The sequence below is a fragment of the Humulus lupulus genome, chromosome 5 (assembly GCF_963169125.1).
Source record: "Humulus lupulus chromosome 5, drHumLupu1.1, whole genome shotgun sequence".
NCBI classification, from domain to species: Eukaryota; Viridiplantae; Streptophyta; class Magnoliopsida; order Rosales; family Cannabaceae; genus Humulus; species Humulus lupulus.
In genome coordinates, this window is record NC_084797.1 from 131,361,462 (window position 1) to 131,433,550 (window position 72,089).

At 39.5% G+C, this 72,089-nt stretch overlaps 3 protein-coding genes and 1 pseudogene across 4 annotated transcripts; all 4 read right to left on the minus strand.

Annotated features, from left to right (window-relative positions):
• Nucleotides 1–12,620: 12,620 nt before the first annotated feature.
• On the minus strand, nucleotides 12,621–16,372 carry LOC133779478 (MMS19 nucleotide excision repair protein homolog). Its single transcript, XM_062219437.1, has 8 exons — nucleotides 16,306–16,372; nucleotides 15,698–15,885; nucleotides 15,438–15,491; nucleotides 14,929–15,015; nucleotides 14,605–14,818; nucleotides 14,102–14,304; nucleotides 13,892–13,965; nucleotides 12,621–12,829 (listed from the first exon to the last, which is right to left on the minus strand). Exons 1-8 carry the CDS (start codon nucleotides 16,370–16,372, stop codon nucleotides 12,694–12,696), a joined length of 1,023 nt encoding a protein of 340 aa, XP_062075421.1. The 3' UTR covers nucleotides 12,621–12,693.
• Nucleotides 16,253–19,025, minus strand: LOC133777664 (potassium transporter 2-like). 2 transcript variants are annotated; one of them, XM_062217357.1, is made up of 7 exons: nucleotides 18,633–19,025; nucleotides 18,417–18,545; nucleotides 17,216–17,441; nucleotides 16,893–17,135; nucleotides 16,744–16,791; nucleotides 16,571–16,621; nucleotides 16,253–16,401 (listed from the first exon to the last, which is right to left on the minus strand). In XM_062217357.1, exons 2-7 carry the CDS (start codon nucleotides 18,471–18,473, stop codon nucleotides 16,382–16,384), a joined length of 645 nt encoding a protein of 214 aa, XP_062073341.1. In that variant the 5' UTR covers nucleotides 18,474–18,545; nucleotides 18,633–19,025; the 3' UTR covers nucleotides 16,253–16,381. The 2 variants fall into 2 exon arrangements, 1 of the variants encoding a protein (XP_062073341.1); XR_009868751.1 differs by lacking the exon at nucleotides 16,253–16,401 and having other exon boundaries at nucleotides 16,592–16,658; nucleotides 16,744–17,135; nucleotides 18,633–19,018.
• A 275-nt stretch (nucleotides 19,026–19,300) lies between these two features.
• On the minus strand, nucleotides 19,301–20,252 carry LOC133777665 (chromatin-remodeling ATPase INO80-like). The gene is made up of 3 exons (XM_062217358.1): nucleotides 20,148–20,252; nucleotides 19,560–19,721; nucleotides 19,301–19,463 (listed from the first exon to the last, which is right to left on the minus strand). The coding sequence occupies exons 1-3, from the start codon at nucleotides 20,243–20,245 to the stop codon at nucleotides 19,328–19,330; spliced, it is 396 nt and encodes a 131-aa protein (XP_062073342.1). The 5' UTR covers nucleotides 20,246–20,252; the 3' UTR covers nucleotides 19,301–19,327.
• A 1,080-nt stretch (nucleotides 20,253–21,332) lies between these two features.
• LOC133780606 (short integuments 2, mitochondrial-like) lies at nucleotides 21,333–23,323 on the minus strand (annotated as a pseudogene).
• Between the last annotated feature and the right edge of the window lie 48,766 nt (nucleotides 23,324–72,089).

Below are 72,089 nucleotides of genomic sequence, written 5' to 3' on the forward strand. Positions count from 1 at the left end.
TAAGGTAATTGTTTACACAGATCATTCTGCTATTAAGTATCTTATGACCAAAAAGGATGCTAAACCTTGCCTTATTCGATGGGTCCTATTATTACAAGGGGATAGAAAATCTAGTTGCTAATCATTTATCTAGATTGGAAAAAGAAGAAGAGCATAATGCGAAATAGTAGCCAAATGATGATAATTTTCCAGATGAACAATTATTTTTTATTGAATTTGAAGAGAAGATACAATGGTTTGCAGAGTGGATGAGTATATACTATTACTTTCTCTTGACCCATAGTGATATTATTTGATCAAATCATTGAATTATTTATTTCTTTTGAAATATCTTCAATGTTTATTTTTACACACGCCTTTTTTTAGGGGGCCTACAGCCATTATGTGGCATAGGGGTTACATCTCTATGTTAACTATGTGGTAGCTAAAGTTGTGCCTCCAGAGATGTCAAGGCAGCAACTAAAAAAGTTCTATTCGCAAGTGAAACATTATTAATGGGATGTGCCCATTCATTTTCGTCATTGTGCTAATCAAGTGATTAAAAGATGTGTCCCAGAAGAGGAAATGATTTCCATACTTAATCACTGCCATACTTTACATTATGGTGGTCACTTAGGGGGAACAAGGACAGCAGCAAAAAAATTTCAATGTGGGTGGCCTATGCTATTTAAAGATGCTAATGGCATTGTTAAGAGTTGTGATCATTCCCAAAGGACCGGTTTTATATCCAAAAGAGATCAAATGCCAATGATTGGAATTCTGGAAGTTAAGCTATTTGATGTGTGGGGAATAGATTTTATGGGACCTTTCCCATCATCCTATAATAATAAGTACATTTTACTGGCAATAGATTATGTTTCTAAATGGGTGGAAGCTACATCAACTCCTACTTGTGATGGAAAGGAGATACTTAAATTTCTTCATAAGAATATTTTTACTCAGTTTGGTCCTACAAGAGCCATTATTAGTGATAGGGGCAGTCATTTCTATAATAAATCATTCACATCTCTATGTGTTCGTTATGGAGTTCATCACTGAAAGGCCTTGTTTTATCATCCACTTTCTAATGGTCAAGCTGAAGTGTCAAACCGGGAAATTAAAAGTATTTTAGAAAAAACTGTAAACACATCAAGGAAAGATTGGTCGAAAAAACTTGATCATTCCCTGTTGGCATATCACACAACCTTTAAGACTCTGATTGGTATGTCACCATATTGGTTGGTGTTCGGGAAGGCATGTCATTTACCAGTTGAACTTCAGCATCGAGCTTATTGGGTGGTGAAAAAGTTGAATGTTGATTTATTTATGGCGGGGTACAATAGGCTTCTAGAGTTGAATGAGCTCGATGAATTTTGAAATGAAGCTTGTGAAAACACAAAGATTTATAAAGAAAAGTCTAAGGATTTTCATGATAAAAGGATAATTAGAAAGGATTCCCAACTGGGAGATAAAGTTATGTGTTGTTTCCAAGAAAACTAAAGTGTAGATGATCGAGACCCTTCACAGTTGTGGTCTTATTACCTTATGGAGCGGTTCAAATTCATAGCGAGAGAACAGGACATTTAAAAGTAAATGGTCAGGGGTTAAAGCATTTTTTGGAAGGACCGGTGGAAAAGTGTAAATCAGTGATGGTTTTGGAACCCCTTTAAATGAGGTATTCAGCGTCCGGCTAAATGACGTTAACGACAGCGCCATAGGAGGCATTCCTATATTTTATTTTAGTTTTTGTTTTTATTTTTAATTGTTGGACAATTTTATTTTGGAATTTTAAAGTATATTTATTTTAATTTTTTTATTTTTACTATAAAGTCTGTAAAAAAAATTGTGCAAATCATGAAAATGTTGTTTTGTAATTAGTCTTCAGGCCAAGTCGCGACTTGAACTAGTAAGTCGCGACATTAACACAAGTCAGAGAGTGCATGGAAATTGAAGGAGGGGTGGGTCGCGACTTGGGCTTATAAGTCGCGACCCTTGGCTAAAATAGAGAGCATTAGAGTTTTTTAAATAGAGTCGGGTCGCGACTTGAAGAGGCTGAGTCGCAGTGCCTGGGAACGAGAATTTTGGAAAAATCTTATGTAGGCCACGACTTGCCCTAATTGGGTCGCGGTGCACCACTGTCAGACAGAGGGGAAGTGTTTTAAAATTGTTTTTTCTAAGCCATACCTCCCATTTTTCATTTATTTTCATCCAAAACTAGTTTTTCTTGTGAAAAAAGATCTCAATTTTCTACCCTTTACCTTCTATTTCAAAAACCCTTAAGCCATATTTCTAATTTCTAATTCTGAATCCATATTGATCTCTTTCTTCTTTGCTTTTCTTCTAACCCTAATTGTTTTCTTTTTGTAAGAAGTGAAGATTAAAAGGAGCATTGAGGAATGGGTAGTCTTAAAGAATCAAGGGCTTGTAAGTTTTATCTTTTTGAAGTTATTATTGAAGTAATTTTCAGCTAAGGGATTAAATTGGGTTGTTGAACTGCCTAGTTATTATATTTAGTGTCTTTGAGTGATATTTTTTTTGGAGTTATTCAGTGGAGAAAATTATAGTAAATTAGGGGAACTGCTGCCAAATTTTTTTGTTGTCATATTTGATCAATTGTGTAAGTATAGGTCCAAGAAAACATCCTACTAGGGTTGCATCTTCTAAGAATGCTAATCACCCTTCAACATCCTACACCCAACCACCCCAAACTCAGCCAATCCTGCCAACACCTCAACCAATTCAAGAGTTTGATCCAATGCAATTTATTAACAAGGATGCCTTCGATCACTATCAAAGGTTATCTCAGGGTCCAGTAATTCAAGAGCGCAAAATGGAATATCAAAAAGAACTGTACCCTCAAGAAACATATAATATTATTAGGACTGAGATTCTATGCCAAGGTTGGCAACTTTTTGTGGATGATAAGAAGTTGAAGGCAAATTGTTCAATGGTTTATGATTCTATGCCAATTTTCCTGGGGCTGTTAATAAAATTGTATTTGTGTGAGGGGTTTCGGTTGAGTGCGCCATTGATAATATTAATGCCCTATATAGATTACCAATGTTGTCTCAAGAAGACGATGAATATTATCAATTGGCGTATCATAGTGAAATTGATTGGACTGTGGTGCAAGAAACTTTAGGCATTCCTGGTGCTTCTATTGTCATGCATAATGGGGAACCGAAGCATTTACGGAGATATCGAATGAATTGTGTGGCCAAACCTTGGACTCTCTTTGTGAGTGCGCGACTTATGCCCAACACTCACTTGTCGAAAGTGGGGACTGATAGGTGTCTTCTGGTGTATGCTATTATGACGGGACTCTATGTCGATATTGGCCGAGTTATATGCCAAAGTATCAGGGATTTATGTCGATTGACTACTACTGTCGGGTTGGGGCATGGATCAATGATTACTGATCTATGTGCAGTCTAAGAGGTACCTAAATATCCTAGTGATATTTATAGGAAGGCAATTGGGCCTATTTCTCGTGCTACAGTGTATAAATTCAATGCCCCATCCTTGGATCCACCAATACCTCAACAGAGGAATGTGAGAGTGGAAGGGGAAAGCGAAGCGACTGAGGAACCTATAACTACCAATGATCAACTAGATGGCTCACGGGCAGCTGAGGAGGAGAGGAGAGAAGCATATCCTCAATATTTGGCACTTGAGGCCCCACCGGATCCGCACTTGGCCAGATTAGATTATATCACTCGGCAGAACCAGCATACTAACAATTATTTGGGAGAGCTTCATCATTATCATAGAGCTCAGGTTGACAAACAGAATGAGTTGTTTTTCCGATGGTCAAACCAGGAGGCGGACCGCCAGTGTTTTCCTCATTACTTGGACCGTTTGAGCTTTTCTTGCAAACCTTAAATGACTTGATCCTTTGTTTACCCCTTTTGAGCCTAATTTTTTATCTTTTTGTTCTAAACCATCATTTAAGCCTAATACTTGAAGCTTGGTTATATATCCATCACTAATATACTATGAGCATATGATTGAGAAAAATTATGGGGATTGATGTGTAATGGGGTTTAATTGTGATTTTAGTGGGTTTAGAAAATGAAAAGTGAAAAAAAATAGAGAGAGTATATATATTGAAAAGAAAGTTCAATACACTCCCAATATTAATATATATAAAAATCAAGTTTGGGGGAGTGTAGTTATTATTGAAATATACATATATCTAAAGAAAACAAAAACAAAACAAGAATGGGGATTATGGGATTGTATTACTATGGAAGTAAAGTTGGTGAGTTTTGGTCATGTGCTTATAATAAAGTAAGCTTAAATATTACTTTTTCATCTACCTTTACCTAAGCCATCATCACAAGCCTATAAAAGTCCTATTGAGTCTTATGCATATCATGCTTTTATATTAGTGGAGAATTGCAAGTATGTGAGCTTATGGAATTATTTGGTTTGAATGGATCTATTGGAAAGAAATTTGGTTAGCATAATTGATTTCAAATACATTTATTTAATGATCAGGATTTGATAATCCAAAATGTTAGTAGACTAAAGTTTGTTGATGGAGTATTTTGATTAAAATTCTAGATTGAATAAACTATTGAGTTGTTTTCTGAGAATTTTATGATTAACATTCATGATTTTGAGGCATAATTGTTGTTGTTGGTATAATTCATGTTGTGGAATTTGTCTTAATGGCAAACAAAGAGTAAGTTTGGGGGTGTTTGATAACTTCATTTTAGTGTCATTTTAGAATGTGTTTTTGTGGTAATCTTAAATCTTTATGTGTGTTTTGTGAAATATTACGCTTTTGTTTGTCTTTGTTGTAGGTTGGTGGAGTGAATCATGAGAAAAATCTAAAAATAAGAGAAAATGGTTGAAAAACGATGCTCTTGGCAGTTGTTGCACTCAAAATGATGTTGAGGACCATTAAAATTCAGTTTTTGATGAAGAGACGAGTTGAAAGACCTAATTTGAGAACAAAAATGAATTAGAGCCGCAACTTGAGCTTATAATTTGTGACTCTAGGCAGTTAGAAACATATGGGCGTTGGAGGAAACTAGTGCCGTGACTTGACCTCAAGTCGTGGTGCAATGAAAATGTCAGAGGCTAAGGAAGGGGAAATCCTGGACACGGGCTATGACTTGATATGCTTGAGTCGCAGTGCCTGAAGACTTGTGCAGATTTGGAATGCTTTAAAAAAAGACACTGACCGCGACACAGAGAAGGCCAAGTCGCGACTCGCATATGAAAAACACTGCTTTTATAATTTGTTTTACTATAAATTCATATCTAGGGTTATATTAGGTTATTAGGTCAGTTTTTAATTACGCTTTTTAGAGACTAATTTTGATTCTTAGACTAGTGATTCTACATTTTTATATTTTTCTTTCTTCTTTAAGTTTGTGAATCTTAAGTTTTTGAAATATTATTTTGCTGATTTAGCCATGTGTGATATGAACTAAACAATTTTATCTAAGGTTTAATGTAGTCACTGTGATTTTTATCTAATTTAATTATGATGTTCTATTGATTTTTCTTCTCTATTCTAATCTATATAATATGTGTTTTATTCTATTAAATACTTTATCAATATTTGCTTGATTTATGATTTTGATTCAAAATTCGAAATATGAGAATTGAATATGCTATCATTATATAGACGTAGGTTGCATATTGGACGAAAGTACCTATATGACTTGTGTAGTAATTAGGTTTCCATGCTTAATGTCTGCTATATGTTTAAGTTTATCAAAGAGATGTAGAAAACCTGGATATAGGATGAGATCGTATATCTTGAAAAAGAATAGGAATCGATTTATGTTAACGTGCTATTAGAATATAAGGAAATAATTTTAGAACTGATTAATAAAATTAGTAGAATGAAAAGTTGATGAAATTAACACCATAGGACTTTTTATTAGTGAATTTCAACATGTAATTAGTGATTCTTGTTCTTAGTTATTTTTAAATTTAAAGTTAAATTCATTCATCTAAATTTTGGTTTCCAAATAGAAATTAAAAGAGCAATTAGTGGTAGTTGGTAAAAAGTCTTCGTGGGAACGATACACTATTTATCATCTATATTACTTGAATTGATTGCGTACACTTGCGTATATATATTTTTGCGATTAGAGGTGCACGGGGATAGGTCACTGGTAGTCAGCCCAATCTTCTCGATGGCTATCTTGAAAAGGATGTTCACCGAACTCCCATTTTCCACCAAGATCCAGGCTACATCTTGTTGGAGATTCGACTTTCAACCACTAGGGAATCGTGGTGGGGAAAATGCACTCTCCCAGCATAATCCTTGGAGAAGCTGATGACTTGCTCTGAAATTTGTGCCATCTGTGTTGGCAACTGAGCATGAGCCAACATTTCATCGTCGTGGTTTAGGGCCCCCCAAGTGGGGCCCTCCGGAGATAGGCCCTACTCTCTTATTCACTGTGGGAGGTCCATAGGCTACTTCCTGTTGTGGGATCACATGCACTTGGCCCGGAGCCCGAGGAATCACTTGATGTGGAGGCAATCCTATATATGGAGCCTAGGCTGAGTGTGCTCCAATCCTAACATACTGGTGGAGGTGCCCCGGTTTGATGAGACTCTCAATCTCATCTCTAAGTTTCCTGCACTCGTTGGTGTGGTGTTCCACATCGTTTTGGAACCAACAAAACTTAGTATAATCTCTTCTCTCCTGATCCTTCCACATAGGTTGCGGTTTCCAATAGTGGACCTGGTGCTCCGTGGCCAAGAAAACATTCTCCCAAGTGTCTACCAAGTCCGTGTACTTAGAGTACTGGGGAGTGTACTTTTCGTCTAGAGATGATCCAACCCTCTTGGGATTCTTATCCTTCCATTTTCCTCCACATTTGCTACTGCTGACGTTCTTCCTAGGTGTCGATGTTGGGGTTGTAGCCGCTGTTCTGGCAATGAATGCAGGGTGAAAAGCACTATATCTAGTGGGAGCTACTCCATTGCGGGAAGACGTGGAACTAAAGCCAGTCGTGGGGACGGTGCTGATGCCAGCTGTGGGAACGATTCTGAAGCTAGTTGGTGGAACATCTGGGTTGAAGTGTGGAGAGCTCAAAACACTCATTTGGGCTGGAGTATATGGTGAATATTGGGTTCTCGGAGCCATTGTGTTTGGGAACAACGAGGCAGGGAAATGGATAGGTCCTCCAAATGCTCTGATCTGGACATCCTCCAAGTTGATGTACTCTTGGGCTCGACGTATGAAGTCGTCAAGCCAGTGTAATCCTCTTCGCTAGAGGTCATCCCATAGTGGGGAACTTGCTCGGATGCTAGCCTGTAGGGCCATCAGGTCTTGGCCATCAACAACCCTCTTGGTCCTAGCTGTTACTTCCTTAAAGCGTTTGATGTAGGCTTTAAGGGTCTCAAGTGGTCCTTGGTTTATATTGGCCAAATATTTGACCTCAAAATTAACCTTCTGAGTGGCTGTGAATTGTCTTCGAAAATATTAGGAGAGTTGATGTCATGAATTAATGGATCTTGTCTTGTGCTTCTTGAACAACTCATATGCTGGTCTCATCAAACTCAATGGAAAGACATGGAATTTAGCATCCTCAGAGACGCTGTGAAGCGACATCATTATGTTGAACTTCGAGATATGGTTAGTTGGTTTTGTGCCTCCGCTGTACAAATCGATGTTTGGCATTTTGAAGGCTCGCAGCAATGGGGCATCCACAATGTAGGGAGCTCAAGGCTCCCCATCTCCATCCTCTGAGTCAGAGTCATGACCATGTCTCCGGGCCATCTTCAACATTATCCTTTTCATACACTCCAACTCTACATGGAGAGGGCCGTGATTTTGATTGGAACTTTGTGCCAGGTGTTCTCTCCTCTAAGTGTTAAGGTCATCTTGGAGGTATGGCTGTTTTTGTCTCCCAAGATTGACCTCGAGAGTTGCTCTATTCCTGCTAGCATTCCAGTCATCTCGCAAGTCAGGCTGTGCGTGGTGGTGACCACGGGCCTCGATGTATCTCACCTCGGAATCGACATCTTAATTGTTGACCAAGACACTAATTCCTTGTCCTCGTTTGGCGGAGACATTTCTTCTCTTGGCCCTTAGGCCAGGGTTTCTCAGAGGCTGGTGAGGTACTGGCGGAACACCCCTCTAGCCGTAACACGATTTGTCGCAGAGCGCTTGGTCGGGAGGCTCTGGGCTCTACGGACGCTAGAAGCCTGGCAGTGTCCTCGGACCCCACGCCCTTGACTATCATCGGCCCATCTCGGGGCCTAAATGGGCTCGTTAGCACAACGACATCTGTTCCGCCCTTGCGCGGGATCTCCATCGACTTTGCCTTTACCACGATCCTATGGTGTAGGTGGGGCTCTACCTCCAACTAGCGGATCTTGCACCCTGTTAGTGGTCTGCTTGGGAGGCACACCCACTAGCTTATCAAGCGGTGCTCTAGATGGGTTCGCAAGTGGCATGCCAGCTAGTGACCTGAGTGATACCATACCGTGGGGGTCCATTCACAGCCCTTGGGCTACCAGAGTAGCTCTCATGGTGTTAACCATCGACTACAAGGCGACGATATTCCCCTCCTAGGCATCGATTTTCTGCTATTGGGTGGCGACTTGGTCACTGAGAGCCACCACTTTCGGCAATTCCTCCGAGTCCATTGACTAAGGATAATCATCCTCATAAAACTCGTCGTTTTCACTGTCATAGTTGCCATTTTCGTCATAATCATCCTCGGCCACCTTCGAGTACTCTGGCGGAGGTGATCGACTGGGTTCTCCTTCTCCAGCTCTGGTGGGAGGAGTGACGTTGTCTGGAATGTTTCTTCTAGTGGTCACCATTTTTTACTCTTCAAAGCTTTCCTCAAGCTCTCAATGAAAGCACCAAAATGTCAACTGCCTTTTACGCTATTAACTTAAAAAAAAAACTTTAAAGAAGTGTAGTAAAGAGCAAAATATTTTACATGGTTTAGGTTATTAATTAACCCTAGTCCACTAGGCTATTGTATTAAGATTGGTAAAGCTTGGTTGGGTAAGCTTCTATGGAAATTCAGGCAATGTTTTTGCAATGATCTGAGTACAAAGTTTCGAATCTCCTTATAATGGATCCCCTAGCCCTATATATTGGAGCTGAGAACAATTAATTCCCTTAATGGGAATATATTACAAAAATCCCCTCAAAATTATTTGAAATAAAAGCTAATTAATATACATTTTGTGATAGCGATAACAGTGGGTCTGTGCGTATCACACGAAGCCCGTTTATGAGGTTGTAGCCCGCCATCTTCTAGGGAGACATGTTCCTAATAGTATTAAAGAGTGGATGAACGTTTTCCCACGCCATGCGGTGCATTGGGACATGTTGTTTGTCGCCTGTACGGGCTCGACATCACGATCTGTAGGACAACAAATTTTTCAGACAATTACCGGCAGGCCAGGATCTCTATGCGCGACTCGTGGCGCTACCATCTAGACTCTGAGAGTTCTTCTCACAAACCTAGAGGAATCACAAGGAGGAAGTTCAAGCTAACATATCCAAGGTTCTCGGGACGTGGCCTGTCGAAGGACTAGTTTTCCTCGAGGAGCCGCCCGAAGACGAGAGGTAGCCTATCTTCTGAGTAGACAGTAAGCTTAATAGAGATTACTATACCCCCTCTGAGAACCTAAACTCTTGGAGACTAACACATGTCCCTTGGTGAAAATACGGACAACAGTTTTCAAATTCGAATTGAGTTCATTAAGTCATCTCAAATGATAAAATCCATATTAAATGGTATCTCAAATAGGTCATTTACCTCAAAATTTAAAAGTGCACTAAAATAACTTCAAAGCCATACTAAATGGTATTCAAAGAGGTCGTTCACCTCAAAATTTTAAAACAAAAAAAGCACCAAAGCATCCCTAAAATAAAAATACTCAAATTTCAAAATGAGGTCGTTAACCTAAAAAATTATAAAGTATCACAAATTTTGTCAAGAACTATGTTTGACTTAATTCTTTTAAGGGATACATTGGTAATTTAGTTGTTAAAGCTAAGTATAGTCACAAATACCTCAAATTACAAAATTATTCAAACATAAAAAAAAAAATGGAAGCTTATCATCATGTAACTCTCTCATCTTTGAAAAGTCATTGAATAGATAGAAAGATATAACTATAATTAAATAATACAATAAATAAATAAAAATTAAATTCAAAATAAATTTAAATTTGAATTAAGATAATTATATTATTTGATAAATTCAAAATATAAATACTATCAGGTTTTATCTGAAAATGTTATGTTCCAATTTTAAAGTAAAATTTGAATTTTAAAATAAAGATATTATCTGATATGAAATCTTAAATTCATTTCTCTCAAATTTTTTAATAATCAATTAAAATATTAGCCAAATAATATTTTTATATATAAAACAGTTTCATATAAAAAATATTATCATATAAAGAGCTTTCAAGACATAAAATTGTCAAAGAAAAAATACAAGCAAAATGGTGTAAAAAATTTTAAATTCCAAATAAGTACATTTAAGTCATCTCAAATGATAAAAGTCATATTAAATGGTATGTCAAAGATTTCAATTACCTCAAATTTTTGAAAGTGCACTGAAGTAACTTGAAAACCATACTAAGTGGTATTTCAAAGAGGTCAATCACCTAAAAACTAAAAAATAAAACGCACCAAAGCATCTTGAAAACAAAAAAGACCCGCATTTAAAAATGAGGTCGTTAACCTCAAAAATTCTAAAGTATAACAATTTTTTTCTTGAACTACGTTGACTTGATTCCTTTAATGGATATGTAGGCAACTTAATTGCTAAAACTAAGTATAGTCACAAATACGCCAAATTACAAAATTATTGAAACATCAAACACAAATCACATAATAATAAAGAAATAGTTTATTAAAAAAAGTAAGAGATAAGAGTCACACAAAAGTAGAGAAAAATAAGGAAGGACTTTCTCTACTTTCCACTTCCTCACTTCTCTTCACTGTTATGTTAAAGTGGCAACAAATAAAAAAAAAAAAAAAATTCTTCTTTATAAAAGGACAAGGACAAGGAAGAAGAATGGGAAAATGATTGGTTTTAGGCAAGAGAGAAAAAAAGTACAAAGAAAAAAGAAAACAATCTGAAAAAAAACTATGCATGTTCAAAGTTCTTCTTTTAAGGTCTCCAAGGGTCAGTAAACTTGCATTCCTTTCCTACTCCCTAATGTTCTTTGATAGTGTCTCTCCTATTCTCTTTCATTCACTAGATAGAATTAGTCAATATGTGGCACATAATCTAAAAGGAATGGAAGAGACTATGTGCTACTTAAATCATCGCCATCAATTTCTATTTTTTTCTTTGATTCACCAAACGAAAAGAGTCAATATAAGAAACATAATCAAAGGGTAAAATAGAAGTCTTAATAAAAATGGACTATTGTGCTATCAATCGCCATAGGTTTTTTATATTTCTCTTTGATTCACTACACAAAATGAGTCAAAATGTAATACATAAGCAAAGAGGAATGTAAAAATATTTAATAAAAATATTGTAATTTTGTCAAAATTACCAAAAAAATATTGATTTCGATTAAGATACAGTAAAACAAGTTTTGTTGAATATTAAATACCTTGTGAAAAATCATTGAATCAAAAAGATGTGAAATATTCTGCTAATAAAAAATATGGTAAATACTCATTGGGTACCATGTATTTTATCGAAATACATACTTGGTATCCTATGTTTATAATAATGATCACTCACTACCCTATATTTGCAATTTGTACTAGTTTGGTACCCTCTACTACAATTTGGTCAACTAATATTTCAAATATGACCATATTGCCCCTCTTTTTTAATGATTTATTTGATTTGCATTTTGCTTTTATTATTTTAAAATGTTATAGGAAAAATTTTGAATTAATAAAACAAAAAAAAAAACGTATAATCAAAACATTGAAATAATTTAAATAAACAAAAATTAAAAATTAAATCTAACCCCTAAACTTAAACCAAGAAAATTAAAATCAACACCCTAAATTTAAAAGCCAAAATTTAAAATAAATTCACACAAAAATAGTTTAATTAAAACTTAAAAAAATTATTAGGTTTTTAGTTTACTTTAATTAATTTAAAATATTAGTTTTAGTTTTTTTATTTATATTTCAAATTAAACATGTTGACGCGGTTTTTCGCAACAATACAAGAAAAAAAGCTTTTAATAACACCGAAAATGTGTTATCAAAACATACGATAACACTTTCTGATGTGTTAAGACTGACTATGTTATCGTAGGTCAGGGTACTTTACATAACACTTTATCATTGTTATACAAATGTGTTATTTTGTACTGTCAACGATAACACAATTTCTGTGTTATTTTAATATATAGATAAGTGTTTAATTATGTTATTTATAGTCGATTATATAATACTTTTTTTGTGTTATACTACACTTTAGTATAACACTTTTTTTGTGTTATAGTACACTTTAGTATAACACATTTTTTGTGTTATACTATACTTTAGTATGACACATTTTTTGTGTTATACTACACTTTAGTATAACACATTTTTTGTATTATACTACACTTTAGTATGACACATGTGTTATCTTAGCTTAGAGAAACATAATCTTTTTTTACTTACACAAAACTAGGAAAACAAATATGAAAGTTAAAGCCAAATAAGGTAACATAAATAGATTTTTATTAATTACTCAAATGTAATTACAATATTTAGTCTACTAGTCCAGGCTTAAGAAATCATATTACAACACCTTTATCACTAAATACAAAACAAGAAATGTATACAAAAATTAGTGAAATACATTCTTCCATTCTAAAGGCCTTAACTACAAATATTGTCAAGAATTGCTCAAAAAAAATCATCTCAATATACCTGCACATTGTAAAAAAAAAGTCATTTTATTATTAAGAACACAAGACTTAAGGTAGTTTCCACCTGTAAGCATATAAAGTTTAAATTAAATTTGTAATAACTCCAAAACTTGACGAAACAGCAGGGTATAGCAAGATGTACTACCATGCAAAGAGACTGAGATAATATTGCAGCAGTGACTAATTTAAAGAGACTGAGAATTGGACTATCTCCACCATCTTGAGAATGTAATACTTGCCCATCAGCACTGGGAAGTAAACCCAGCCAAGGGGCTGTTTACATGAAGTGCCAGGTATCTACTCTAAAGAAAAGTCTACAAAGTTTGTAATAAAGATCAGATCAGATCAGGCTACAAAAACAGTGCCAGTCCTTGAGGTTTTGCTAGGAGTAGAGCCCTTATTGGTCTATGATTAATAGATGGATCTGCTACTCATTTTTCATAACCAAGCTAGTTTTTATTAATTTATAGTTCCAGCTATTAACCCAAAAGATTATATACACATATAAATATATGTAGAATATATTAAGCAAAAGTTGTAAATATGAGCAGAAAAAAATTCTGAGACATATATGTCATTAGCAAGACAGAACATAGTGTCTTAAGAAGCCTGTTCCCTTAAGAATACCTTTACTATTGCAAAGCAAGGCAACATATGTTTGGAAAAATTGAGTTACAAGAAACAACATATGAGATTCCATTTGCATACAAGGTTACTATTCTAGAAGTCTGGTTGATGAGTGTAGAGTCATCTTAAAGAATTGAAAATGCAAAAGAAATCACTCTGCTACAGCCATAAGATCAACAATTATCCTCTGTAAACATGACATTTTTTTAAAGAGAACAATAGCTTTTATTTAAACTCGTGAAATAAAAAGAACAATCCTAGCAGAAAAGGAAAAATAATCATTGAAATAACTGTAAACAATCTTTTTTACTAATTATTTTCATTTAAATTAGTAAGCGGAGCCTTGGTGTCACACATACACTGGAACAAGAGCAAGTGTATGTCACAAATACACTGCAATCTACTAATATCATGGAACATTAGACTGAATACATACCACGGAATAACCTTTTCAGAATAGCATTGCAGAAGTTGAATTGCTAATTCAGCAGACTTTTTATTCCCATGGACCTAAACACAAGTTGCGAGTTCAGTGAACAATTAGAATAACCACATAAATGAATGAGATAGAATCAATAACCATAAACTTCCAGACCCTTCCAAAAATTTTAAATGAAAATACTCTCTTAAATGGAAAGTTACGTACTAAAAAATCATAAAGGTTAGCAAATATAGCCCCTTCCAACTCTTGAACAATCATCAGCATATGATTATGTCCACTTGCACCTAGTTCAGATACCACTTCCAATTTGAGTGGAAAAGGCAGGGTAAATTTATCACTAGACAGTGATGAAACAATTTTTTCAACAACAATATCGGGAAATGTAGCCAAAATCTGCAAGCTCTTTACTGCAAAACAATGCTATTAAAAATTTACATATTGTTACTCAAACAGAATATACATATAAGAACTTAAAAGGAGAAAAAAAATACTAGGAATTACAAAAGTTTACTTTGTAACTCTCATGACATTGGTTCTAAAATTACTTATAGAAAAATAGTACTGAAGTGCAAATTATATTTTCTCCAAAGCAAAAACAAACAAACAAAAAATGGGCTACTAAAGAAGGGCCAAGAAACGACATTATCATATCAAAACAGTGACTTGTTTAACCAGACAAAATATGTACTTTAAATAAAACCAATTACCTCTAAAGTAAATATCCACTAAAGATTCTGCTGCAATTTCATTTTCCTGAACCCCAAGACCATTTATTGATTCTGATGTAACACCTTCAGTAGGCTCTCTTACTGAAGTACTCATTTCACTTTTAATTGAACTCCAACTAGCTCCAGCATGTTTGGCCATCCTGTCTACTCCATACTTCAATGAGCAATAGCTCAGATACTTTAAAGAATCAACCTTCAAACATAAAGAGTCAGCATGAAAATTGATACAAATATACTTTCTACAACAAAAAAATTAATTATGTTGCCTATGTAATCATATAAATTCTTTGTGATGGCACCAACCTTTGATGATGGCAGAGAAGAAGAGAGATTTTCAAGAAGCAAGGGAATGACATATGGCTCAAGAAGAGGTGTTGATGAGAAAGCTACCTACAGAACAAAAAAATAGTACAATTTGGTTATTTGCATAAACGTGCTCTTACAACCCTTGTAATTTATTGCAAGTATAAAAGTGCTCCTCCCAGCTTGTCTCAAGGCTCAAATCATCAAAAAATAAGAAAATAAAAATTATGATAAATTTGGTTCAAGCACCAAAGAGAAATTACTCAATTGATTAAAAACACTCATAAGTCATCTTCACCAAAGATAATTTTCCATTTTATGTGATAGACTAGACCATGAAATTTACAAGTGCTTTATGCCAATTACGGCATGGTTACCATGGGCATTACAAGTGCTCCATTGTTAGAATGATAAAGTTTGGTAACTGGAAGATCATAACAAAGAGCATAGATAAATTCAACACCTACAAATACTATAACAATGGAGCATCACATTCAATTACGGCATACCATTAGAGCCCTTGCAAGATCATCTCTTTTGACATCAGTGTCCTCTCCTTTTGGCTGGATAACATTAAGAAGAAAAACATGTGAAAAGAAGTACAAAAACAAAAAGGATAGCACATCATAATCAATGATAGCATTCATCGCATGATCTGAATACTAACCAAAGAAACAAAAGCAAACCAAAAGGGAAAAGCTTGCTTAGAATTTTTTTTCAATAAATAAATAATAAATTCGCATGTATAGTAAGGGTAAGGTTTGCATACATGAGTAAAATGAATGGGAAAGTAACTGCTCAAAGTTTCAAAAAGCTCTCCAGAAAAATTTTCTAGCGGCCCATTAGGATCTGGAAATAGTTGAATCAGTGCACGAATGATGTCAAATGCTAGCAACAAGCAATGAGGATCCTTCTCTCCATCAACAGCTTCATAGATTCCATATAGAAGGAGTTCATCTTTAATAACGCCAAAAAAAAAATATTAAGATAGAAAATGGGAAAAGATATAACAAAAAAAGAATGAATATGTTAAGAGAAAAAGAATTATAAGGGAATTCTTTGTTCTATTGACATCTATTTGACCAGAGTTATAAAGAGAAAAAGAACACAAAGAATAAACTCTAAAATCATTATGTTGAAGGAATGTAAGCATCTAGCTGAAATATGAAATGAATGAAAACAACTTGTAATTTTACAACTTTAAACTATTGGTATAAACAATGACATTCAAATTACAAATCAGTTGAGAACAAGTGATAAAATGGAAAATAGAACAATAAAAATCCAGCAACTAATTTGAGAGTGAGTTTCGAAAGAATACCAAGGAAGCAACCTCATTGAGATAGCATTCTAAGATGCATTCCAGAAGCTGAAAACAAAGCTGCAACAATGCTTTGATGTTAAATTTTGTAAAAGGGCAGTGGCTATACATAGGCCAATTCATTTCCCGAAATCATATACTCTGAAAATCCCCTGTATCAAAGAAATCTCTTCTTCAAAAAAAGGAACGAAAAATGAGATGCAGAAAGAAAAAAAATAGTAAGCGCAGAAGGAACCTTGTATACAAATGACTCTTTATGTTTAAACTCACATTCATTGAAAGTATTAAATTTAAATCCTATACAGATAGATGGCAACTCACATTCTTTTAAAGCTTTTGAGATTCTCTCCTGTATATGTTCTGAATGTGAAACTGGTAGGAATTACAAGGAAAAAAAACCTGTCAAGAACTGAAAAACACATTGTTGTGTAAAGGACTTCTGAACAAAATGGAATTTCTTCCTTTCTTTCTATTTCAGACTAAGGCTGTCTTACATTTGATTGAAGCCAATGTTCTTCCGAAACCTGTTGAAGCTGATAACACTGGAAAGGTGGATAGAAAAAGAGAATAATTATTCAAACTGAAGAGCTCAAAGCATGTTCCTGCTGGAAATAATAAGACAAGATGATAAGGACTCTCAAACCAAAAAGAGAAGGAGTAAGAACTCCATCGCTAATTGCTATGCAGGCACTGAACAAAGCCAAGAACAACATCAGATAATGGCTGCTTTTGTGTTTGGCAATGGCTCTTCTTGCCCTGGATTCCACCTTGGTCTTAAAAGGACTTTCTTCTTCATACTGCATAACTTCCTTTGCACTTGTGTCACTTGGGAGCAAACCCACTTTGGCATGCCTGCATAAGATTGAGTACAAAGCAAAAGTACCACCTACAAGAATTTGTCCAAAGGTTAATCAATCCTAGCAGAACAGCTCTCAATAGTTACTTAAATGCAACAAAATTAATTACCTTCTCCATCATCATCAGCTCTCTGTACTAAAAGGGCATATTTCAGCAAAGAAATGATGGTCATAGTCCAAAAAATAAAGGAAAAGAGGCCATAAGTTGTCTCATCTGATACAAACTCTTTTTGATGAACTGTCCCAAACACATATAGAGGAGCTGAACTTAATTGACCATAGATGACTCCAAGGCATTGAAATGAAAAAAGAAGGGTATGCATACATGTCTCAGTCTGCATATAATCACGTTAAGAAATCAGCTTAAAAAACTGATCATAACTTGCCTATTTACAACACCGTATCACAACTCGAATCAGCCAAAGATAGCTGACTATGATCGAACACTTAAAATTCTTATTGAATGTAAGACTCTTAGCTATGCAGCTTGATTGGTTTTCAGACAAATTTCAGTATTGAACATCAGATAAAAGCATATATCCACTGTAACTAATTCTTAATTCAAGAACAAAGTAATTACAATTTTACAAAAAATTAAATGGTGGGTTACTAATAATCTTACTTTGTGTTTGAATTCATGCAACAAGTTCGAGATTGATAGAACATTCATGCTCAGTCAGATCTCTATTCTGTGAAGTTCTTTAGTGTTGAAAATACAGTTTCTCACTATCAACCATATTAACATCTGTTTCAAAAATATGGGTATAAATTTTTTCTTTACTGTAATATAAACATATTCATATAACATGCTACTACATCTAACTTTGCAAACAATCATATAAAATAAACACTCTTCCTCAAGTGGTAAAAAAATTCACTTTTATGATAGCCAATAGTGTTTATTCAAATTAAATCAACTTTTATGATTGCAATGAAACTTTCCAAGGTTATCTTGAAGTCTTACAATTTTGGACAAGTTTTAAATGTATCCCAATTAATTCAACTTTTTCAATCATTTGTATATATATATACATATTCTCTCTCTAATATGTATCTCAATTTGTCTCGGTTGTATATAAAGCAAAACAACAAACACGTGAAGCATTTAGTTTTTGTCTTTAAATCTTTACACTAATAAACTATCTCAAAAACTCATTTCCCCAGATGATTTTTATGTAAAGTAGCCCCATCACAAAAAAAAAAAAAAATTTAAAATGGAAAACCTTAGTTGCCCAATATCTTGAAACAATAGAGACACCAAAGTGATTGGCAGTAGGGCAGAGCAACGCAGAAAAAGAATTGATACATACCTTGAAACAAAGTGATTGGTAGTGACATAGAGACAAGTGGGAAGCCTGTGATAGCATAGACTACAGGAGAAGCAAGAGATGACCAAAGGAGAGAAGCAGATCTGTAATGTCAAAATAGATATACTCTTCCTGAAATGTGTTGATATAAATTAAAGAAAGAAAAACCCTAACATTTGAAAATAAAACACGAGAGAGAATTTTTTAGAAATTACTTACCCATACAACAATGAAAATGATTCCAAGAAAGAAATAGTGGAATTGCTAGAGTCGAGAGAGACTCCTAGAAATGAAAAGGGGAACGGTAAGACTTTGACAGTATTCTTCTCATCTTCTTCTATATTAAATAATAGAAAACGTTAAGATGACAATAAGAAATATGAACCCCAACACAATATTAGTTTATTATCTTCAATTGATATTACGTATTACTTTTCTGTTAGTCTATGAACAAACAAAATACAGAACATTAGCTTCTATTTATTACTTTTATGCATATGGATAAGAGGAATCTAAGAGGAATCTAATTAACAATGCAAAATTAACTTTACTCGAATTGAACTACACATTTACAATGGACAATGTCAAACTTTTTTTTCCCATGGCAATCGGAAAAGGAGAATTTCTTTAAGACCCACAAATCATATTGACAGAAAATTTTAGTTAACTTTTAAAGTATTTGATATTTCAAATTTCATTATCCTCAAAATAACAAACTATAGAATGTTTTTTTAGCCCAAAAAATATTCTTAATAGAGATTTTTTTTTTCTAAATGAGAATTAAAGTTCTTAATCAGTATGAATAATTCATAAAATTTAGTTTAGTTTAGAAAATTCATTAAAAAAAAAAAAAAAAAAAAGGACACCAGTTAGAGTGTCTTTGACTGTTTGACAGTCCAAAACCATAATGGCACTTACAAGACCTGATGAAAAAGACACCAATAGTATTGTTTTGTTTCAAATAAAAATAATGTTACATAAAAGATGCTTACCAATCGGTTAAGCTGGTGCTCATTCAAAGTACCACCATGTTCTGCATGGCTCTCAATTCTGCACGTGATAAAATATAGTTAATAAGAATACATAGTGCATAGGAATATTAACTATTTGTCAGTTATGTCAGAAAACTTAAAAAATTAGGCATACCCTTTAGAAAACCACTCATTAAATTGTTCGTGACTATCAAATAAGGTTGGCATAATGAAATGTAGTAAGGCCCACAACTCTGCCATATTATTTTGGATTGGAGTGCCAGTAAGCAGAAGCCTATTTCGGCAATTAAAACTAAGCAGTGTCTTCCATCTTATACTGTCCAATCACAAGCAAGACAACAAAAAATTATGAGTACAGAGAATTAAAAATTGAAAACAACCATTCAGAAAGTAAAGGGATTCAGGAAGATAGATATAATATATATCTTTTAAACCAAATAAAGATAAGACACAAGCACCTCAGCAACATGACCACTAACGTACAGTTCACAGGAATAACTTCATTCATTAAACCTTCTTCCAAATCAATAAAATGTCTATTGTTAATCTTTAACCAAGCACATCAATTTACAATAAAATCAAGCTAAAGACTATCAGATAAGAAGAAAATAATCGGCACCATTGAAATAAAAAATTTCCTTTTTTCTAAAGGCTGCGCATCTATCTTGCTTGGCTGCAATTATGACAATTAAATGTTAGCACAAACTACAAAGTACACTGACACGAATGATTTGAATCAAACCTGTTTGAACTTTTAATTGCTTGGGCTTCATCCAACACCATATATTGCCATTTCACCCGCCGAAAGTACTTCTCATCAGTCCAGCTTATAGTTGACATTGGAAAAATTCTTCAATGACTTTTTAGAACAATTGAAGGCAAATCAAGAATATATTTTAACTATAATCAATGTACTCCCATTAAAAAAATTGAAAGTTGCCATCTCCTTATCCACTCTCTTCGAGAAAAGCAGCATGTCCCTAGCTATCTTCCTTGTGCGAATCGGAGCACCCTTCATCAATTTAAGTGATCTACTCACTTTCAATTTCACCTAGTAAAGAAAATAATGATAGATAAATAAAGCATAGCTTCAGGATATTACACTATAGCACAAAGGCCTCACTAAGATCGCAAGAACAAAATTAAAAGTTACTTTCCAAAATGCTACTAGAAATCGAAATATGAGATGCTTTAGAGAGAGAATGTTTGCTTGCCTCTCTTTGAAAAATTTTTGAAACCCTCTTGGCATCAATTAGTTGCTTCCTATGAAAAGCTGTAAAATTCCTATGATGCTTTGGCATGTCTCTTCTTACAATATTGACCCATACTTTTCCAATTTTCTCCATTTCCTCCCTCTCAATCACAGAAGGATCTTTCTTCACCTTTTGCTTTTTAGGCAAGCTTCTTTCAATTATCTGCAGCACAAATAACAACACTTTGATTAAGAACCCATACTTAGAAAAGGAGCAATTGCACACCAGCCCCCTCCCATCCCATATAAACTAGCGTAATTTAACATTCACAAGTGAAGGAGATAAAAACCTCATATGTATCGCCTTTCTCTAGAACTTTAACATAGTAGACCTGTAAAACACCACCCTCAGACAAAATAGACCGTTTTATATTTCCAGTTTTACGGAGTTTTTAAGGAAATTCTGCTATAATGCATAAAAGAAAACCAAAACACATCTACTTAATTTATCTTGACAAGTATAAACATTACCAAGCCTATTCAAGAAGTAGCAACCTCAAGATATCAACCATTGAAATTGCAACTCCTGGAAAAACAGAAAAGGTATTTACCACAATGTATAGAACACTAGACTTATCCTGCGGTTTTCTCCTTAATCGAAGATCTTTAAGACTGTGTTCCACTGTTTCAACAGAATCATATCGAATTCCTTCTGCTCTCCTGTTGTTCCAGTGCTTACAATGAAAAGGAGTCCCTCGGGTATTTAAAACTGCAAGTAAGTACTGGGCAATACGCTCTTCTCCAACCACTGAATCTTTCACAGACCCTACATCCAAAATTAATAAACTTTAATCAGGTAAAGTGAAGAAGCAATACCATATCCCAACTCTAAAAGAAATATCCATAGTTGAACAAGTAATTATGTACAATGTAAATAAAAGAAAAAAAATTATAACTTTCTATCTCTGTAAACAAGTCAGGTTTCCACTAGATATCTAAATTTAACATAACATATACTCTTTTCAGAATCTACATGTAATTTTTAACTATTCTATTTTCAACTACAGTAATAATTCAACCATCTTGACTACTATAATATTATACCCAGAAAATTACATTACATGGACTCATACCAATTTTAATGAAAGTTATATTATTTAGAGCACGTACTAAGTTTCCTATATTTTTGTTGGTGACACTTCTGCAGCATGAGATGAGTTTACAGGGTCTTCCCCAAAGGCAATAAAGCCAGAATTGAATGATAGCATGTTCATTTCATATTCCCTTGGCCAACAAAATCAACAGCCAAATATCTGCAACTAGAGCATATGGTTTTTGTCGAGTAGCAAAAAGCCTGACGTTAACCAATTCTAGTTTTTGTACTTGTTACAGTTTCAGCATACAATAAATACATCATCAAATGTTCACATTTAATTTAACAGATTAAAGAAAAAAAATAACAAAAAAGAACTAATCGAAGAGGGCTGACCTGCAAGAGCAAGCTTTAGTCCTGTCTCTATATCTGGGATACTTGGAACCAGTACACCTGGAGTGTCCAGTACATATATGCTCGGCTGATGAGCAATCTGTACCCAAAAAACAAAATAGTTTTGAATAAAATTCAAGGAACTAGAATCTAAAACTTGTCATTAGGAGATATAAATATCTTAAAATGCATATAACCAAAACATGAATCCTAAGAGTAAAGAATGTTTATGCACCCTCAATTTTTCTTGACAGTAGAAAGGAAATCAAACACAAAAACTACTTCACCTTGAAACCAGCAATATCTTGAGTAACACCAGGCAGAGGACCTACTGTTGCTCTCTTATTCTTCCCTTGCGCTTAGTAAACAAAACTCAACAAAATCATTTTTGGGTTCAACTTAAATATCAGTCCAGAAAAAATCTTAATCACATCTTACCAGGAAAGTAAGACGACGCAATTTGATGAATGGAATTAATCAAAGCAAATTTTCCAACATTAGGAACTTCAACAACCATAACAAGCAGAGTTGGCTCTTTCAAAATCGCTTCCTTCAATTTAAACTCCACCAGCTCAAGAAGCTTCAGTACATACACGCATATACATTACACGCCATTAAAATCAACAGAACACGAAAGCAAAACACTATTAAGGAGTAAGAACAAACAGAAGAAAACTTACTTACCTTCCTAACAGAAGTCTTACTGTGTGCATTTATGGGAATACAATCTTGTTGGAACGATTCAAAATGACGAACCCATTTCTACAGAAACGAAGTCCAATAAACAGAAATAACAATAATGGATAATAAATAAATAAAAAAAATGAAAATGATTACCGGCATGATATTGGGATTGGCAAGGTCCTGCTTATTGAGAGCAATAACGCGTCGTTTGGCGGAGAGGTGAGATTGAAGGTCCTGGTTGGCAGACGACGGGGAATTCGAGCGTCGCGGACCTCAACGACAAGGTCAGCTTGCTTGAGTTGATCGCAAATGACGAGGGAGGCTGCGGCCATGTGACCAGGGAACCAATTGATAACTCCACCGCCGGCGTTGAACCCCATTTCTCCTAAACCCTTCTTCACGAATTTCTTTACACCCATCTTTTTGTTTTAGCTAGAAAACACTGTGAAGTGGTCAAGTCTATATTTGAACGGGTTTGGCGAATGAATAAATTAGCAGTTAGTCGAAGCTGGAGGAAGGGTGGTGGCAGCTGCTAAGTCGAGGTGGTAGTGACTGTGAAAGAATGAAGGTGGAAAGAGAAGAGAAGAGAGATAGGTCTACGGGAAAGACCGAGAGAGTACGAGAGAGATAGACCGAGAGACCAGGAAGAGAAAGAAAGAAAGATTGAAGAAATGAGTATAGGGGAAATGGGTACACGGGAAAGGTAGAAAAAACTAGGGATTTGGCGCTGAAATTTTTACCTTAGCCGCCTAAAATTTGTCTCATATACAATAACTCTATTTAAATACTATTATAATGATGTGTTATGGTAATGGGTGTTTGGTGTAGTGCAAACAGTAGATTAAGAAATCCAATAACAAAGATATTAGTGATATTTTCTAAACCATAATGAACTATATGAACAACTTCTCACAGTCACAATTTTACGTGGTTCAGTGGTTCAAATCCACCTAGTCTACGAGATAATATCATTATTATCTCACAATTTTTTCAAAGATTCTGTATTACAAAAAGCAGTCCCCTTTTTCCTGTCCATTATCCCTGATATGTATAGTTGATATTCTTGGACAGGTTTGGATTACTGTGTGCATAAATATGGTAAAAAATTAATCAAGATAATTCTCATTTACATATGGATAGGATTTCCTATGTAAATTACTCCTGTTATCTCTGGAAATTAATATGTAATACAGCTTGGGCATTAATGAGTGTATAAGGAACCTCCAAGTCTTTCAGGATCCTTCATGGTGCGTCTTGACCAGGTTTCCACAAGCCAAACATCTTCATCGAGCTAGTGATCGAAGAGTGTACAAACTTTAGTTTTGATTATGTTCAGAACCTCCTAAAGGAGATATGGCCATTACATGTCTCGAACTAGATTATTGTCCTAAGAGGCGATCTGGAGATTATCCACATGTCATACTGCCAAGTCCTAACTCGAGCTGCTCACATCAACGTTAGCTATATGTTCTACTCGCTTGCTTTTTCCATGTGTTTATCTGATAGTTGTACCCCTAACTGAATGATTTAGTCCACGCTTATTTTAGGGTACAACATTTGCCCCCCTAAGCTCCTGCTCATGCTTGACATCGTCATTTTCTGACACGCATAGTAGGGGCTTTTAGGCTTCTGTCATCTGAAATCATGCATGCCCACTACTCGAGTGTTAAACACGTGGTCGTCTATAATTGGAGTCTATTCGGGTTTCGAGGGCTGTGACAACTGTCCTGTCAAATTTTTGCCACCACATGGGTCATTTAATCTTGTCCTTTGGTTTCCAAGTTGACCTAATCGTATGGCCTAGATTAATTACTGAAGCTTACGTATAAATGGGAAGATCAGGCCCGAACTTCACCACCTTCACATTCAAAAACTTTCCATTCAGAAACAAAACATCCCTTTTTCTAACAATCCACTTTCAAAAAAATTCATCATCCTTCCATTTTTTTCAGATGCTCTCAAGCTCGTACTGTTGGAACCACCAGCATCCTCATCGAGTAAACGGATAAACTATAAGTACCTCTTTATCTGGCTTGATTCTTTCACTCTGTATTTTCCAATAAGTTCCTTTTATTTCGATTTTTTTCTCAGTATTGTCTCGTATTCTAGCCATGTCTGATATAAATAGGGATTTGTTTAGGCTAAAAGAACGATACTAGACTTGTTTATGAATAAGGAGTTTCAAAACTAGGCAATTTTTTTTGGTTTTGTAAAGAAATATTTGTTGATCAATCGATTAAAATACCTGTTTGGATGTAGAAGTTGAGAGGTTTTAGGTTTGGTTCTGGGTAGCTTAAGGGTCATGATTCCTTAAGTGATTTTGCATTAAACCGCTTTCAAAAAAGTGACAGGCCTGACACGCGAATCTTGAAGTATCAGGGAATTCCCCCAGTTTGTAGTGTGTGGCAACACACATAGACACTAGGGTACCTTTTAGCTCACATATATTATAGTGTCTCAGAATTTTACTTAGCTAGATAGTAGTAGCAGCAGCAGCAGCAGGAGTAGTAGTAGTAGTAGTAGTAGTAGTAGTAGTAGTAGTAGTTTTCGTGATCATTGATTAAGCCAGGATTTACTTAGAAACTCATAGAAATAGTTATGGATTTTAAAATTTTAACCTATAGTTTAGAAATATTAATTTTTAACATAAGGTTTGATTAATATAGCTAGTCCTAGAAATATTATTTATTATAACCTAAGGTTTAGATAGAATAATTAAGAGCATGACACTTGTCACATGTATGTTTATTAAGGATTTAAGCATTTTGGATGAATAAGTTAATAAAGGTTAAATCTAGAAGCTCTAGAACATTTTAGCAGCTGTTAAGATCACGTTTTACTCAGTCAAAGTTGTTTTAACAAACTTCAAATGTGCTAAAAATGTGCAAAAACGTGTTTAAAATATCAGCGTATGCCGATATATCGTAGTGATAGGGCTGATATGTCGCCTACGGATGATACGGAAATCACGTCGACTTTGCACGAACGAAACCACGAAGGCTCGCGACATAGGTATAGGTGACATGTCGCCTAGGGTAGGGCGATATATTGGCCCTAGGTTTGATTTTTGAAACTTTGTGGAATCCAGGCTAGAAACACCCCTCAACCACTTGGACTTGCTCTTGAACATTTTTGACCAAGTTCTGGGCATCTGTTGAACCAAAAATTCAAATATATTCAATTAATATTCATTTATTTTTTAAAAAAGGGGTTAGTTTCACTCCTTGAACTCTATAAATAGGACCTAGTACTCAGCCATTTCATTCATTATTCAAGCATTCTGCAGAGCCTCCAAGCAACTAAGTTTATTCTAGAGAGAAAACACTAGGGTTTTGGGATTAAATGCTTTTCAATCTAAGCTTTTCTAAACACTTGGGAAGTAAGATAGTGTGTTATTTTGGTATTGAGGTGTAGATCAAAGTTCTAATCCATTTAAGGTATTCTTATCCTCAGATTAGTTCATTATATTATTTTCTTTCATTTTCTTTTATAACCTAACTTGATTTTATGGCTTCTTTGTTAGGTATTTAAGTTTCTTGAAACTTAAGGTTTTTCAGTAAGTTTCTATCTTGATGGTTTAGATCTCCTTTTCATCTTTAGAAACGCATGATTTTTGCTGTTGGTTTTAGGAGTTTTCCAGTCCCGTTCTTGTCTTCAATATCCCAGTTTTTGGTACAAAAAATAGGTTAGATTATATGTGTTATGATATGTTTATATGCCATGATGTGTTATGTGCTATGTATATATGTATAAATGTGTTTTGTAGTTACTTGGGACTTATAGTTGCTCAGATAGCAAATCCCAAGATTTTTTTTTATCATTGTCATGGAGTAGAGTTATGATTTACCCTACCTCGATTAGTAGACTGAGGACCTAGATGGGTTATCATATACTATTTTGTGATCTAACCTACCTCGATTAGTAGACTGAGGACCTGGATGATTTTATCACATGCTATGGTAATGAGTTAATGGCCATTAATATTGTAGTCCTATATGATATACGTTTTTACGTTATATGTTTTATGATATAGTCTTACGATTTATGATATATGTTTTAGTAGATTTTCCTTACTGGGCATTAGGCTCATTCCTTTTATTTCAGATGATGTAGGAAAATAAACTTGGCAGGTGGGACGGATTCATGGCAGCTTTGGCATGTGTATTAGGGATGGAGTAATTGAATGGACTGATGGAAGATCGAGGATGAAGTTATTTTAAGTCTTTTAATTTATGTATTTATTTCCGCACTTAGTATTTTAAACAATTAAATAAAGGTTTATATTTTCTTTATGTTTTTATGTATTAAACAATGGGATCTCGTGCCATATTTTGGATTTTTAATACAGTTCTATTATTTCTTGAACGTATTCCAAAATAGTAGTTATCTTTAGTAGTTTTTAATGGTTCGAGGTCTAGAATTAGTCAGGGTATTACATATATTCTAGGGTAATAAAACAGAATTCAAACCCTAGGATCTTTGGACCTTTGTCGCTGTAGTTAGACTTTATTTTAAGTCACTACTAATTAGGTCGCTTTGTCATCAGGCGAACTAGATCATGGCCCAACAAAAGAAAAAGTTTGCAGGCTCTTCTTCTCTGAGCAAAGATAAGGGAAAGCAAATCGCATATGTATTTCCTATTACCAACTTCGGCCCAGTAGTTGACACGGAGATCGTAGTAGATCATGACGCCTTTTTCTAGGCCAAGCTTATTGTATCCTAAATAAAAAACTCAAGCAAAGGTGAACAAGATATTGTTGAATCAAGGGATCGAGATGGGGACTGATAGCCTTATTGCCTGACCTCCGCTGGAAGGGGAGCGGAGATGCACCCCACTTCAAGATGACTTTGGGGCCTGGAGTGATGAGCAACTGAAAGCAGGTGTTTTCCTTCCACTGAACCAATACTTCGTAGACTTTTTAAACTACGTCAAAATAGCTCCATTCCATCTTTCGCCAAACTCGTATCAGATTTTGGCAAGGCTGAAATATTTATTTTTGAGGCACGTATGGGAGGTCCCCACCCCGACTGATATTATGTACCTCTTCTGCCTTAAAGCCAGCCTTGATCATAAGGGACAAGGTGAAGACTTCTACTACCTCACTCGTTTCCCCAACACGGCCTCCTTCATCGACCACCTCAGCCACTCAAATGACTATAAAGATCAATTTTTTATGTCGAATGAGTTCAAGAACTTCACTCACCAATACTTTAACTGTCCTTGTAAGTCTCCTAACTCTCTGAACTCCATATGTGAATTCCTTTTTTTTATTAAGCTTAATTCTCCTAACTGAGTTTGTTCTTTATGCAGCTATATTCAAGAGGACAGGGCGATCTGAGACCCTTGGAGGTTAGTACGAGACGTTGCCCCATCTTCCTTCAAAGGAGAAGGAATTTCGAAAGGTAATGAACTATGCTACCATGGTGGCGTGCAATTTGATCAGGAAAGATCAAACACTACCTATCAGAACTCGAGGTCAACTCCTCGTGCTTCCCGGGCTTCCCCCCTCCTTAAGAAGTCCTGCCGGCCGTTGAAGACACCAAGGAGGAAGAAGAGGTGGCGCCGCTGGTGCATAAGAGAAGAGCTCCTGAGGATGAGCAGCATCCTGACCCATACCGTTATAAGTCTAGGGCAGTAGCTGACACTTCTGGGCAGCATAATCCTTATAGAGAATTAGATCAGGTTGCTGCTAATTTTAGGCTAATCTGATTCAACCCACGTCAGCTCGTGAGTCGACATCCTATTGACCTAGACCTGGACAAAACGCTCCTCCAATGTGTGGATCATCTGGTGGTACGCTACGACCATAGCTACCCCAGATGCACTATTGTGGAAGACAATATCCTCTATTTTAGGTCCACCATTATTTAGGAATATGGTACGAATAGTAGGACATGGCCTTCCTTACATCAGGGTGTATTCTCCCTTGGTTTTAGGCAATTTGTAGAAGAGTCCTGCTCGAAAGAAGAGCCTGAACCCCCTAGGCCCCTGGATTCAATAATTATAGAGTGTCCCTACCTTCAGTAGTCCAGGAGTTAGAGGTTTTACCCAATCCAGTTCATAACCCCAAGCCGATTGTAATAGATTCACCCTCTAGCTCGAAGGGTAGGGTTCTTGCTCTATTCTTTTCTATGCATTATTTTTGACTAACTATTTTTTGTATAGGAATCCCCTGCTCTTTCCTTTGCAGGTGAAGAGATGGATTTGATGGATGCCTTGGGTTTAAAGGGTTCCTGGAGCTGGGCCTGTGATTAAAAGGGCTAGAGTGACAAAGAAGCATGGCTCCAAGACTGGAACTTCCACCGAGTATCCTGTCAAAGATAAAGGTGCCCGTTTCACCCGGGAGTAGCAACAGCAGACTCAACCCTTAGCTTTGGTAACGTCATTCACCGTCTTTGAGGCTCCTCCTCCTCTTCCTCGACATGTACCTGCCCTGATTTCTCAGGTTATTCAGGGCAAAGCCCCCTCCGTTCAGATCCCAGTAAAACCACTCGAGCTGGCAAGGATCCTAGAAACCTTCCGATGGACTGTGTATGAGATGGCGAGCCATATGGTAGGCCATGAATACAGAGCCAATGTTAAGGATCTAAGGGCCATGGAGGAGCGTACTCCTGAATATGTTCTTGAGTCTGCCATGGGAATGAACCTCACTGTGAGCCGCCTTCATTCCTCCTATAGTACTTCTTTTTCTTTTCATCATTTTTTACTAATTTTGACCTGCATTTTCCCTTTGCAGTCTGTCCTGGCTCAACTCCATGGTATTTCTCGGGTTTGAGCTAGGAGGGATGAGCTCCAAGCCACTCTGGCCGCTTCCCTAGAGAACAAGCGGATAGCCAAGGCCACCTTGACCACCTTCGAGGAGAACGAACGGATCGTCAAAGACCAGGTCTTGGAAGTAAGCCAATGACGGGACCAACAGCAGGACAAGAGTGCTGGCCTAAAAAAGAAACTTGACGAGGTCGAGACCAAAGCCAAGAAAGAGGCCGAGAAGGAAAGGTTAGAGACTGCAGACTCGATGAATTCTCTGGAGGAGATGCTCTACCAGTGTTGGGCTTCCAACTAGGACAGAATTTTTCCTTCATGCAGCTGGGGTGTCAGGAACCTTATCTCGCCATGTTCAAGGTTTGATACTCAGAGGAACCTTCTGAAACCGTCGAGGCTTCCAAAGTTGCTGATGGGACGGCGAGGAGGTGACATCACTTGAATAAGTTGACGGAGCTCAATGATTCATCTTTTTATTTCTTCTTACTTTACTTTTTATCCTTTAATTAAGTCCTTAAGGATTGTAACAATCACCTTCGAGCTCAAATTTTTTTTCTCGTCGTGATAACTATATACTTTTGAGTACATGTATGTTAGTTTGTGATCTATTTGTATTCCCCTCAATCTATTATTTTCTTGTGTTTATGAATCTTGAATTCTTACACACTCGAAATCATAGGGGTTGTCTTTAGTTTAGGATAGGTTTTTGATGGCTCGACTAACTAGTTTTAGTCGATATCCTGGTTGCAGAATTTGCCCGCCTAAGCGCATTAGACCTGTTAGGAATCAGGCCTCGAACCTGATTGTGTCTAGGAGTTTTGTCTACTTAATAACATTGTACCTATTAAGAATCAGGCCTCAGACCTGGTTATATCTAGGGTTTCCTAGTTTCTTCTAGGTTTTGTTTTGTCTTAGAAATTTCACAGCTTACTTCGAATTTAGAATTATTTTGAAATTTCGAGCTTTAAAAAGCCATTGAATAATCAATTTTTCCAAATTCTAAGTTTCAAAATTTATCTAAATATACAAAACACATTTAAAAGCTCTCTTCAGTTATGTGCCCCCTAAATGACCAGAACTTATAAATGTTCTGGGTCGCTTATACAAAATGAGCAAGTGATACTTTACAATAATAAGATGACAATATTGACTACGTAAAAATCCAATTGTTATTAAGATGAAACGACTTTTATAAATAAGTCTTACATGGAGGAGTAGTACAAAAAACATGAAAAAAAAAGAAAAAAAATATGCCAACTACTACTGATTGTATTTTTTAATGTGCAAGGCATTCCAGGTCCGTCAAACTATTTTTTCATTCAGTCGAGCTAGTTTAAAGGTCTCTTCTCATCGAATTTCCACAATCTGGTATGACCCTTCCCAGTTCGGTCCTAACACACCATCCTTGGGATCTTAACTTGCCAAAAATACCATCCGGAGAACTAAATCACCAAGTCTGATTTTGCCTTGAAGTAGCGAGTCATTCTCTACTGATAATGGGCGAGCTGCATTTATGACGATTCTCATTTTTCCTCGATCAAATCTAAGGATGCACTGAGGAGTTCATGGTTTTGATCTTTATCAAATTTTTTCTGTCTATGGGTCGTCACTAGTGCCTCAATCTGGAGCATAGCCTCACATCCAAAAGTCGAAGAGAAGGGGGTTGTTAGGGTTTTATGCCCTAATTATAACCCAATTTCTTTGCAATTTTATTTATTATCAATAAAAGAATAGAAACAATTTCTTGACTTGTTCAATTACTTTGCTCACATGTTTTATTTTCATGATTATTTGTTTAATATAAACTTCTATTAAATCCCGAGCATATAGCTAATCGTATTTATAGTGACGTAATCACAGTAGAATATAAATATGATTATATGTTCAAAATAAGTTAGTCCTAAGATTAGTCAGTGCACAAGATTTACACTGAATTTCCAATCTACGATATGATCTACTTACACATTGTAGTGTTATGTTCTTTCCAAAATATTAGCAAAGTAGATAAGATTGGATGTATTTGTTACATCAGAAAGGACCGATATTGACAGTAGATAGGATAAGTAAACATATCGTTATTATCTATTCTAGTCATATAATATAATTGACCATAGGTCAATTCAATCTCAATTCTGAGTAGTTAGTATTCTAACTGATTGTATTATTTAAGTTCTTTGAGTTGTTCATTACCAGCTTACCCTACGGACTAGCCTATACTTACAACTTGGGAACTCGATAGTATAATTGAGTGGGAGTGTTAATCATAGATACGAACATCTATAGCTTCGGATGAAGAAGTGAGCTGATGGTTTCCTTTTATTTTGGTTCAAGGTGCTAAATGATAAAGATCTCATTTCAGTAATTAATATTAGTTTACTGAAATATCATTTACAAGGAGCTATGTATTTTAAGGATAAAATACTATGAGGGGTAAAACGGTATTTTAGTCCCATCTCATTATAGACCGCCTATAGAGGATTGAGTGAAAATTATGGTTGTAACAATGGATAATTAATAGGGTGTCTATATTTGTTATAGTGTGTTCTATGAATTCAAGAGTGAAATTATGAGACTTTAGTGGAGTCACGAGGAATTAATAATTTAGTAAATGTATTTGTTAGATTTATGATAACTTATTGGAGCTTGATTTCATAGGCCCATAGTCCTCACTTTACATTGGATAAAATCATCTAGATAGTCTTAATTAATTGATTTAATTATCAATTAGAATTATCAAAGTTGACCAGGTCAATTTTAGATAGTTTTACAGAGATATGTAATTTTGAGAAGAAAAGAGAAATTAGGGCAGATTTATTAATTAAAATAAATTGGTATCTAAATTAATAAATAAGTTTCAATCAAGGTTCAAATTATAAATAATTAATTTGATAAAGGATTTGAATAATTATTTAACTAATTAAATCAATAGAAAATAATATGGGCCTTGATTTTAAGTCCAATGGGCTTATAATCAAATGAGAAATTTCACGGGCCTAAAGCCCATGATAATTTCGACCTAGGGCTATTATTTGATTGATTTTTTAATTAAATAAATGACCTAATTGAGTCTATAAAAATGTTAAGAGAGAGTTGAAAACAAAAGTAAAAATACAAGTTTCTGATAGGTTTTAGATTCTCTCTAAACATAAGTCCTTTCTAAGCCTCAATTTTTCTCTTCTATTCTTCTTCTCATTGTATCTATCTCATGTGTTGAGAATTGTCCACTCTAGTCTAGGTGATTCCAATGATACTTTGGTAGGCTATGAATAAAATTGAAGAATGGTTTAGTTTCTTGGTAATACTATGCGACAGAAACGATACAAGGGTTAGAGAAACTGAAGGAATTACTCTATTATACTACTGCGTATAATGTAAGTATTCATATCATTATTTCTCTTTGAATTCAATTTTAGAAACATGTTCTAGGTTGTCTCATATTTACTTTTTTAATATTAGATCTACATGAAAATAGATAATGATCCTGTATAAGTTGTCCAACAGGGGTATGTCTTGTGGAGGTGCGATGTGGTGATCTATAGGTCCAGAGTACTTGTGTGAGCTGTTCAGGCCATAATCCTTTGGCTTCATCTAACCCCTTTTTTAAGATCGCCTTTAGGGTTTTGTTTATAGCATTGATCTGCCCATTAGCCTACGGGTATGCTACCGATCTTGGTTATGCTGTATTTTTCACAAAAGTTTGTCAAGAGTTCACTATCGAACTGAGTTCCATTGTCAGACACGATCTTCTTTTGGAGCCTAAATCAACATATGATATTCCTTACGACGAGATCCAGGACTTTATTTGATGTTATGGTCCCCAAAGGCTCGACCTCAACCCACTTCGTGAAGTAGTCGATGGCGAAAATAGCATAACAAACTCCTCCCTTTCCTTTTGGAAAAAACCAATCAAGTTGATCCACCATACTTCAAATGGCCAAGGGGATGAAATCATGGTTAACTCAATGGGCGCTGCTCGGGAGATTATGGTGAAGCATTGTCACTTGTCACATTTTTGCACATACGAGACCGAGTCCTGAGTCAGTGTAGGCTAAAAATAGCCCTATCTTATTACCATTAGAGCCATGTCTTACCCCCCAGCGTGGTCTCTGCAAAAACTCTCATGAATCTCTTGTAAGATGGTTTGTGCTTCCTCGGGTAGAACACATCACAAGAGAAGTAGAGAATGTCCTTGTCAATATAGAGCCTCTTCAACCATAATATATCACAGAGCTTGATATAGCAACATTCTTGTGCCCTTTCGATCACCAGGTAACTTACCAGTTGTGAGGTACTCCAGTATAGGGGTCATCCAGGTCAGTTTTAAGTCAATCATTCCTACCTTAACTGATTATGCTACTATGCTCAGTTTTTCTAAGAACTCCACCGGAACTACGTTCAGTGTATCCACCTATTTGGTGGTAGCAAGTCGAGCCAAAGAATCAACATTGGAATTCTATTCGTGGGGTACTTGTTCAACAGAGCTGAACTTGAATTCAGACAACTTGCCCTTAACCTTGGCTAGGTAAGATGCCATCTTGATACCGCGAGATTGATTCTCCCGCAATATTTGATTAACCACGAGCAGGGAATCACTATAGAATTGGATCACCTTTGCTTTTAGTTATTTAACCACCCTTATCCTTCCAATAGGGCTTCGTACTCGATTTCGTTGTTAGATGCTTCAAATCCAAACCTGAGAGCAGTATGGAATTGATGCCCCTCAGGTGAGATCAAAATTATCCCAACTCTTGACCCGTTCTTGTTAGAGGATCCATCAACGAAGATTTTCCACAACTCTTGCAACAGTTCTTTTATCGACTTGTTCTGAAAACCTGTGCACTCAGCCACGAAGTCAGTGAGGGCTTGAATTTTGATCGTTGTACGTCGCATATACAATATCTCGAAGTAGCTGAGTTCGATGGCCCACTTCAGTAGACGTCCCGATGTTTCAGGCTTTTGCAAGACCTACCTTAAATGTTGATCGGATAAGACGTGGATGGTTTGGGACTGAAAGTACGGTCTTAGCTTTCTTGAAGCCAAAATAAGACAAAACACGAGCTATTCTATTGATGGATATCGAGACTCAACTTGGAGAAGTCTTTTACTTACACAGTACACTGGTTTCTGCGACCGATTCTCCTCTCGAACTAACATAGCGCTGACCACATTTTTCGTCACAGCCAGATATAAGAGCAAAAATTCTCCAGTTGTTGGTTTCGATAGTACGGAGGGTTCAACTAGGTGAGCTTTCAGGTCGTGAAGCACATGTTCGCATTATTCGGTCCACTCAAACTTTTTGTTTTCTCTGAACAAGTTGTAAAATGGGAGACACTTGTCAATGGATTTTGAAACGAAGTGGTTTAGGGCTGCCACTTTTCTAGTTAAACTCTGTACCTCCTTACGCAATCTAGCAAAGGAATTTCCAATAACGATCTGATTTTCTCTGGATTCGCCTCTATCTCCCTTGTGTTGAATATAAACCCCATAAACTTTACCAACGAGACTCCAAAAATGCACTTTTGAGGATTTAACTTCATGTCGTACCTCCTTCGTACGTTAAAACACTCTTCCTGATGAGACACATGGATATTGGAAGTCTTTAATTTAACGAGCATATCATCGACATACACCTCTCCATAATTTTCTTGTTCTAGTTAACGAACATTTTTTTGACTAATCGTTCGTATGTTGCACCGAAATTCTTTAGCCCAAATGGCATAACTTTGTAGTAGTATACGTTATGCTCAGTCATGAAGCTGGTATGCTCTTGGTCTGCAGGGTTCATCGTGATCTGGTTATATCCAGAATATGCATCCATGAAAGCATAAGCTCATGACTAGTTGTTGCATCTATTAACTGATCAATTCTAGGTAATGGGAAATAGTTCTTAGGATAGGCCTTGTTGAGATCGGAGAAGTCAATGCAAGTCCTCAATTTCCCATTTGGTTTCATGACTAAAACGTGGTTAGCAACCCAAGTCGAATATTTTGCTTCCCTAATAAATTCGCATTTAAGTAGGCGAGCTACTTCTTCTTCCAAAGCTTCTGATCGCTCTCTCCCCAAGAGCCTTCATTTTTGGGACTTTGCTAGAACATTCCTGTCCAAGTTCAAAGTATGAATTGTTACACTCAGACTGATTCCCACCATATCTCCGTGCGACCAGGCATAGACGTCCAGGTTCTTTCTCAAAAATTCGACCAACTCATTCTTTCTTTCAGCCCCAAGATTTTTCCCAACTTTTACAACTCTTGAAGGTGTCTCTAGGTAAATATTGATTTCCTCGAGGTCCTCCACAGCTTGGAGCTTAGACCTATCCTCGCCTAATCGTAGATCAATGTCGTCCTGTTGAGCGACTTCGTTATCTTCTTCTAGAGGTTATTCCGCCCCATGGGTAACTTCCATTACCCGGGGCTCCTCTCCTCCCTCGACTATGACCATTTCCTACAGCCTGAGTTGTGATTTTCCCTTCATGGAAATGCTGTAGCATTCTCTGGTAACGAGCTAATCTCCTCTCATGGTACGTATACCTAAAGTTGAGGGAAGTTTCATCGACATGAATCTAATCGAGGTGATGGCCCCAAAAAATCATCTGCGCGAATCGTCCCAAAATTGTATTATATGCAGCCGGACAATCAATTACGACGAACTCGAGCATTTTGGAAACAACTCACGTATAATCCCCTAACATAACTACCAGTTTGATTGTCCTTGTGCCTGTTGTTCATGCTCCTGAGAATAGATATGGTGTCATTGAGGTCGCCTTAAGATCGATTACACACAATTCCATCTTTTCTAGGGTGGACATGAATAACACATTTACTGAGCTCCCATTATCAACCAATATCCTTCGACGAGCTAAATGGTTACCACTAACAGGTCAATATGTGGGAACTGAATGTGGCTACCGTCCTCTTCCATGAAAATGATTGGTTGTTTTTCCAACCGCTTTTGTTTTGATAACCATTGCTTCGTGATAAATTCAGTGTCGTTGTGAGTTTTCAGCCTATGTATATCCCTCTTTTGGGCCCCACTACTCATGCATGCCAAATGAGGTCGTCCGACAATAGTGGCTATATCTCCTCCTACTATTGGAGGAGGGTCAACTTGATTCCTCTGATCCATCTGAGTCCTCGGTTGAAAAATTGGAGTTTCCAGAGCTGGACGAGAATCTTGCCCGGTTGATTGATTGGGAGTGACTCTGTTTCGGGCATACTAGGCTAACAGTCTAGCCCGAATTAGAGTTTTGATCTCGTCCTTCAATTGTTAACAATCATCATTGTTATGGTTGATATTGGCAAAACTTAGAATGATCTCTCTTTGCCCTTTGGTTTCTTCCATGGAAGGCGATTAGAGTTCACTTAGAAGATATGTTACCATGTATCCGTCAGGTCAGTGTAGGTTGCATAGATGGGCTGGAATTTCTCCTCAAGCTTGTTCTTCTTTGTGTCGCTCTAGTCGCAATCACCATTCATTTTCCTCTTATTATTTCCCGTTTGGTTATTTTGGGTAACAGGTTGAACCGTAGCTGCAACATCTGTTACCGTTCCAGCGGGCTGAATAGAGACCTGGTTGGTTCCTACAACAGCAGATCGTGCCTCCTCTAAGTTTATCCATTCTTGAGCCCCAACTAAGAACTCATCTATAATTTTAACTCCTATTCGCTAGAGCTCCTGCCAAAAATGCCTCTTACAATGATTCTCGTTCTCATTGCCATTACCCTAGAGCTATCATCGGCATCTCTAGCTCGTGCAACAACGTTGGTGAACCTGCTCAAATATGCATTCAAGGACTCACCAGGTTGTTGTTTTATGTTGGCCAATGAGTCGACCTCTATGTGAGTTTCCTTTGAATCTTGGAACGCTCTCTTAAACTCGGAAGACAACTTCTTCCACGAGCTGATCAAATGACTTTTGTATTTTTTGAACCACTGTCTGGCAGGTCCGGTCAGAGTTGCGGAGAACAAAATACATCTTATGTCAAATCCAACATTGTGGGCCATCATCTGCGTATTGAACGTCCCGAGGTGGTCAAATGGATTTGAATTTCCATCAAACGCATGCCTGGTGGGATCGTGAAGCCAATAGGATATGGAGCTACTGAAATGTTTGGGACGAAAGGCTCGAGCTCCTCATTCGAATCATAATCATCAGTTCCTTTTTCAAATAAAAGCTTCTTCATCTGCTCCTCAATCAAGGCCAGTCGCTCGAGGGTTGGGTCTTTAGTCTCTAGGTTAGCTGGGGGTTGTTCGCCAGCCCCCGTCCTATTATACGCATTAGATGTGTTGTTTTCCCTCAAAGTTGGAGCTTGGTTAGGTTGGACATTCCCATTGTTGCGCCAGATAGACGGACGTCCCCCATGATGAGTATAACTCATATCAATATTGCGAGTTGGATACCCCCTTTGTGAATTCAGATGGTCACGCAGGTCAGGATGTGGATCAGAATGAGGACTATGTGCGAAACTCAGATGATTCCTCAGGTCACTTTCATACCTGCCTCCACGTTGACTCCCCGTCCAATAACTTCCATTAGCGAAACTTATGACCCGCGGCTGAGATTGAGGACCTGGATTATCAGCGCGAGGTCGTGGGAAGTAGATGTCAACTGATGGGGGAGGATTTCTCCTGCCATCCTTACGAACTGGAGCATCTCTATGTGGGCGCGGTGGTGTTGGATGTCTAACTAGTGTTAACGGGTGTCTTATCGACGAGGCTATCCTCGATCCATCATGTCATACTAAATTAGTCTATCTCGGTTCTACCTTAATCTCTCGAGTCCTTTGTGCCTGTATTTCTGATCGCGGCGCAGGTGGATTCACTGAAGTATTTTGTCTCCATGAGTTTGTCTCAGCTCGCCCTATTGGGTTGTTGTGAACATTCCTTAGAATCCATGAAGAAGTTATGAAGCTGGGGGTCACAGTTCTGACCGATCAACTAAAATGAGGGATGATGGTTACTGTGATGATTAGAAGGCTGAGCACTCCCCTGATTTTTCTCTGAAGGTACAAATGTCAGAGCTGCAGTTCTGACAGAACAACTGGGATTGGGTAGGTTATTCCTATGGGACCCATTTTCCTCTTTTCGACATTGACATCAGTTGCCAGAGGGGGTAACTGAGTGAGGACCTCCTCAATTTGCCTGTGTAGCTCGAGCGAGATGGCTCCTCACTTGGGAATTTTCCATCTCGATGGCTGTTAGATATCATGGATTAGGATTTGGTGGGACTGAAGCTAAACTCCCACCATCGTCTTGGCCCATGTGTTTCTTTAGAGGGCGTTGTTGAACGTCTGGGCCTTTTTTAGTGGGAACTACCATAAGATGTGCCTCTTTCTCTCCAGGCTGCTCCATTTCGTTGTCGTGCTTTGATCGAGTGACCATCATGATGAATGTTGAATGAAACTTGTAAAGGATCAAGCACTAATGGACTCTCAACAAAAGCGCCAAATTGTTGATGCAGTTTTTCGCCAACAGTTGATTAAGAAATCCAATTAAGAAGATATTATATGAATAACTTTTTACACTCACAATTTTACGTGGTTCACTGGTTAAAATCCACATAGTCTATGAGATAATATTATTATTCTCTCACAATTTTTGTAGAGTTTTTGTATTACAAAAAGCAGTCCCTATTTTCCTGTCTATTATCCCTGATATTTATAGTGGATATTCCTGGACAACTTTGGGTAACCGTGTACATAAATATAGTAAACAATTAATCAAGACAATTCCCATTTACATAGGGATATAATTGTTTATGCAAATTCCTCTCGCTATCTCGGGCAATCAAAGTGTAATACAGCCTGGACATTAATGAGCATATAAGGGACCTCCAAGTCTTTCGGGATCTATCACTGTGCGTCATGACCAGGTTTTCATGAGCTGAATATCTTCATCGAGCTGGTGATCGAAGAGTGTACGAACTATAGGTCGGATTAAGTTCAGAGCATCCTAAGGGCGATCTGACTGTTACATGTCTCGAATTGGATTATTGTCCTGTGAGGCAATCTGGAGATTAACCACATGTTGTACTATCAATTCCTAATTCGAGCTGCTCACATCAACGCTAGCTAGATGTTCTACTCGCCTGCTTTTTCCATGTGTTTATCTAACAGTTGCACCCCTAGCTGAATGTTGAGTCCACGCTTATTTTGGGGTACAACAAAACATATTTATGTTTATTTAATTACTTAAAATAGTTTTATTAAATATTTTTATTTTAAAAATAATTTATATTATTTTTTATTTAAAAATTTACATTTAATAGATTCATTACATTTTATAAAACAAATTTTATTTTATTATTTTAAAAAATATTTTTGAATAATTTTAAAATAAAAAAAAAATAAATCATTAAAAAGATGGGCAATATGGTAATATTTAAAATATGGGTTGACTATATTACAACGGAGGGTACCAAATTAATACGAATTGCAAAGAAAATATATCAAATAATCAATATTATAAACATATGATATCCAATGTGTATTTCGACATAAAAATACTAAATGAACATTTACCCTTAAAAAAAAAAGTATTCAACATGACATTTTGAAAAGGCAGATGCTAAAATTGATATTTTAAAAGTTTCATGCAAATGTTGAAAGTAAAACAATTATGTTGAAAGTAAAACAATTAATTACATCACAAATCCAGATACGTGTGTTTTGATGTATATCATGACAATGTACTCAGCATCGATATGCCCTTTTGGTAAAATTCGACTAACATTTTAATGAAATTCCAAATAAGTCCTAAATATATATATCACTTTAGTTGCACAGAACACACATCCATGAGATTAAAATATTATTTGTTTTTTAATTAGTCATTTCCAACACATGTGTCAGAATTCCTCTCTCTCTCTATATATATATTTCATTTCTTTTTCCATCTCTCTTACTCTCGCGAACCTCTCTCTTTAATTTATTATAATTTTTACACCATCTAAGTAATATTGATACAATATTTTCCTTTTGTACATTAAGATAAAATATTATTGGAATCACACAATACCCAATTAATATGTTGGATGGACATTTTTTAAAAAGATTTAATGATTTTGATTGCTGAAATTATAAATTAAATATATAACTTTTTAGTAGTTTTAAGAATATTAATTAATGTAAAAGTTTATATTTTAGTACGTAATTTTGATTTTTTTTTTAATTTTTATTAAATTCTAATTCATATGTATTCTAATTCTAATTAATTATATTCTTACTTTATTAAACTTAAAACTAGCTATATCAAATAATTTATTTTTTGACCTACCTATAAATTAACTAAATCATTATTTAACAAAAGAAAGAGGGTTTATAAATTTACACTTATAGAAAAAGAAATCCTTTTATAATTATGTTGATTTCTACTTAATTGGATTGGTATATATTAGTCATAAAAACTCAAAAAAATTCATTAGCTAAGCCATAGACGAAAAATCAGATTTTATTGATATAAAACTTATAACTTAAAAATAATAAAATTAATTAAAAAAGTATCTTGTATTTTCACATTTGTTATTCTTATTATAATATTACAAGAAAGAAACAAAAAAGTCCTGATATATCTATGTTATTAAATACACAATCAAATAATTATTGATTTATATAATAATTTTAATGCACTTACTCTTTACCAATCAACTTAAATTAATTGTGGAGTCTTTGGTATGTTACTTGAGTAGAATTAGAAATGATTTAGATTAAGGAAATACAAAACTCAAGTATTTAAATGGTCTAAGATTACTCTCAAATTAAGCTAAAAAATGAGATTCATTTGGAAACACAAACTCCCAAGACATCAAAAAAAATTACTAAATATAAGTTAGATTTGACATTCTCATTCCTACCAAATCAAACTCACATACCAAACACTTCCTCTATACTTTGTTTGAATACTTATAGCAAATATATTTAAGAGCTTCTTCTTAGTAATGAGAAATAATTAAAAATAAAAGAGAGAAAGACTTATTTATTTGTGAATGAAAATAAAATAAGTAAATTAGTTGCAAAAAAGTAATGTAAATAAGATGGATTAATGATTATTGGACTTTAACTCCTCTTGTATATAGAAAAAAAGTATGGCTATTTTAATAAAAATTAATGATAACTATATACTTTTCTTATTTTTATTTATATTTATGTTATTTTTTTATCAATATATAAAATATTTTCTTAATAGTAGTCCTAGTAGTCCATGCCTTACAAGGACTCCCCAACTAGTATACATATATGAGTAAATGACCGCTAAAATACTCAATATTTTAAAAAAGTTGTACTTTTATCTCGCATTTTTTTGCGGTAAATATATTCATGTCTTCCAAAAGTTGTACTTTTATACCCAAACTTTTTTTTGGCAGCAAATATATTCAATGCTTTTAAAATATTACACTTTTATATCTATTTTTATTATTTTGTCAAATAATAAGAAAGTAAAGGAAAAATATAAGATTTTAATTATTTTTAAAATTTTAAATTATTTTCATTTTCTTATTCTTTCTCAAAATAACTATTTTAAATTAAACATTAATAAATATTTTATTAAAAATAATTTAAAACTTATATAGTTTCATTAATTTAAAATATAAGTTTTTTTAAAAAAAAGTAAAAGAAAAATATAAGTTTAATTATTTTGATTAATTTTACTAATCTTAATTTTGTTATTTTTATTTTGAATCTGAAAATAATTTAAAATTTTAAAATAAATAAAAGCTTACATTTTTCCTTCACTTTCTTATTCTTTTGAAAAATAATTTTAAAAAATAGGTATAAAACTGCAAAATTTTAAAAAATATTAGGTATATTTACCGTAAAAAATAATAGGTATAAAAGTATAACATTTTGAAGATATTGAGTATATATACTGTAAAAAATAAATAAATTGAGCATACAAATATAATATTTTGAAAACATAAAATATTTTAACCGCAGTTTACTATACATAAATATGAATGTTGGAAAAGATAAGAAAGAAAAAGAGCAAAGTTATATATGTACCACGTAATATGAAGCAAAACTATTACAAAAAGGCAATAAATTAATAAGTCATTCATTTGGCTTATTCTATCAATATATATATATTTAGATTTATATATATATATGTGCACTCTTAATGGTTACTACCCATGGATAGTTACTTCAATATTAACCATTTGATTAAGATTAATGATCCATATTTATAATTGTTAATTAATATTTCTAAAAATTAATTTTGATTTTTCAAATTTTCGAAAGGTTTACCTGATGAAAAAAATATATTTATTAGGAAAATATAATATTGTAAACTTTTCATTTTTCAAATACATGCCAATTTTTAAATATAGCTAGTGTCTTTCATTGGTTGGACACAACATTAATTTCGGCAAAGGAGAAATAACTAAATTCAAAATTAATGTAGAAAAAAATATTTACCTGTTGATGACTTGCTATACCAAGCCACTATGTTATCAAATCATCATAATTGTTAGTACTAATCTATGAGTAGTAACTATTGAGAATTATTCTATATATATATATGATACTGTTATCCCCAAAAATTGGAGATCAATGACGTGGCAATAAAGGTGACAAGTGGCAGTGCATGGTCAGTAAAAGACATATTAATAGTCAATAAATACATTGACTCCTCAGAGTTGTGATAAAGTGACCCAGTAGACTGGTGAAGAGTTTGGACTGCTTGAAAGATGTCATAACCAAGCCAAGTGCATCATAGGAGAGCTAAGGAGAGTGCATCCTAGGAGAACTAAGGAGAGTGCATCCTAGGAGATCCCAATGATGTGGTCCGAGGAGAACCCAAGAGAGTGGTCCTAGGAGACCCCAATGGACTTTGGTCCGAGGAGAACCCAAGAGAGTGGTCCTAGGAGACCCCAAGGGACTTTGGTCTGAGGAGAACCCAAAAGAGTGGTCCTAGGAGACCCCAAGAGAGTGGTCCTAGGAGACCCCAAGGATGTGGTCCGAGGAGAGCCCAAGAATTTGGTCTTTATGCTTATGTCCAACAAGTGCATGGTTGTCCAAATAAAGAAATGGCATGCTAGAGGAGAGTGCCATTTTAGAGGAGAGGAGTGCATGTCCTACCACCATGCACATGTCTGACCAGCAAATGTTTGTCCTACCAACAAGTGTATGTCCTACCACCATGCACATGTCCGACCAGCACTTGCATGAGTGGTCAGTAGGAGAGGTGGATCAACTAGCTAGAGGAGGACTAAGTCAAGATTCCCAGAAACAGCTTCAACAAGATACGCGAGAATCTCTCATTCTTCCCACAAATGGGGGGTTTTGTTACATTTTGAATATTTTTTGTAATTTAAATGTAATAAATATAATAAAATATCCCAATTCTAGGGGATATCGGATGTATGACCCTAAGCCTATAAATAGAGGGCTTATGGGATTAGAGAGGGGCTTCTGCTTCTTCTTTCTGGGACTTTTGGGAAAATTTGGGTCTGAGTATTCTAGAGAGAGAAAGTGCTGGTATTTGAGAGGATTCTTGTATTTTTGCAATCTGTACTGAAGAAACTCAGTTGGCTCAGTCCATCTGATCTTGCGTACAGATCTATAATTACAACTCTAAGTGGATTAGGCTATTACCGACTGATTGGGGCTGAACCACTATAAAAATCTTGTGTGTTATTTACTTTTCTTGATTAAACTGTCTGTGTTATTTAAATTCTCTTGAAGGTTTGTCGTATTTGACGTTCTCACGTCGTTGGCTAAAAACACAGTCAACAGATACATTAATCATGCATCCAATCCTAAAGTGCTTAAATTTATAAAGCTTATCATTAAATCTAAGATTTATATATTCTTGGACCTGTCTTTTGTCCAATTACTTGATTAGACTATTTGTTTTGACAAATAATTTTTTGGACCCTGTGTTATTTAAAATGGTTCAAATAGAACCCTAAACTTGATTTTGGTCAAACTTTTATGAGCTAATATTCCAAATAAATCACCAAACTAACAATTTAAATAAAAGAAACATAATTATTTTACCTAACAAATGTGTTGTCATATTCAATTTTTCCTTCATCAAAATTGGTTTAGGGCTTTATTTTAACCATTTTACAAAATAAAGGTGTTGACGCGGTTCTTCGCCAACAGGTAATTAAGAAAAGAAAGAGGAAGGGATTAGAGCTTATGTTGAACCAAAATAGATGAATGATCTTGGAAATGAGATGGTGACACAAAATACGTTTTTTAGGTGGTTCAAAGGTTAAAATCCTTCTACTCCACCAGTCAGTATTATTGCTTTATGCTGGGTATTATTTTACAGGGTATTTTTTACATAATAGAATCCAACCCCTTGTAACTCCCAGGGTCTCCATATTTATAGGAGAAGGCACCTGGGAGTTGGTAAGAAGGTCATCCCGTGACCTTCTTACCTATCATGTCAACTCTGTGACATTCATGATTAATTCCTAAACCTGACACATAAGTGTGGTCAAATCAATAGGTAAGGAGATAATGGGCCGCACAGCCCAACCTAGTCATGGGTGTCTGAATACGCACGTTCACGTTGCGTGTCCGAGAAGTCAGGGGTATATCAGACACGTGATGTCTGATATATGCACGTTTACCTTGCGTGGTTGACTTTATAAAGGGTCACAGCCTCCAACTCTAGCTCGTACCACGAGCTAGATGCTTCCCTTGACCTGTGGTCTTCAGAGTCCAGACTCAGTCCTTAAGCAATCTTGGCGAACCCTTGGGTTACCTCGAGCTAAGGAGGTAGGATCTTATGATGGCAGCTTCGGTCTTGGGGATGTCCACGTGGTAGTCATGATTAGGCCGTATCTCAGCTCGTTAATCAGCCCGTGGGAAAATCAGGGCGTACATCTGCCCCCCAAGCCTCTGCTCATGGTACACGACGTCGTGTAGGGCCACAGTAGGGGCTTTTAGGCTTCCTCATGAACTCTTCATACTCCACATTCTACGCAGGCGCCGAATACGTGGAACATCGTGGTTGGTGACAGTACGTCTTCCGAGAACAGCATTTAATGGCCTAGCCTATGGCCAGCCATCGTTTTGTCTTTCGAGTGGAGGGCCTTGGATCCCACATCAGGGCAATCCAACGGTCCTCCCCACATGGCCCTTCATGTATATAAAAGGGGTGGCCACCTTACGCATGGGCCACCCGTTTATTTGAAATTTTCCAGAATTTTCTCTTTTTCTTGCTCTAAAAAATCCCCCCTTTTTCTCTTTCCGGTTACCGTCTTCAGTGTTCCAGAAACTCAGGTGCAAGGGCTCCTTCGAAGCTTTGGAATCAACTACTCCGACGAAGCCCCAACCCAGGCGATTCCTTCATCCTCTTCTTAACCAGAACACTCAGTAAGTCTTCTGACCGTGCATGTGTTGAAATTATTTTTCACTGTAGCTTAGGTAAATATTTTACTGTAGCCACATGCAAGGGTTTGCTGGTTTTTTTGTGGGCATGAAGGGTGAAAGCCTTTTAGGTTAGGGTATTTTTTGTAGTAGAAAACCGTTTAGGAGCATGGTTTACAGGATGCATTTTCTGGGGAAAATTTCTGGGTAGGATTTTTGGGATACTAGTTCAAAATATCTAGTATTTTGGGTAAAAAATCGGGTAGCTTAGGGGACACGCTTCACAGGCGGTTTTGCCTTTCTTGGCTATTGTAACTTTCCCTCCAAGGCAAAATTCTAACCTGACCATCCTGACACACGAATTCCGAGTAATCGGGGATCTGTTGGGAGCACAGGCGCGTGTTTATAGAACCATGTGGCCTCACTCTCCACGGGCTGGGCTTACCTCAGCTCATGTCAAGGAAACATATTGTTCTCCATTTTTAAGTCGCCTTCTTCTAAAATTTCTTCTTTTTGTTCGCTAGGCGACCAGATGGGACCCAAGAAGAATGCTCCCAAGAAGCCTGTAGGCAGCTCGTCCTCCCGCCAAGATAAAGGAAAGGAGGTGATGGCCGAATCCCCTATCCCCAACTTCGGGCCAGCTGTGGAACAGGAGCTCGAGGTGGCTCCCGACGCGTTCTTTGAGGTGGAGAGGATCCTCTCAAAGATTACTGACCAGGCAAGGGTAAACAGAATATTCCTCTCCCACAACATCAAGCTGGGGAGAGGATCCGTGATTGCCCGACCTCCTGCAGAAGGCGAGCAGAGCTGCGTGCCGCTTGATGAGGCGTTCTCGGCCTGGAGCGACGAACACTTCAAGGCGGGGGCCTTCCTCCCGTTGGATCAGTACTTCGCTGATTTCCTTAATTACGTGAGGTTGGCCCCATTCCAGCTCCCCCCCAACTCTTATCGTTTGTTGGAGGGGTTAAGATACTTGTTCCTGAAACAGGAGTGTGAGTCCCCACTCCTGCGGACATTCTTTATTTCTTCTGCCTCAAGGCCAGCCCGGAGCAGCGGGGGCAAGGTGATGGGTTTTACTACTTAACCCAGTTCCCCAACATGGCTGCGGTCATCGAGCTGCCCAGCCACCCCAACGACTTCAAAGATCAATTCTTTATGTCGACGGGGTTCCGAAATTGTGAGTTGCACTACTTCAATCGTCCTCGTAAGTGCCTTTCAACTTTAGCTCATAAGTTGAGTACCAATCAAATAATTCTGCAGCTATCTTCACGAGGACAGAGAAGTCTGTGGTCACGAGGAACCAGTATGAGACACTGGCGGGCTTGCCCCCCAGTGAAAAGGATTATCGTTAGCTCATGACGGACGAGACGATGGTGGCCTGTAAGCTGATCTTCCCAAGTCAGACTCCGAACCTGAGGAGGCTTCGGGCGCTTCCCCTCAGCTCACGATACCAGACCTATCATCGTGGAGGAGGTCGCAGGGGATGAAGATGAGGAGGATGAGGTGCCTCTCGTGAGGACGAAGAAGCGGGCGTTGGAGGTCGCCCAAAGAACGGACGAGGAGAGGATCCGGTCCGGAGCAGCCGCGGGTCCTTCTGGCCAAGGTAACCCATAAATGTTTAGGAGCTTAGATAGGGCCACTGCCGACCCCCGGCTAGCTAGGTACAATCCCAAACAAATCGTCAAACGCCATCGAAGTGACCCAGACTTAGATGAAACCCTGCACCACTGCGTCGACCAGCTCGTGCTGGATTATGAAAGTAGCCACCCTAGGGGGACAATAGTTGTAGATAACACCCTAGATTTTAGGTCAGTCCTATTCGAGGAGTATGGGACTAACCTTCGGTCATGGCCCTCACTCCGGGAGGGTACCGTAACTCCAGGACATAGGCAATATGTAGAAGAGTCTAGTCCTGAGCCAGCCTTGGATCCAGAACCCGCGCCAGCTCGAGAAGTGATTGTCTTAGATTCCCCCGAAGAAGCTCCGGGGCCGATGGTCATAACCGTAGACTCTTCCTATAGCTCGGGGGGTAGGATTCCCCTTTAGTATATAAATATAATTGAATTTTGCATTTTTTCTTTTCTTTCCTTTGTTTTTGTATGACTGCTAACTTCTGTACTAACCGCATCTTTGTTTTGACAGAAGAGATGTCTCAGTCCGGGGGAAAAAGTCTGCGAGCTGCGCTCATTGGGGGGAACTCCTCAGGTGGGGCCTCTGGGCCCAAAATGAAGAAGCTCCGGACGCTGAAGAAAGGCGCCGGGACCCCATCCAAGTCTCCTACCAAGGAGAAAGAGCAGCCCCCAGCCGCTCAGGTCGTGGGAACTGTTCCTCCTGCTGCAGGGGGAGCAGCATGGCCCCACCCCCTCTGCGAGCTCCGGCCCTCGTCCGGGACACAGGGGCGGAGCTCGGGACTTCGGCAATTTCAACCTCCGAGGTGCGCATCCCGGTTGACCCCCAGGACCTGGAGAAGATTCCAGAGGCCTTCCGGGGGACAGTGTATGAGACGGCGAACTACGCCGTCAGCCACATCTACAAATTGAACGAGAAGGAGCTCAGGGCCATCGAAACAAGGAGCCCGGTGGGCGTGCTGGAATCTTCACTGGGCATGGCCCTAACGGTAAGCTGACCTCAACCTTTTATGGTTTCTGGACTATCATGCCTTACCTTGTTTTTCCTTTCTCCCTTCTCTTTTTTCTTTCTAAGGCAGTTGCCTCTCCATTTTCGCAGAGTGTTGTTGCCCTTCATCGGAGCATAGCCAAGACCAAGGCCTAGCTCGAAGATATGAGGGGCGAGCATTAGGTGGTTAAGGGCGCCCTGGCGGCCACGCAGGTCGAGCTGGACAAAGCCCGTCCCAAGCTTCAAGAGGTCGAGGCAACCAAGGCCGCCCTTGCCGCCGCGCGGGCGGAGCTAGACGCCGCGATGGCTGGAGCCGAGGAGGCCAAGGCCGCCCTCACCGCTGCGCGGGCGGAGCTAGATATTATGAAGGCTAGGGCCAAAACCACCCTGGAAGCCGAGCAGGCGGCCTCCGGCACCGCCCTGGAGGACATGCTCTATAACTGATGGGCCTACAACCTGGATGGCGACTTCTCCTTCTTGGCAGCGGACGTCTGGGAGCCCTTGCTGGGCGGATTTAAAGCTCGCCTCGAGAAAGAGGCACCTTCCGAGGCTGGGGAAGCCTCCAGCACAGCTGAGCAGGAGGGCGAGACGGCGACCTCCACGGGGCAGCCTGGCGGAGCTTAGGGCCTTCCTTTTTGCTCAAACTCTTTTATTCTCTTTTTTTTTGTGTAACTTTTGCACGAGGTGTTTCCACCTCGAGACAATTCACTTATCGATTTTATTTTTAATTGACTTATTTCCTTGTCTTTGCGCGCTTTAGTTACTATTTTGAAAAAACTTAGTTCGCGTTAATTTTTATCAATATCTCGTGCTCTTTAGGAAGAACAACAATCAATCGATTTAAATTAACTTCCAAGTTTTATGACCTGGTTATATCCAGGAACTTATTTTGAAAACATAGTTCGTGTTAACTTTGATCAATATCTCGTGCTCTTTAAGAAAAGCAACAATCAATCGATTTAAGTTAACTTCTAAGTTTTATGACCTGGTTATATCCAGGAACTTAATTTGAAAACTTAGTTCGTGTTAACTTTTATCAATATCTCGTGCTCTTTAAGAAAAGCAACAATCAATCAATTTAAGTTAACTTCTAAGTTTTATGACCTGGTTATATCCAGGAACCTAATTTGAAAACTTAGTTCGTGTTAACCTTTCTCAATAACTCGTGCTCTTTAAGAGAAGCAACAATCAATCGATTTAAGTCAACTTCTAAGTTTTATGACCTGGTTATATCCAGGAACTTAATTTGAAAACTTAGTTCGTGTTAACTTTTATCAATATCTCGTGCTCTTTAAGAAAAGCAACAATCAATCGATTTAAGTTAACTTCTAAGTTTTATGACTTGGTTGTATCCATGGTACAACTTAGTTCGCGTTAATTTTCATCAATATCTAGTGCTCTTTAAGAAGAACAACGATCAATCGATTTGAATTAACTTCTAAGCCTTTTAAGGCGACCTGGTTATATCCAGGTACCATATGCCCCCCAAGTAACTGGGAAAGGGTCTTTCGTGGTTACTTAAGATTACACTCGTAAATATGTACAATCATAAACGAAAAAGTTAATTCTCATTGCGCAATACATAAAAAATGACAGTTTTGGCCTTACAAGGGAATCATTGATAATATCTCTTCAAATGGATGGCGTTCCAAGTCCGTGGGACTGCACCTCCATCAAGCCGAGCTAATTTATAAGTTCCCTCTTTAATGACCTCGATGACTTGATATGGTCCGTCACAGTTCAGTCCCAATACTCCATCTTTGGGATCCTTCCCGGCCAAGAAAACTCTTCTGAGGACCAGGTCGCCAATGCTGAAGGCGCGCTTTTTGACTTTTGAGCTGAAGTAACGAGTGATTTTTTGCTGATAATAAGCAAGCTGAAGCTGCGAATCTTCTCGTCTTTCATCAATCAAGTCCAAGGAAGTGCAAAGTATCTCGTGGTTGCGATCCTGGTCATATGACTGGACCCTATGCGAAAGTACCTTAATCTCCACGGGGAGGACTGCCTCACTCCCAAAGGTCAAGAAAAAAGGAGTATGACCCGTAGGAGTCCGATGCGAGGTCCGGTATGCCCAGAGAACCTGGGGGAGCTGTTCTGGCCAGACCCCCTTCGCTTCATCTAGTCTCTTCTTGAGGCTCGCCTTTAGAGTCTTGTTGACGGCCTCGACCTGGCCATTCGCCTGAGGATAGGCCACGGAGGAGAAACTTTTCACAATTCCATACCTTTCACAAAATTCGATGAAGAGGTCGCTATCGAACCGAGTCCCATTGTCAGAGACAATTTTCTTGGGCAGCCCGAATCGGCAGATAATGCTCTTAACCACGAAGTCGAGGACTTTTTTGGAAGTTATCATTGCCAAAGGTTCTGCCTCAGCCCACTTCGTAAAGTAGTCGATGGCCACCACGGCGTAGCGGACCCCGCCTTTTCCAGTAGGGACGGCGCCAACTAAGTCGATTCCCCAAACTGCAAATGGCCATGGGGAAGAGATCATTCAGCTTGACTGGGGGAGCTCGGGCGACTGACGCGAACCACTGGCACTTGTCGCATTTTTTTACATAAGAGATCGAATCCTTGGACAGAGTGGGCTAGTAATATCCTTGCCTCAGGACCTTTAGGGCCAAGCTTTGCCCCCCAGCGTGATCCCCACAAAAACCCTCATGCAGTTCCTGCAGGATGGCCTTTACTTCGCCTGGAAGGACACATCGAAGGAGAGGTAGGGAGTGCCCACGTCAGTACAGCACCCCGTCTACTATCGTATACCTGGGATCTTGATACAACACTCGCCGCGCATCATTGCGCCCTTCGGGTATCTTTCCCTCGGTGAGATACCCAAGGATGGGGGTCACCCAGGTCGGTCTAGCGTCGATCATCTCGACCTCCATCCGGACTTCTTCTATACTTGGTTTTTCCAAAAATTCTATTGGCACTAACCCCAAGGTCTCCGTTTCCCCGGAGGTGGCGAGCTTGGCAAGAGCGTCGGCATTGGCGTTCTGCTCGATTGAGCCCTGCCCAAACACGGATAGCTCAACTTTTACCTTTGCCAGGTAAGCAGCCATCTTGGGTCCTCGTGCCTGATATTCTCCCAGAACCTGGTTTAACACGAGCTGGGAGTCACTGAAGCACTGAACGGAATTCGCCTTCAACTTCTGGGCTATCCTCAGCCCGGCCAGCAAAGCTTCGTATTCGGCTTCATTGTTGGAGGCCTTGAATCCGAATCTCAGCGTCGAGTGGAACCTGTGTCCCTCAGGGGATATCAAAATGATTCCAGCCCCAGATCCGTTCTTGTTGGATGAACCATCCACGAAGATCCTTCACGACGCCTGGGCCGCGGTGACCTGGGGGGAGTCTTCTGCAGGATCCTCCCAGAATCCTGTGCACTCTGCTACAAAATCGGCTAGGGCCTGGCTTTTTATGGCAGTTCGTGGGGTGTACAAAATATCGAACTGACTAAGTTCGATGGCCCACTTTAACAGACGTCCCGATGCTTCAGGTTTTTGCAAAACCTGCCTTAAAGGCTGATCGGTCATGACGTGTATTGAGTGGGACTGGAAGTACGGCCTGAGCTTTCGCAAGGCCGTGATAAGGCAGAACGCCAATTTCTCCATCAATGGGTACCGGGATTTAGCTCCGAGAAGTCTCATGCTGATGTAGTAGACAAGTCTTTGAATCTGGTCTTCTTCTCGGACCAATACGGCACTAGCTGCATCCTCTGTGACAGCTAAGTAGAGAAAAAGAGGTTCTCCTACTTTTGGTTTGGATAATACGGGTGGCTCGGCCAGATGTGCCTTCAAGTCGAGGAAAGCGCTTTCGCACTCTTCTGTCCACTCGAACTTCTTATTTCCTCGGAGCAGGTTGTAGAATGGCAGGCACTTATCGGTGGATTTTGAAATAAACCGATTGAGGGCTGCCACCCTTCCTGTCAGGCCTTGGACATCTTTGCGCGACCTGGGTGAGGGAAGCTCGAGCAACGATCTGATCTTGTCGGGGTTTGCCTCGATTCCTCGAGTATTGACGATGAAACCCAGGAATTTTCCCGACGCGACTCCAAAAGTACACTTCTGTGGATTAAGCCTCATGCCATACTCCCGTAGTATCTTGAAGCATTCTTCCAGGTCGGAAACATGGTTATCGGCAGTCTTTGACTTGACTAGCATGTCATCAACGTACACTTCCATGTTCTTCCCGATCTGGTTTGCGAACATTCTATTTACTAACCTTTGGCAGGTAGCACCGACGTTCTTCAGCCCGAATGGCATGACCTTGTAACAATAGACGTTAGTCGGGGTCATGAAGCTGGTGTGCTCCTGGTCCGCCGGATTCATGGCGATCTGATTGTAGCCTGAGTACGCATCCATAAAGGACATGAGCTCGTGCCCCGCCGTGGCATCCACCAATTGGTCAATCCTTGGCAATGGAAAACAATCCTTGGGGCAGGCTTTATTCAGGTCGGAGAAGCAGGTCCGCCACTTCCTGTTGGGCTTTGGGACTAGCACGGGGTTGGCGACCCAAATCGGAAACTTGGCTTCACAGATAAAGCCGCATTTCTTGAGCCGGGCTACTTCTTCCTCTAAGGCTTCAGCCCGGGTTGTTCCTAGGCGTCTTTGCTTCTGGGACTTTACAGGAACGCTTTTATCCAGATGAAGGGTGTGCATGATGATACTCGGGCTGATTCCCACCATGTCCTCGTGTGACCACGCAAACACATCCAGGTTGTCCTGCAGAAATTTAGTCAGCTCCGCCTTCCTCTTGCTACAGAGGTTTTTCCCGAGTTTGACCATCCGTGAAGGATTCTGCGGATCGATATTTATTTCCTCGAGCTCCTCAATAGCCTGGAGCTCGGACCTGTCTTCGCCTATTCAGGGGTCAATATCCTCACTCAAGACGATATTTTCCCCTTCGGTGCTCTGAGGTTTTTCAATCCCAAGATCAGCTAAGGGTTCCTGAGATTCCTCTCCACCATCTTGGATGGCCATTGCTAGCTGCCCGGGTTTCGATTTTCCCTTCATGGAAATGCTGTAGCATTCCCTGGCAGTGAGCAAATCGCCATGGACAGTGCATATTCCCGTGGAAGTAGGGAATTTCACCGCGAGGTGGCGAATGGAAGTGACGGCCTCAAAGGCTATGAGTGTGGGTCGTCCCAAAATTGCGCTGTACACAGCGGAGCAGTCGATGAACACGAACTCGAGGAGTTTGGAGACTGTTCGAGGTCCTTCTCCTAGGGTGATCACCAGCTCGATTGTCCCTGTAGCCGCTGATCCTTCTCCCAAAAATCCATACAGCATCATGGAGGTTGCCTTCAGCTCGGCGACAGTCAAATCCATCTTCTCCAGCGTGGATTGGAATAGAAGCTTGACCGAGCTTCCATTATCGATTAGCACCCTCCTAACCCTCCGGTTAGCGAGCTGAACTGCTAGGACCAGAGGATCGTTGTGAGGGAACTGGACATGGCCCGTATCTTCCTCCGTAAAAATGATCGATTGCTTCTCCAATCGCTATTGCTTTGGCATGCGCTGCTCCGGGACGAACTCTACTCCATTATGTGCTTTGAGTTCGTTTACGTACCTCTTTTGGGCACCCCTGCTCGTGCCAGCCATATGCGGACCTCCAGATATTGTGGATATCTCTCCTCCTATCACGGGAGGAGGGACGTCCTGATCTACCCGAGACCCGGGCTGACTGGCCGGGACTTCTGGAGCAGGTCGACTTGCTAGAGCCCTGTTCCGCGCATACTGGGCCAAAGGGCCGGCTCGGATGAGAGTCTCGATCTCATCTTTCAAATGCCTACAATCATCAGTATTGGGGCCAACATCGTTGTGAAAACGGCAAAACTTGGAGGTGTCTCTCTTCCCCTTCTGGTGCTTCAACGGCTCTGGCCTCTTCCAGGGGAGGCGAGTAGAGTTAGCTAGGAAGATATTCTCCCTAGATTGGGTGAGCTCAGTATAAGTCGCGTAGACGGGCTTAAACTTGTCTACGGACTTATTCTTCTTTGGGCCGTGCTGGCCGTTCTCGCCGTTCCCTTTTCTTTTGCCTCCACCAGCTGGTTATTCTGTGTGACATTTTGGGTCGCTGCCACAACCTCCGTCCCCACTCCAGCGAGCTGCTCAGGGACCTGGCTGGTTCCTACAGCTGAGGCTTCGGCCTCCTCGAAGTTGATCCATTCCTGGGCCCTATTAAGGAATTTGTTGTAACGACCCAAATTTGCTAATAAGGCTTAAGGGCCTTGATTAGTGTGTCTGGGGGGCATATTGGGAATTATGTGTGAATTTAATGATTAAGATGCATGATTATGATTTAAAGCATGTTATATGACTATTTGAGTATTTGAGATGCATGACTATGTGTATTAGTATACATGTAGGCTCTGATTAGGTTAGAAGGGCATAATCGTAATTTTGGCCATTATGGGCATAATTGTATTGATATATGTGATAATGGTCGAGACCACATTATTATGTGGATATATCTGTGATCTGTGACTCGAGACGATTCTAATGAGCAAAGTAACGGAAAAGTCATGGCGGGGATTTATACCCGGCTCGGGGTGAGCTTAGGGGTATAAATGGGAATTTAGCGAATATACTGGAGTCTATTTTGACATTGGGGAATATAATTGGTGATTAATTAGGCATCAGGAGTTAAGGGGGAAATATTAGAGACACTCAAGGAGTTAGCGAGAATTGGGTAAAATGACTAGAATGCCCTTAAGTGGACTAAAGGATTAGAAATAAAGGGGAGGGCATTAAGGTCATTTGGCTTTTAAAGATGGGTATTACTAAGGCTTTATGTTAGTGGGATTTGTAGAATATTACAGAAGTCTGAAAAGAAAGAAAAAGGAAAGGAAGAGAAAAGGAAGGCAAAACAGAGTGGTTTTCCTTTGAGTCGGTTTATGGTTCTCTTACCACTTTTCTCCATTCTTCTTGAAGTAAAATTCAGAGGGGAGCTAGTTCAATTAAGCCATAAGGTTACTGAGCTAAAATTGAGGATTTGACAAAGGTTTAGCAAGGTTAGGCCATCACTTGAGGTAAGGTTCTGTAATCTCTTCAATTGCTGGTTTGGTTTCTGAATTATGATGTATAAGCTGAGTTTGATGGGGAACTTTGGGGAAATTCAGGGTAAATGTTAAGGAGAAGCAAGCCAAGGAGATCTAGAGACAGCTTATGGTCGAAATCCTATCAAAGGTATAAAGTCTAAACTCTAACTTTGTTGTTCAGCTGGTTTTTACTGAGTTTTAGAGCTTAGGAGTGGCTATGGTGAATTCTGAGTTTGTGGATGCATGTGCTTGAGTTCTAGGTATTTGGGATGCTTGGGATGAGTGGAGTATGGTCATAAGGTTGTTTGTGTAGACCTAGTGAGTATAGTGCTTCAGGGTTTGGGACCATATTGCCTACCAGGGAGCTGGTAGTGTCTAGGAGTTGGATTAGGGCACTGCCACTGATAGTTGATGGTAGGGAGTTATCTGTAGACTTGATTGAGTTGTGTATGGAGGATTTTGATATGATTTTAGGTATGGATTGGATGGTTAGATATGGGGCTACCATTGACTGTAGGAAGAAGATGGTAACTTTTCAGCTAGAGGGCGAGGATCCCTTCGTCTTTGTGGGAGTGGTGCATGGACCCCGCGTACCCAGGATATTTGCATTGAGAGCCAGAGACTTGTTACAGGGTGGATGTATAGGCCTTTTGGCTAGTGTGGTGCATACCACAAGAGTTTCATCAGTAGGACCGGAGGACATCAGATTGGTTTGTGAATTCTTGGATGTATTCCCTGAGGATTTGCCGGGGTTACCGCCGTGTAGAGAGATTCAGTATGTTATTGAGTTGGCACCAGGGAAAGAGCTACTGTCGAGGGCACCATATAGGATGGCACCGACGGAACTGAAAGAATTAAAGATACAGCTGCAGGAGCTTCTGGATTTGGGGTTTATCAGACCTAGCTACTCATCATGGGGTTCTCCAGTTCTGTTTGTTAAGAAGAAGGACGGGACCTTGAGGATGTGTATCGACTATCGAGAATTGAATAAGTTAACTATCAAGAATAAGTACCCCTACCAAGGATTGATGACTTGTTTGATCAGTTGCAGGGTAAGATGGTGTTCTCAAAGATTGATCTTCGATCTGGTTATCACCAGCTGAGGATCAAGGATGAGGACATACCTAAGACGACCTTTTGAACACGGTATGGGCACTATGAGTTTTTGGTCATGTCTTTTAGTTTGACCAATGCCCCAGCAGCCTTTATGGATCTAATGAACAGGGTGTTCAAGGACTTCTTAGATCAGTTCATTATTGTCTTCATCGATGACATCTTAGTGTATTCTAGTTCAGAGGCAGAGCACGAGTTTCATCTCTGACAGGTTCTTCAGAGGTTGAGGGAGCATCAGTTGTACGCTAAGTTTAAGAAGTGTGAGTTTTGGTTACCTGAAGTGACATTCCTTGGAGACATTGTTGGCGCAGATGGGATTAAGGTGGATCCATCTAAGGAAGAGGCAGTTAGAGATTGGCTGAGGCCAAGGAATGCCTCGGAGGTACGAAGTTTTCTTGGTCTGGCAGGTTATTACAGACGGTTTGTAGAGGGATTTTCGAAGATAGCAGCACCGATGACAAAATTGACAAGGAAGAATCTGAAGTTCATCTGGTCAGACAAGTGTGAAGACAGTTTCCAGGAGTTGAAGTGACGACTTATTACAGCGCCAGTGTTGAGTCTTCCTTCGGGGGAAGGAAAGTTTGTTGTTTACGGTGATGCATCGAGGTTGGGTTTAGGCTGTGTGTTGATGCAGAATGAGAAGGTAATAGCTTATGCATCACGACAGCTGAAGGAGTATGAGCAGCGGTATCCTACTCATGACTTGGAGCTGGCAGCGGTGGTTTTTGCACTGAAGATTTGGCGGCATTATCTATATAGGGAGAAGTGCGAGGTATATACTGACCATAAGAGCCTGAAGTATTTCTTTACACAGAAGGACCTGAATATGAGACAGAGGCGTTGGCTGGAATTGGTAAAGGATTATGATTGTGATATTCTTTACCATCCGGGGAAAGCCAATGTGGTGGCGGATGCATTGAGCCGCAGAGGTCCAGGTCAGTTGTATAGGTCCGTTCAGATTTCAAGGGAGTTAGCCGATGAGATGGTTAGAGCAGGGATAGAGTTGGTGGTTGGCCGGTTGGCTAATATTACTCTGCAGTTGACCCTGCTAGAGCGGATCAGAGAAGGGCAGTTGGCAGACGCTCAGTTACAGAGGGTTAGAGAGGATGTCTTAGTGGGAGTAGCTAAGGACTATTCGGTTTCTAAGGTTGGATTACTTCGGTATCATGGACGGATTTGTGTTCCAGCTGATGAGGGGATCAGACGGGAGATACTAGACGAGTCCCATACGACGCCGTACTCACTTCATCCAGGTACCACAAAGATGTATCAGGATTTACGGACTTTGTATTGGTGGCCCGGGATGAAGAAGGATGTGGTAGAGTACGTTGTTAGATGCTTAACCTGTCAGCAGGTGAAAGCTGAGCATCAGCGACCAGCAGGGTTGCTTCAGCCTTTGGGTATTCCTGAATGGAAATGGGAGGACATTACCATGGATTTTGTGGGAGGTTTGCCCAGGACAGTAGGACTGCATGACTCGGTGTGGGTGATAGTGGATAGATACACCAAGTCAGCCCATTTCCTTCTAGTAAGGTCGACGTATACTGTGGATCAGTATGCTGAGTTGTATGTGAGGGAGATCGTACATCTCCATGGGGTTCCTAAGTCTATAGTGTCAGACCGGGATCCTATTTTCACTTCCAAGTTTTGGGGTGGTTTGCAGAAAGCTCTGGGGACTCAGTTGAAGTTCAGTACAGCTTTTCATCCTCAGACTGATGGACAGTCTGAGAGGATGATCCAGGTATTGGAGGATATGCTCAGAGCATTTGTGATTGATTTTGAGGGTTCGTGGAGTAAGTACCTTCCGTTGATTGAATTCTCGTACAACAATAGTTATCAGTCAACGATTGGAGTGGCTCCCTATGAGATGTTATATGGGAGGAAATGTAGATCACCCATTCATTGGGATGAGATGGGTGAGAGGAGGTATTTGGGGCCAGATATGGTTCAGAGGACAAGTGAGGCCATAGAGAAGATCCGGGCTAGGATGCTCGCTTCTCAGAGTAGATAGAAAAGCTACGCTGATCCTAAGCGTAGGGATGGGGAGTTCCAAGTTGGGGACCACGTCTTTCTCCGAGGTTCACCATTGCGAGGGGTGAGGAGGTTTGGAAAGAAGGGTAAGTTAAGCCCTAGATTCATTGGACCATTCGAAATCCTAGAAAGGGTTGGTCAGGTGGCTTACAGGTTAGCTTTGCCGCCATCGTTGTCTGAAGCTCATGATGTATTCCATGTCTCCATGCTTCAGAAGTATGTCTCAGATGTGACTCATGTGTTGAGGTATGAAGATCTAGAGTTACAAGTGGATTTGGCTTATGAAGAGCAACCACTTAAGATCTTGGATCAGAAAGATAAAGTATTGCGGAACAAGACGATTGCTCTGATTAAAGTGTTGTGGAGGAACAATAAGGTCGAGGAGGCGACCTGGGAGCTTGAGACAGCGATGCGGTACCAGTATCCCGAGTTGTTCAAGTAAATTTCGAGGACAAAATTCTCATTAAGAGGTGATAGTTGTAACGACCCAAATTTGCTAATAAGGCTTAAGGGCCTTGATTAGTGTGCCTGGGGGGCATATTGGGAATTATGTGTGAATTTAATGATTAAGATGCATGATTATGATTTAAAGCATGTTATATGACTATTTGAGTATTTGAGATGCATGACTATGTGTATTAGTATGCATGTAGGCTCTGATTAGGTTAGAAGGGCATAATCGTAATTTTGGCCATTATTGGCATAATTGTATTGATATATGTGATAATGGTCGAGACCACATTATTATGTGGATATATCTGTGATCTGTGACTCGAGACGATCCTAGTGAGCAAAGTAGCGGAAAAGTCATGGCGGGGATTTATACCCGGCTCGAGTGAGCTTAGGGGTATAAATGGGAATTTAGCGAATATACTGGAGTCTATTTTGACATTGGGGAATATCATTGGTGATTAATTAGGCATCGGGAGTTAAGGGGGAAATATTAGAGACACTCGAGGAGTTAGCGAGAATTGGGTAAAATGACTAGAATGCCCTTAAGTGGACTAAAGGATTAGAAATAAAGGGGAGGGCATTAAGGTCATTTGGCTTTTAAAGATGGGTATTACTGAGGCTTTATGTTAGTGGGATTTGTAGAATATTACAGAAGTCTGAAAAGAAAGAAAAAGGAAAGGAAGAGAAAAGGAAGGAAAAACAGAGTGGTTTTCCTTTGAGTCGGTTTGTGGTTCTCTTACCACTTTTCTCCATTCTTCTTGAAGTAAAATTCAGAGGGGAGCTAGTTCAATTAAGCCATAAGGTTACTGAGCTAAAATTGAGGATTTGACAAAGGTTTAGCAAGGTTAGGCCATCACTTGAGGTAAGGTTCTGTAATCTCTTCAGTTGCTGGTTTGGTTTCTGAATTATGATGTATAAGCTGAGTTTGATGGGGAACTTTGGGGAAATTCAGGGTAAAGGTTAAGGAGAAGCAAGCCAAGGAGATCTAGAGACAACTTGTGGTCAAAATCCTATCAAAGGTATAAAGTCTAAACTCTAACTTTGTTGTTCAGCTGGTTTTTACTGAGTTTTAGAGCTTAGGAGTGGCTATGGTGAATTCTGAGTTTGTGGATGCATGTGCTTGAGTTCAAGGTATTTGGGATGCTTGGGATGAGTGGAGTATGGTCATAAGGTTGTTTTTGAGTTTGGGAAGGAGTTGGAAGAGGTTTTGTTGAGGTTGGTTCGAGAAAATTGCAAAAGAGGAAAATTGGAGCTGGTCTGCCTGTGACTAGCACTACAGCGCTAGCCTTTGGGCACTGTAGCGCTAGGCCATGATGCTGAAGGGATTTTGGCTTCTGTTTGTAGCGCTGTAGCGCCCTCCCATGAGCGCTGTAGCGCTACCCTGGATTCTGAAGGGGATTTTAGGGTTATTTGGAAGGACTTTTGACCTAGGGTTTGGGGTTTGCTTCCACCACCTTGTTTGGTGGAATTAGGACTTCCCGGGGGCTCGGGATTGGCCTCAAAGCTAGGTTTTGAACATGAGGATAGATAATGACTTTGGCCCATTATTATGTTTAGGTGAGCGCTAGGGCTCGAGTGGGATCGTGCTCAAGGAGTCGAGGGATCAGTGCTAGAGAATTGAAAGGTAAGAAAACTGCACCCGATTACATGTTTGTGGTGGGACTAAGTGCTCCCGAGAATTGTATCATGTCAATGATGGTATTACGCCATGGGACATGTAAAGCGGCCTAAGAGTGCCGTACATAGTATTTGCACACAGGGCGTGGCTTGGCCATTGGTAGCCGAGAATATTCACTGAGCTCGACATAAGCGGGCCAGTGTTAGTGGGATAACGGAGGGAGCAGCCTGAGAGCGCTAGCCCTAGTTATCATTTGTGCAGTGATATGTGATGTGAATTGACATGCTTAGTATGTTGAATACTTGGTCATACTGAATGATTACATGTTTGAGAACTTGTGATGCAATGTGGGTTATGGATTTGTCTGCTGATTGCTTATGCTCTGTTGTTGTGTTTTCTTGCTGGGCCTTGGCTCACGGGTGCTACGTGGTGCAGGTAAAGGCAAAGGCAAGCTGGACCAAGCCTGAGATGGAGAGCTCCGAGGTGGAATGTACATAGCCAGCCGTTCGATCATCATGGTCGAGGAGTGGATCAGGACAGGGATTACCTAACCGCTTGTTTTGCCTTAGTATGGCTGGTTATTGTATCTGAATCTTATAACTTTTGTAAACGATCTTTGAACTTGTATTTTAGGGATCCCGTGTAAACAAATAATGTTTCTTAATGAAAATGTGGCTTTTGAGACCAAACCATTTTAAACCCTAGTTCCTTTACAGTTTTAGTAACACGATTTTAATTGAATGACTTGATTAGCAAGTCTGGCACTTTATAAACACACAGTGTAACGGTCTTGGCTATCCAGGGCGTTACATTCGTTCACCGAGCTAACTCCCTTCCTTTGTATATCTTTCCAGAGCTCCCCTCCGACGAGGATTCTAGTTCTCAAGGCCATGAGCTTGGAGCTGTCATCCGCGTCTCTGGCCCGAGCAGCGACGTTCGTGAACCTGCTCAGGTAAGCCTTCAGAGTTTCGTCGGGCTGCTGCCTCACGTTAGCCAGAGAATCGGCTTTTACGCGGGTGGCCTGGGAAGCTCGGAATGCCCTTTTGAAATCAGCCGAGAATGCTTTCCAAGAGATGATTGATTGCCTTTTGCTTTGCTTGAACCACTGCGTGGCTGGTCCAGTCAGTGTGGAGGGAAAGATTAGACATCTCAGCTTGGGGCCAATGTTGTGGGCCATCATCAGGGTGTTAAACATCCCCAGATGATCCGACGGATCTTCGTCTCCATTGAACTTAGACAGGTGCGGCATACGGAAACTAGGTGGGTAAGCTGTTGCTGCTATGCTGGGGGTGAAGAGCTCCATCTCGTCCCCAGAATCATACTCATCTTTCTCTTTCTCCGACAGGAGCTTCCTCATCAGCTCCTCCATCTGAGCCAGGCGCTGGAGGGTTTGGTCCTGATTTCCTTGGTTATTCCGGGGCTGCTCAACAGCTCCGGATCCATTGTACATATTTGGTGGGTTATTGCCCCTCCTATCTTGAGATAGGTTATTTGGGGCATTCCCACCATTACGTACTTCGGACAGGTCTCCCCCTGAACGAGCATGGCTACCACCTCCCGCTGGCTCTCCTCTGTGAGAGCTAAGGTGATCTCGCAGGTCGCCCCCTTGGGTGGCTCGAGGACTTTATGCCGAGCTTAATCACTGGCGCAGGTCTCCGCCAGAGAGGTCGCTCCGGCGACTGCCGGTCTAGTAGCTCCCATTAGAGAGGCTCGGAGTCCGTCTTTTGCGGTGAGGATCTGGGCTTTCTCTTCGCGCCCTGCTACGTCGGGAGGGCCCTGCAGAAGGCGGGTCTCTCCTGCTACTTCCATAGGCCGGAATATCTCGGACGGGTCGAGGAGGAGATGGATATCTTCTTGGAGAGGGAGGATGCCTGACCGGAGAGGCGATCCTGGTTCCGTCAGGCTGGATGAGGTTAGGTGGGGGCCTCTCTGCCCTGCCAACCTGCGGGTCCCGTGCCTGGCGATTAGGATGAGGCGCAGGACGGCTGTTGGGGACGGGCTGATGCTGCGAGCCCTCCCCGTATCTCCTTCTGGAATTTCCTCGAGCTCTCCTGGGCGCGCTCGAGGCTGGTTGGGAGCTGGGAGTTGAAGTTTTGACTGAACGGTTGTATTACTGTTGTTCGGCTCTAGGCATTTCTCCGAAGTTTGCCTCTCGATGGTGCGATGAAGGAATGGAGTTGGCTATCGGAGGTCTGTCCGAATGGCTATGTCTGGACCGATTACCCCGGCGGGACTTACGAGCCTCGCCTTGCCTCTTTCCGATGTTATCGTCGGTTGTAAGAGGGGGTAGTCAGGCCAACACATCCTTAATCTGCTGATTAGCTGTTGCTAGCTGGCTCCTCAGCTAAGCATTCTCCATCTCCATCGCAGTGTAATAACCTGGGTTTGGATTAGGTGGCCGGGGCGCCGAACTTCCAGTGTCATCTTGGCCCACCAGCTATTTTCCTGGCCGCTGTTGGACCTCAGGAATTTGGTCGTCGGGGATGGCGACATGATGAGCCTCCTGCCCATCATGTTGTTCCGTCTCGTTACCGTGTCTGGATCGAGTAGTCACCATGGTTGGATGTTTGCGACTGCACCAATCGAACTTGCTCTCAATTAAAGCACCAAACTGTTGATGCGGTTCTTCACCAACAGGTAATTAAGAAAAGAAAGAGGAAGGGATTAGTGCTTATGTTGAACCAAAATAGATGAATGATCTTGGAAATGAGATGGTGACACAAAATACGTTTTTTAGGTGGTTCAAAGGTTAAAATCCTTCTACTCCACCAGTCAATATTATTGCTATATGCTGGGTATTCTTTTACAGGGTATTTTTTACATAATAGAATCCAACCCCTTGTAACTCCCAGGGTCTCCATATTTATAGGAGAAGGCACCTGGGAGTTGGTAAGAAGGTCATCCCGTGACCTTCTTACCTATCATGTCAACTCTGTGACATTCATGATTAATTCCTAAACCTGACACATAAGTGTGGTCAAATCAATAGGTAAGGGGATAATGGGCTACACGGCCCAACCCAGTCGTGGGTGTCTGAATACGCACGTTCACGTTGCGTGTCCGAGAAGTCAGGGGTATATCAGACACGTGATGTCTGATATATGCACGTTTACCTTGCGTGGTTGACTTTATAAAGGGTCACAGCCTCCAACTCTAGCTCGTACCACGAGCTGGATGCTTCCCTTGACCTGTGGTCTTCAGAGTCCAGACTCAGTCCTTAAGCAATCTTGGCGAACCCTTGGGTTACCTCGAGCTAAGGAGGTAGGATCTTATGATGGCAGCTCCGGTCTTGGGGATGTCCACGTGGTAGTCATGATTAGGCCGTATCTCAGCTCATTAATCAGCCCGTGGGAAAATCAGGGCGTACAAAATGGTCCAAAAAAGAATTTGTCAAAAGACAGGGTCCAAACAGATAATGAGAAAAAACACTGGGTTAAAAAGGGTATAAACCTTTAAATCTATATGATTTGTCACTTATATGCATATATCTACAGACATCAAATTCCATGTCAAGTAAAATGTAAATAATTAAAAAAAAATCAAAGTTCTATATTTTATATCTATATATGGAGGCATTCTTAATGGTTACTACTTATAGATGGTTACTTTACTATTAACCATTTGATTAAGATCAATGGTCCATATTTATAATTGCTAATTAATATTTTTTAAAATAAATTTGTACTTTTTCAAACTTTTGGAAGGGCTACCTAATGGCATGACAGTCACATATTTATTAATTAAAGAATAAAAAAAGAATCTTATTTAATATTCATTCTCCATTCCTTCTTGATCAATTCCTTTTATCAATTTCATGAGAAAAAAAATCATTTTAGAATTAATGGGAATAATTAATGTGATCGTTATCTTTCCAACCAATGTTTATTGCCTAATTAATCTAAAAAATTCGAAATTATTGATTTTATATATTTATTTATTTTCATCATCATTATAATCATTCCTCATCAAAAACTTGTTTAGTGATTTATGGTAACCATCCATGGGTAATAACCATTGAAAAATCTTCCATCTATATATATATCTTATTTTTGTATTAATCAGGTATATATATCAAGTTTCAAATATATTTATGCATGCTTAAGTAAATCAAGAAGACACAAAATGCAATTATGGTATAACTCTCAATCTTTGCAAAACCATTAAATAGACTTAGACATATAACTAATAATAAAATAATATATTAAAAAATAAGTTTTAAATTCAAAACCAAATTTAAATTCCAATTTTAAGACAATTATTGTTACACCCAGATTTCGAGATGGGTAGTTATGATCATGAAATCTAGGCTCGTTAGGTGTAAGCTCGAAATATAAATGGTCGTCATATGATCTTTCAATCAGACCTCTTTATAGTAAATAACGACCTCGAAAAGCTCAAGGATATGTAGCCTCGAAAATGCTCTGTGCTCGCAATAACCATGGTTTGACGCATATATTTCCCTGATACATGTCTTACCTTTGGACGAAATGATTCGAGCTCGGGAAGTGTAGGCTCGAATGAGATGGCTTCGTTAGGGGTTACTTATTCTGAGCATTGGCGAAGTTAAGCGACGAGCTCGAGATCGACTAATAGTCTCGGAGATGTAATGCATCTCGTATCTGAATTAATCAGTTGCATGTGAACACATTTATTGTTGTACAATCCTGATGTTTAAGGGATATTGTTAAGATTGTTATCTGATCCAACATTTTATGAGATGTTTTCGTGTACGTAGGGAATAATGCATTAAATAGCATTATGTTAATTGATTCTTGGAATATCTTCCCGAAATATGTGGGAATGAATTCTGTAACCTCCTCTATAAATAGAGAATGAGACTTCATTTGTAGAGGATCGATTTCTGATTTCTTGAGAGAAAACTCTAGGCAACAATCCTCTGAAAAGTTTTCAGAAAACTCCCAAGTGCTAATAACACCGACTCATGGACTTGGCAGATGTAACTGTTGAACCACATAAAAATATCTTGTATTCATTTTTTTTTTTCATTTCCTCTAATATTATTCTTGTTGAATTGCTCTCCTTTTCAAGTTGACGAAAAACGACATCAACAGTTTGGTACTTTCATTGAGAGCCATTAAACAGTGCGTGCATCTGATTAGTTAGAAAGCCTCTCGAATTAGCAATGGCTGCAAATAATCCCAATATTCCTAAGGAGGAAATTTTAGATAAAGATGAGTACCCCCGGCACCATGGAAAGCAACCTATGGTGAGTCATGATCTCAATGAAAGAAGTGCTTCATCCGACTCTCGAGGACCACTTGCGCCCAAGGCCGACGAGGACATGTACTAGAATCATGAGAGATATGTCCCGATCATAGAACTCAAAAATCGCCAACTGCGTAAGCAGTTGGCAGAAGCTAAAAAGTGCAACAAAGAGCTAGCCAGACTAGCTGCTGAAGCGGAGGCGGCTCAGGCCCCACCTCCGCAAGATGCCCAGGCTCCGCCTCCGCGGGATGTTCACGTCCCACCGTATAGGCCTCGGGGATGGCTGCGCAAAAATGCAGCCACCCGAAGAGCGGAGCAACCTCCGCTGCCAGCAGAACAGCTTGTCCAACCAAGGTCCTAGAGAGGTAACAGGGCTGAAGGTGCTGCCAACCCAACTGTAGAAGCACTAGCAGGAGTAGGGAATAACTGAGCCCCCTCAAAGGCTCGGACCCGAAATCCTGGTGTTACGCAGAATGTGCCGAAGCCTGATCATGTGAATTCACGGCCTTCTAGGCCCTGTAATGAATGACAGCCACCTTCTCCAATAAGGCATCCACCATCGCCAATAAGGCATCCCTCGCCAATTCGAAGAGATGCACAATCGACCCATCGCGACAAGGAAAGGCGAGCTAGGCGAAGACACGAGAATGATGGAACTGCTAGGGAGCGTAGGGGTCCCCATCCCACAAGGAGCAAGTTGTCTCGATTTCAAACTATTGAGGGAAGGAGGCTAGCAGGAAACCCATCTCGAAATAATCATGCAACGAGCCATATTAGCGAGTGTTCGGGTGAAACTAGATCCGTGAGTATATATAACCTGGAGCCTAGGAATGCCGGAAATCAAGGAGATCACCCAGATTTACAGGATCATTTAAACAATAATCGAGGACATGATAATCCCCCGAATCCAGACCTGAGAGATCATCTTAACAGAAACAAGAATCCCGCACTGAGGCCAGACCTCCCGTAGATCTAGTCCAAGAAAGGATTGAATAGTTGGAAATAACATTCAGGCTCTTGCAGAATGAACATAGCCGGGAACAGGATGAGGAGTTCGATGAAGAACTTATGCCCTTTGCCCTGCATATCTTTAGCACCCCGTTTCCTCAAGGATTTATAATTCCTCATGTCCCGCCATTCGACGGAAATTCAGATCCATATAGTAACTTAAGCATGTTCAACAAGATCAAGCGAGCCAGTAATTTGGGCTACGAGCTCAGGTGTATGCTGTTTCCAACCTCACTCACAGGACCAGCAAAAAAATGGTTCAAAAAATACAAAAGGCATTCGATTGCTTCCTGGGATCAACTATCGAGAGATTTCAAGAAACAATTCAAAGCCATGGTCGGCATTAGGCCCGAGGCTTCTGCCTTAACCAATGTCCGACAATAACCAAATGAGTCGCTGAAAGGTTATCTTACAAGGTTTAACTTGGAAGTCACTCAAGCTCGTGATGTCGACGATAGTGGTCATTTAATGGCTATTCGATCTGGAGTAATGCCTGGAAGCGCTCTCTGGAAAGATATGAAAAGAAAGCTGTAAGGTCCTTAACCGAGTTCAATCGAAGAGCTCAGAGGTTTGTTAATGTAGAGGAGGTGAGGTCAGCTTTGAATATGACCTCTCAGCCCGTAACTACAACAAACACAAACTCTGCCTCGACCTCGGCAGATCCTATGACTTCGAAACCCCCCGGGGACAATCCTTCTAAGAGAAAGAAAAATGGAGGGAATAACCCCAAGGCGGAAGGAGGAAAGAAGAAGAAAAGGGAAAGATACTTCTTCGTATACAAAGTGTATACCAAGCTCAACGAGTCTCGAGAGAATATCTACCTGGCTAATGAAAACCAGGTCCCTTTCAGACGACCTAATCCCGTGAGGAACCAAAAGGCGAAAAGAGACTCCAACAAGTACTGCAGGTTCCACCAAGACATTGGACATACAATCAATGAATGAGACAATTAAAAGATGAGACCGAAGGACTAATCTTGAGAGGATATTTCAGACAGTATGTAAGAAATCAAAACCCCAACAAGGCTTTCACCAGCCAGAGGGCAACAACTTTACCGCCTGCCCAAAAAAATAACTCCCGACCTCAGGGGGATGAGCGACCCCCTTCGATTGATGGAGAGGATGTGATAACCATCTCGGCGGGTCCTCACATCGCAGGCTCGGGCAAGAATGCCCAGAAAAGATATGTCAATGAGTAAAAAATCGGTGACGGTTCTCCCTACGAATCCGAACCAAGAGCTCTGAAACAACAAAGGGCTGAAACACAACCCATAACCTTTACTGAAGAGGATGCGTCTCATGTCCAATTCCCCCATAATGACCCCCTGGTCATCACCCTTCAACTCGCGAATAAGAGGGTACACAGAGTCCTGATTGATAAAGGGAGATCGTTAAATATCCTCTACAAAGCCACTTTAGAAAAGATGGGACTCGCGCTACGCGACCTAAAAGCCTGTGCAAGTACGTTGTACGACTTTTCAGAAGAAGAGATTGCCTGTATTGGATTTATCAAACTCCCTGTAACCTTGGGAGACTACCCAGTCTTGGTAACCGAGATGATGGAGTTCGTAGTGGTGGATCTCCCATCGGCCTATAACGTACTTCTCAGGAGACCTGCCTTAGTAGGGCTAGGGGTAGTTTCGTCCGTTAGGCATCTGGCCATCAAGTTTCCGACTTCTAGTGGCATCGGGACTCTGAAGGAGACCATCTCGCAGGGAGGGAATGCTACATCATTTTCGTTAGAGGGAAAAAGCAGACAAGTGCACAAACACTCGTTGTAATTCAGAATAAGGATGGGACAATCTTCGAAATAGATGAAGAAATCGAACCTAGAGTAGAAGAAAGGGCTGACCTCAAGCCCCTAGAGGAGCTCGAAAAAGTCAAGCTCGAAGAAGCTGATCCCCCAAAAACTGTGAAGGTGAGGAAAAACCTTTCAGAAAAGACAAAGTAGCAATTAATTTGCTTCTTGACGGAGAACCAGGATGTTTTCACATAGTCACATTCGAACATGGTAGGGATAAGTCTGAATGTGATAAGCCATGCACTTAACATTGACAAGAGCTTCCCCTCGAAGCAGCAAAAGCGAAGACTCCTGGACGATGATAGGAAGAAATCCTTGAAGGAAGAAGTCGACAGATTAAAGGCGAACTGGTTTATACGAGACGCCTTCTACCTGATTGGGTCACCAACCCGGTTTTTGTTTTGAAACCTAACGAAACATGGCAAACTTGCATCGACTACTTCGATCTCAACAAGGCATGCCCTAAGGATTGTTTTCCACTAACTCGGATCGATCAACTCGTAGATGCCACAGCTGGGCACGGTCTTATGTCATTCATGGATGCTACTCTTGATATAACCAGATCGCCATGCATGCATCGGACCAAGAGCATACGAGTTTTGTAACAGATAAAGGGTTGTACTGTTACAATGTCATGCCTTTCGGGCTCAAAAATGCTGGAGCGACGTACAAGGGCTTGTAAATAGGATGTTCTCCGAGCAGATAGGTAACAACATGGAAGTGTATCTAAACATAAAAATAACCATGTGGACGACCTCAAAGAATGCTTCGCCGTGTTACGGAAACACAACAAGAAGCTCAACCCACAAAAATGCTCTTTTGGAGGTTAATCCCGACAAGATTCGGCTATTGGTCGACATGCCCTCACCTCGGAAGCACAAAGATGTCCAGAGCCTAACTAGATGGATGGCGGCATTAAGTAGGTTTATCTCTAAATCCACATATCGATGTCTGCCATTTTTCAACCTTTTGAAAGGGGGCAAAAAATTTGAGTGGACAGAGGAATGCGAGCTCGCATTCCAGGAGCTAAAGAAACACCTCGTGTAACCTCCGATCTTGTCGAAACCTATGACAGGAGAAGTCCTATACCTGTATCTCACTACAACCGAGCACGCCATCAGCGCCGTACTCGTCCGAGAATATCAAAAGGTACAAAAACCAGTATACTATGTCAGCAAAAGGTTACTGGGGACAGAATCGAGATACCCAATAATGGAAAAACTGGCTCTCAGCCTGATCCACTCATCTCAAAAACTCCGATCTTACTTCCAAGCACACCTCATCCACGTGTTGACTGACCAACCACTACGGCAAGTCTTGTCCAAACCGGAGGCCTCAGGCAGATTATTAAAATGGGCTATTGAGCTTGGACAATTCAAGATCACTTATCATCCGAGAACGAACATAAAAGGGTAGGCCCTGGCAGACTTCATTGTGGAATGTATAGGAGTGTTCGATGACGAAGTTATAACCCAGCCCGCGAGCTATGGAAATTTTATGTCGATGGATCTTCCAAAAAAAATGGATCGGGGGTAGGAATCGTATTGATCACTCCAACAGGAAGTCGATTTCAAACCACCTTGAGGTTCAGCTACGATACGTCTAACAATGAGGCTGAATATACAAAACTCTATTGGGAGGACTTCGAATAGCTAAGGTGCTCAAGGCTAAAGAAATTCATTGCTACAGTGACTTGCAGTTGGTGGTCAACCAAATCCTAGGGGAGTACCAGGCTCGTGGAACAAAGATGGCATCATATTTAGAAAAAGCAAAAACAGCACTCGAACATTTCGAGTTCTATACGATAGATCAGGTGCCCTGAGAACAAAATTCAAATGCAGACGCTCTAGCCAGGCTCGCCACATCCACCGAGGTCGATGCGCTGAATGTGGTCCCAATTGAGTACCTCTCAACACCCAGTATTAGCGAGCCCAAACAGGAAGATGTATGCATGATAGACTCCGAACCAACCTGGATGACCCCGATAGTTGATTACCTCAAAACTGGCATTCTCCCAGCAGAATGGAACATGACTCAGAAATTGATATATCAGATTTCTAGATACACTATTGTGGAAGGACGGTTATATTCGAGAGGATATTCTATGCTGTTACTCCGATGTGTGACTCCACCTGAGGCCAAGAAAATCCTAGACGAAATTCATGAAGGATTTTGTGGAGACCACACTGGGGGGCATAGTCTATCAAAGAAAATAATAAGGCAAGGATACTTCTGGCCCACTATCAAAGCATATGCATTCGAGTATGTTAAAAAATGTGATAAATGCTAGCGATGTGCTATAATTTCGTGAGCTCCTCCATCCAAGCTAACCATGGCCATTTGCGGTGTGGGGAATCGATTTGATAGGCTCGTTGCCAACCGGCTAAGATGGAGTTAAGTATGCGGTAGTCGCGGTCGATGATTTCACAAAATGGACTAAGGTCGAACCTCTGGCGAAGATTACCTTGAAAAAAGTCTTGGACTTTGTGGTAAAGAACATCATCTGCCGATATGGAATGCCAAGGAAAATAGTATCAGATAATGGTACCTAATTCGACAGTGAATTGTTCACCCACTTTTGTGAAAAAAATGGGACAATAAAAAGCTTCTCCTCCGTTGCCCATCCCCAAGAAAATGGCCAAGTCGAAGTAGTAAATAAGACTCTTAAGAGTTCTATGAAAAAGAAATTGGAAGAAGCTAAGGGAAAATGGCCCGAGGATTTGCCCCAAGTTTTGTGGGCATATCGAACTACAACTTGCACTTCAACAAGGCGTACCCCTTTTTCTCTGGCATATGGATTCGAGGCCATATTACCAATCGAGGTCGAAATACCCACTATACGTGGCCATGCTTATGATCAAGCCTCGAACCAATCCCAGCTCGCAGTAAGTCTAGACCTTATTGAACAAAGACGAGACGAAGCTCAACTGAAGAACGCAACATATCAACAGCGAGATACATGATATTTTAATAAAAAGGTTTGGGATGGGAAATTCGGATTGGGACACTTGGTGTTAAGGCGTGTGTTCCTAGCTACAAGGGACCCGACCGCTGGCGTGCTTGGGCCTAATTGGGAGGGACCTTACCAAATCGAGTTAGTTATTCAGCCTGGTGTCTACAAATTGGCAAGATTAAATGGAAAATTTGTACCACGAGCTTGGAATGGCGAACATCTATGACCTTACTATCAATAGTGTAGGAATGATGTCTCATTGTAACCAAGCGTTTTGTTTGTTACAAATTTTTTTATTAATAAAGTGTTCAATTTCGACTAAAAGTCATTTTTTATTTCAGTGTGTTAAATATTTTGCAAACTCTCTCAATTTAATAACCTATGATCTCACTCA

Bases quoted from the DNA above. Each gene is read 5' to 3' on its own strand.
- LOC133779478 (XM_062219437.1), bottom strand. From the start codon at position 16,372: ATGAATTGGCCTATGTATAGCCACTGCCCTTTTACAAAATTTAACATC. The intron at 15,886-16,305 runs GTTTTCAGCTTC...GCGTTATTAAAG, and splicing joins CAAAGCATTGTTGCAGCTTT to ATGAACTCCTTCTATATGGA. The intron at 12,830-13,891 runs GTATGTATTCAG...TACAATGTGCAG, and splicing joins TCTGAAAAGGTTATTCCGTG to GTATATTGAGATGATTTTTT.
- LOC133777664 (XM_062217357.1), bottom strand. From the start codon at position 18,473: ATGCTATCACAGGCTTCCCACTTGTCTCTATGTCACTACCAATCACTT. The intron at 16,792-16,892 runs GTTTGAGAGTCC...CCACCTTTCCAG, and splicing joins TCTTACTCCTTCTCTTTTTG to TGTTATCAGCTTCAACAGGT. The intron at 16,402-16,570 runs GTGAGTTGCCAT...TCTTTGATACAG, and splicing joins CTCAAAAGCTTTAAAAGAAT to GGGATTTTCAGAGTATATGA.
- LOC133777665 (XM_062217358.1), bottom strand. From the start codon at position 20,245: ATGTCAACTATAAGCTGGACTGATGAGAAGTACTTTCGGCGGGTGAAA. The intron at 19,722-20,147 runs GTTTGATTCAAA...GTGATTGGACAG, and splicing joins GCAATTAAAAGTTCAAACAG to TATAAGATGGAAGACACTGC. The intron at 19,464-19,559 runs GTATGCCTAATT...TATCACGTGCAG, and splicing joins AATGAGTGGTTTTCTAAAGG to AATTGAGAGCCATGCAGAAC.